Source organism: Vigna unguiculata, chromosome 7 (genome assembly GCF_004118075.2).
Source record: "Vigna unguiculata cultivar IT97K-499-35 chromosome 7, ASM411807v1, whole genome shotgun sequence".
NCBI lineage: Eukaryota > Viridiplantae > Streptophyta > Magnoliopsida > Fabales > Fabaceae > Vigna > Vigna unguiculata.
Window position 1 is genome coordinate 28,343,030 of NC_040285.1, and position 72,089 is coordinate 28,415,118.

At 30.5% G+C, this 72,089-nt stretch overlaps 5 protein-coding genes across 6 annotated transcripts; 4 read left to right on the forward strand and 1 right to left on the reverse strand.

Moving 5' to 3' along the window:
* Positions 1-1,124: 1,124 nt before the first annotated feature.
* On the reverse strand, positions 1,125-3,037 carry LOC114190353 (calmodulin-like protein 11). Its single transcript, XM_028079201.1, has 4 exons — positions 2,742-3,037; positions 2,442-2,599; positions 2,192-2,272; positions 1,125-1,523 (listed from the first exon to the last, which is right to left on the reverse strand). The coding sequence occupies exons 1-4, from the start codon at positions 2,821-2,823 to the stop codon at positions 1,386-1,388; spliced, it is 459 nt and encodes a 152-aa protein (XP_027935002.1). The 5' UTR covers positions 2,824-3,037; the 3' UTR covers positions 1,125-1,385.
* Positions 3,038-13,815: 10,778 nt separating this feature from the next.
* LOC114189961 (ADP-ribosylation factor-like protein 5) lies at positions 13,816-16,789 on the forward strand. 2 transcript variants are annotated; one of them, XM_028078692.1, is made up of 3 exons: positions 13,816-13,975; positions 14,093-14,347; positions 16,276-16,789. In XM_028078692.1, the coding sequence occupies exons 2-3, from the start codon at positions 14,156-14,158 to the stop codon at positions 16,633-16,635; spliced, it is 552 nt and encodes a 183-aa protein (XP_027934493.1). In that variant the 5' UTR covers positions 13,816-13,975; positions 14,093-14,155; the 3' UTR covers positions 16,636-16,789. The 2 variants fall into 2 exon arrangements, with proteins under 2 accessions (XP_027934493.1, XP_027934492.1); XM_028078691.1 differs by having other exon boundaries at positions 14,131-14,347.
* A 13,619-nt stretch (positions 16,790-30,408) lies between these two features.
* On the forward strand, positions 30,409-34,943 carry LOC114191790 (guanine nucleotide-binding protein subunit gamma 2). The gene is made up of 4 exons (XM_028081183.1): positions 30,409-31,019; positions 34,331-34,383; positions 34,470-34,514; positions 34,613-34,943. The coding sequence occupies exons 1-4, from the start codon at positions 30,885-30,887 to the stop codon at positions 34,698-34,700; spliced, it is 321 nt and encodes a 106-aa protein (XP_027936984.1). The 5' UTR covers positions 30,409-30,884; the 3' UTR covers positions 34,701-34,943.
* Positions 34,944-37,653: 2,710 nt separating this feature from the next.
* LOC114191699 (pyruvate kinase isozyme A, chloroplastic) lies at positions 37,654-45,014 on the forward strand. The gene is made up of 6 exons (XM_028081049.1): positions 37,654-38,382; positions 38,479-38,569; positions 38,657-38,850; positions 43,018-43,139; positions 43,321-43,799; positions 44,273-45,014. The coding sequence occupies exons 1-6, from the start codon at positions 37,873-37,875 to the stop codon at positions 44,572-44,574; spliced, it is 1,698 nt and encodes a 565-aa protein (XP_027936850.1). The 5' UTR covers positions 37,654-37,872; the 3' UTR covers positions 44,575-45,014.
* An 18,990-nt stretch (positions 45,015-64,004) lies between these two features.
* Positions 64,005-66,377, forward strand: LOC114189717. The gene is made up of 3 exons (XM_028078376.1): positions 64,005-65,197; positions 65,306-65,498; positions 65,600-66,377. The coding sequence occupies exons 1-3, from the start codon at positions 64,691-64,693 to the stop codon at positions 66,145-66,147; spliced, it is 1,248 nt and encodes a 415-aa protein (XP_027934177.1). The 5' UTR covers positions 64,005-64,690; the 3' UTR covers positions 66,148-66,377.
* The last annotated feature ends 5,712 nt before the right edge of the window (positions 66,378-72,089 follow it).

A 72,089-nucleotide genomic window follows, 5' to 3' on the forward strand; every position in this document is an offset into this window, starting at 1 on the left:
AAAAAAAAAAAAAAAACACACGTCTTTTCCTTTCACACTCTTATATATTCTTATATACATAAATATTCTCCTCTACTATTTCTAGTGTTTTAAACTTTAGAGAAGGGATGCAATGCAAGTTTGCATATATAGTTATAGAATTAAATTACGGTTAAATATGTTAATAGTCCCTACACGCAAAATTAATACTTTTTTCTGTCTAAAAGTTTGATACATTTAAGTCTTTAAACTTTTAAAATGAGTGGATATAATTCTTTTAATTAAATTATTTTAGATTTTTTTGACATGTTAAACATGTTTCATTTCATGCTAATATTCGAATTATTTATATAATTTGACGCATTTTCGTTTTAATAGGTATCAGAAAATATATTTAATATATAAAAAAATTTAATTTAATTGAACTAAAAAGACTATATTCATTCATTTTTAAAATTTAAAAGCCAAAATATATTAAAATTTCAGACAAAAACAAATTTTAATTTCACATCAATATTCAAGAATTAAAAAAAATACTTAGCCCATTAAAATAAAAAAGCTTTCAAAAGAGAAATGTTAGAACACTGCAGTTCTAGTTTGTTAGGTACAAATCATGAATCAGATGTCTGGTTATTTGTTAACAGTCACAAATAGAACAGTCCAAACAAGACCAAAAGTCTTCCTGCCACCTACACAAAATCACAGATAGGAGAAAATCAAACATGTCAGTGCCTCATGAAGTTAGATCCGCCAGCTTTTGATTAATGCATTTGAAGGCTTTCTACTTTGGACCTGAAGATATATGTACTTACTGTAGTTTGTCTCTATTTTCAGTCTATGTTCAACTATTCAACTGCCTATGACTATGCCTTTCCCTGTTTCTTACCAATTCTTATCCACTGTGAAATCAAAGTACCATTATGGTTTAAAGCTTTGTGCTAGATCCAAAACCAAGAACATTGTATTGAACTTCGTTTACCAAAAAAATTGTGATTACGTGAGACTTGATCTGCACCAAGAATGAACTCTATTCCTATTTCTACATTCTTCTTGTTTACTAGTCGGTGTTTGATTTCATTAAGAGAAAATTAATAATCCACAACCCAAAATAGGTTTAATAGAATCTTAAACTTGTCAATGTAGTATGACAAAACTTGTTCATCCTTCTTACTCTGGGAATACAGAAAATGTTGAACCAAAATTACAAGAATGGTAATTTAATTTTGAGTTGGAATGGATCAAATCCAAGGGGGTTGGTTGACTAGCCACTCTACTACTTGGTCATTGCTAAGTACAATACAATACAACAAACAAACAATAATAACAACACATTATTTTCTGAGAAGAAGATTGGAAGCGAATGAAATTTGAATAATAAATTTATCCAATTCAATTAGGTGAGTGCTTCATCTAACTGTCATCATCATCTTGACAAATTCATCATAGTTAACTTGGCCATCACCGTCCAAATCTGCTTCTTTAATCATCTGCTCCACTTCCTCATCTGTCAGTTTTTCTCCTAGGTTGATCATGACATGTCTCAACTGCACAACCCAGAAACAAATATAAATCTTTTCACCACTGTCATATAGTAGCTACATGTGTGTATAACTTTTATATATATATATACTTGAGTGAGAGAAAAAAAAAAAGAAATATAAGATTCTCTACAACACTCAAATGTCAAACCCGATGCATATATATTTTAATCAAGCAACTGATATTCAGTGCATGCGGAAGTACGGTCTACTGTCCTAGTTGTGTAGTTTTTACATATATAAATTACAAAATTTTGCATGTTTCTTGAGTCTAGATAATACTAAAAATATATATATTATTTTAAAAGTGGAAGATCAAAAAGCTGTCATTGAACATTTGGTGAAAGAATGCCATGAGCTTTTAAGTTCTGAATATAATAGTCAGTTTTTTGGTTATTAAAATTTAAACTTGTAATTTAAAAGATGAGAAAGAAGTTGAAAACTTTCTTTCTCTATAATTATTTAGGTAGAAAGAAAATATGTAAAGAGCTTTAACTCTTTCAAATGAAAAGAGCTGTAAACTAAATTTGCAACTTATCTTGGTCCACCTACATTGTTCTTATCAAAATTTTCAGAAATCTATGATGTGATGACAATGAAGATTTCCAATGATCTTGTCATGAAAGAAAGAAAACCAATACAACAGAGAAATAAATAAATAAATAAAAGCATACCTCACTAGCTGATATATAACCATTTTGATCTTTGTCAAAAACCTTGAAAGCCTCTTTGAGCTCTTCTTCTGCATCAGTGTCCTAAGGGAGAAAGAACACAGCACCAACTTAGTCTTTGATTATTATACAATGAAAAGGGAGATAAAGTTTTGGCCACACAAAATCAAATATCAACTGAATAGGACTTGTTGAAATGTCATGTATACATATGCATAACAAAAATGAATGGAACAAAAGGAACTTAATTTACTTTCACTTTCTTGGCCATCAAGCTCAAGAACTCGTCAAATTCAATGGTTCCATTGCCATCTGCATCGACTTCACTTATCATATCTTGGAGCTCTTCTTCTGTGGGATTCTGATCCAACGACCGAATGACAGTGGCCAGTTCTTCCACAGTAATGCAGCCTAAGAAGCACACAGTTGATCACAACATAAGACACTGACAAGAATTCTATCAATCTAAAAAGATGAATTGAAGGGAACAAAATAATAGATACCATTTTATGAAAATTATAGACACAACCAAAAAAGGAGAAATTTTGCTCACCATCTCCATCTTTGTCAAACAACCCAAAAGCCTCCTTAAAATCAACAATCTGTTCTTCACTCAAGACATCTGTCATAGTCATGGTGTATTTGTTTTTCAAACTTGAACCAGAAAAAAGAGAGAAAGAGAGATATAGAGAGAAGGGAGAGAGAGTTGTATTGTTTGTTGAGTATAGCTCAATATTAGCTGGGGTATATGTAGAAGATGAGTGATGCTAATTTGTTTTAAAATTTGAATTTACCAAGTCAAATTAAGTTTTAATGGCTGCATTTTGTTGTTATACTTGTGGCTTTATGGTGGAAAGAAGAATCACACAGTAATTGTTAGAACATAAATGGGGTGGAGGTGGTGGTGGGGCACGGTGATTTAAATGCAGTGAATGATTTTATAATAAGTAATGATATTTATTTGATTAATATAATGCAGTGAAAATATTGACAGCTGGAAGGGTTTGGTGTTTAGGGGACAAAACAAAAGAGCTTAATTCAAAGTTCAAAGGGTAGAGACTATGGAGTATGGGGAGGAGTGTAGAGTCTGCGTCCTCATCAATTTCCAATTTCCAATTTCACACCACCCACCCAAAGACCACGCTGTTTGGTTTGCTTGCACCAGAAGAGAAAAACGAAATGCAAATTAATGCACATTTTATTTTTCTGTCTTCCTTGTGATATGGGTAATGCAGATGACACTGTCAACACGGTTTAGGAATGAGAAGAAACACACATACGCGTTGTTATGTACTCTTTTCAAAAGAAAAAAAACATAATAATAATAATTGTACGTGTGAAGAATGTGTTGGACTAGGTTCTCTCTTCAACCTGCTTTTTGTTCAATTTGTGTTCAAATTGTGCCATTTTTGAACTTTGAAGATGGGTGAAAATTGTTTCCTGCCGTTTTGGAAGGACAATGATTCGTTCGTTGGTGCAAAGTATGGTTTTGATTTTGTTAAGATTGCTTTTGCTAGCTGGTCTGTAAGTGCTTTTTGACATTTTACCATGAAAATAATGTTTTTGTTGTTTATTTGTCTTAGCAGAGGAGGTGGGTTCCACCTTAATTATGTGTCAACTTAACGCGGTAATGTGTGATAGACTGAGTTTTATATAAAGGAATATATTCATTCGGGTCAATGAAATAAAGTTGAGAAAAGATATGACGGTCAGACTCTTTTAAATGTTATTTTATTCATGTTCAAAATTAGACATTTTAGTATGTTTTACATTTTGCTTAATGACTTATTTTCTAATTAATATTTTTTTATAAACTTTAACAAAATATATATATATATTTTGACCAAAGTTTTATATAGCTTTCTCACTTCTTCTTTTCTCCTTTTAAATAGGCTGAGTTTTCGAGGGACAAATTAATTTTTTAACGAATATATAAACCTTTTACAAAAGAATAAAATATTTAATTTTGAACCGATTGATACTTTCAAGAAAACCAATTTTAGGTTAAAAAATATATTTTCAATATTATTTAGTGATTTAAACACAATTCATATAAGGAAAATGATAGTTTGATAAAAAAAATTAACAAATTACTTATCTAGATAAAAAATGTACTACTTTATTACTTCATTCTAGTTAAAAAATACAAAAATAATGTATTTAATTACCCTAGTGATCACCATGATGAAATAAGAATTGCTCACAGAGCAAGGAATCACAAAATAAATGGTTCATCAAAATATGCTCAGACAGCAAGATCCAACATGTCTAACTAGACAACAACGTCTCCATAATCATGGTGATCACCAGGGATCTTCACGTCTGCTCACACTAAAATTGGTGATCATTGCAAATAAACACAAAGAGAAAAAGGTAAATTATAAAATTTTTTTTTATGAATAAGCATGTAGATTATAAATAGATTATAAACCGGCAAATCAGTAAGCACACAAAACATATGATAGCAAACAATAAAAGCTCCTATAACTCAATTATCCGGACACATGTAGTAAAATCGGATCCACCGGTTGCTTGCATTGTGGTGGCCTCTACTGCTTTGCAGAGTTATTGCTTATGGGACCACACATAAGGTTAATCCATGATCATCTAGGGTCATTATCCTGCAAAAGACTAGGGCCTCATGGTACTCTGACGACATGGACCATCTACTCTATGTGAGTCTGACTGATTCATTAGAGTGTCAGGATGCAACCTTACTTGAATCCTTATTTTATTACATACACTACAAAAACACCACCATAAAGTCTTCCCAAGAGACTAATGGAATTACTTTAAGCTCGTACCATATATATATATATATATATATATATATATATATATATATATATATATATATATATATATATATATATATATATATTCTCACACATCCATCATCATTTCATACCAAGCACATCAATTTCAGTCTCATGATAGCACATAAAACATTCATGTAAATCATTCGATTATGGAAGTAATCACGTAATTAAAACAATTATGTTGTCAATCTTGCTTAAGCTAAAGAGCTCTCACTCAAGCGACAGGAGTCTGTCTCTCGCTCAAGCTAAAAATCCTCGCTTGGGCGAGATTGCAATCAGAGAGCACTAGAACATCTAAGAGTTCTCGCTTAAGCTAACCCATTCCGCTTAGGTGAGATTCCTCTCGCTCAGGCGAGATTACTCTCGCTCAGACAAACGAAAAGTCCTCTCTCAGGTGACAACTCGAGACAAAGAGCATGGACGAGTTTCTGCTATTCTCGCTTAGGCGAAAACAATAGATCCCCACCTGCGCTCACACATGCAAAGCCAAAAACCAATGCAGAAATAATACACAATCCAATGCAAACATCAGTTCAACAACAAAACACACATACTAGAGTTAAAACAAGCAAATCACTTCGAAAATTTATAAACCCCAGCTTCTCTTACCTTTGATTGAGAGCTAAACTTGAGGGGGAGAAAGCCCTAACGGAAAGAACACCATAACTCCAGAAGCAATCTAAAGGGCTCAAAATATGATCACAGGAACAAAAATGAGGTTCTAAGGAAGAATCCATGACAGAACCAACACATTCGAACTTGGGAAAGAAGAAAAAATAAGGGTTTGACGTTCAAATTACTTGGAGGAAGAACGTTTGGTTAGCTCGGAGGAAGATCTCTCAAGAGCCCTGGCTCAACTTCTGTTTCAAAAAGGGGAGAAAAGAGTGTGAACTGCTTGGGTACATGAGACAGATTGAAAAGTAAGAGAACAACTGGACAGGTTCCCAAGAACACTGGTGGCTGACTATGGACCCTTACTTACTAAAGCAGGGCCTATAAACTTGAAATAAAAGTGGGTATTACAACTAAAATTGTATAAATAAATTTTATTTACTATAATATAATAATTTAATGTAATTACTATTAATTTTTTTTATCGCCATCCAATATATATTGAAATTCAAAAGATGGAAGATCTACAATAAAATTTTAATTATTATTAATTTAATCTTTATTTTTGTGTGATTTTGATCAAATGATATATTATAACTTTTATTATTATACAAAAAAAAGGTATTTCATCAACATTTAAAAGATTGAAGTAAACAGATATTTAAAATATTTTTTAATTTGAATATTTGTTTTCCTTTCATAATTTTTAAAAATACTTTTTTAATTTTATCAACTAGGTTTCATTAACATTTACAATGTTAATAAATATTTTTTATTTTTATGAAATTTTATTTGATATTTAATTTAAAGTATATACAATTATAATTTTTTTCTAATGTTGAAAAAATAAGAATATAATCCTTTTAGTATTGAATATTTCATAGTATTTTGTTTTTTTTACTCTAATTTTTTACTATTTTATAAAAATTAATTAATTGATATTGAAACAATATAAAAACGAATCCCGATACAAGTATGAGTATATATAATACACATTATCCTATGAGAATGAAAATGGTTACAAAATATCGATTAAGTTTGATTATGAAAATGAAAATACATTTTTTCTCTAATGAATAGATATAGAAATAGGAAATCGTCCTCGTTAAAAAGATAAAGGAAAGATAATAATAAAAAGTAAACCCTATCACAGAAAATTCTCTTGAATAAAAAACAATATAACTGAGAAAAAAAAATGGAACTAAGATCTGAACAAATTTTAGCTTAAAGAGAAAATGAATGATGATTTTCTATATAAATTGGTCGATTTATGATCTTGATTATATGATTTTTGTAAAAGAGCTTTAAAAAACTATTTTGAAAAAAATGCAGAGCTCTCACTAAAAAATATTTTGAAAGGTTTCGTAGTAGTAAAGTTTGAATTGATTGTATCTAAAAGAGTAAAAAAAAAACATAAATTTACATGTCTGTATGTAGTTAGTATAATTATTTACATATAAAATTATACTAATAGAACTTGAATTTCATGCAAAGGAACACTCGGCTCGGTCTAATGAATTATTTTCTTAATAAATCTTCAATGTAAACTTTACCAATTTAGTTAATGTCATATAAATTGAGTTAACTAATGAAAAGACCATTCACAAATAATCAATTTGTTAAATTTAAAGTCAAATAATTGTAACATTGAAATTCAATATATAACGAAAACAATATTTGATTACAATTTAGTTACTTCTCAAATTTAACTAATCTAAACTACCAATAGAATATATACATAAAATAACATTATATAATTACAATGTGTAATAAAATTTTGGAAAAGGTTATCGTCCGTACCAATAATGTACAATCCAAGAAGCCTATCTATTCATAATCTTTTTTTTCTTGCATTTTAAACTGTGGAAGTCGTGGGGATTAGTTATTCGTTGATTTAATACATATTATTTTGTTATCTTATTTTATTATATTTATATTTACAATGATTTTGTATATTTTTTTTAATAAAGGATATATTATTACTTACTTCATACGTATAATTTATAATTTGAATATGTTAAAAACATAATATATATTACAAATTTACTGTACAGTGTTGAAGTCATGGAAACATATATATAACTTTGCATCGATGAATAATTTATATCTTTCTTTTATTTTACCGCTATGTATATAAAATAACTATAAGATTTAAAATATAATTAAAAATTATATATATATATATATATATATATATATATATATATATATAGATAGATAGATATAGAAAATGGTATCTTAAGATGGATGAAGGAATTAAAAATGATGATAGTCGATTATTTTAATAAAATATTAAAAAGTTGGAGTATAAATAAAATTTTTATAAACGAGTCTTATTATTTATAAACACAAAATACAAAAAATGTTTTTTATAGTTCTTTCACTTTTCTCTAGGATTTCTCATCATGTATTCATCTTTTTGAAGATCGGAGATTGTTGAGGTGATCTTTGTGGCGAGCTCTCCACTTCTGCCGGGTCGATTTCTCCAATTGAGTAAGTTGATTTTTTGTTCATTTGTCTGAGTCAATTGTTCTTATACATGCACGTGAGCAATTCTAACTCGCATGTGGCTTCTAATGATATACCTTGATCATGTATTGTTCCTAAATTGATTGTGCGTTCTGATAGCTTGAAGTGGAATTTCATACTTCTTGAATTGTTTCATAGGTAAGGAAAACTAATTACACTATTGTTTAAGTTATAGAATCACTGCAATAGTAGTTGGTATGATACTAATGTGAATTGTTTGTGTATTTGATCTGGAGAAGGATACATGATTGTGTGAATTTTGTATTTTAAGAAGGTAATGTGAATTACCTTCTTGAAAATTCTGAATTTCAATATCTTTTTAATTTTCTCATTCAAACAAATTATTTTACTTAAAAAAAATTCAAATTTTCCAAATAAATAGATTACTGTCTTAAATTACTTCATCCAAACACAAAAAAAAGAACAATAATAATAATAAATTATACATTAATCTATATTCTCTTTTTTCTTTCTCTTCGTACTGATACAAATTTTCTATTGAAAAAATAATAACTAATGTCTTAAAAACCTTACGACATATAAAATGAATATTTTTCTCAATATTGTTTATAACTATCTTTCACCTTCAAACTTCCCAAAAATTAAATTTTGAGAAAATTTCAGTGACAGCTTTTGACATTGGTTTGCGGATAAGTGAATGTGAGCTATAAAAAAAATATTTGTACAAATGGGTGTGCCTAAAATATATAACTTTTAAAAAATGAGGGAATTGTCTTATAGTGAGAAGATATGGGACATTAGTAGTGTAATTTTTTTTATCATATGTCTGGAATTTCCAAACTTCAAGATATGTCACTGAGATTTAGTTTTTGATTAGTGATGGTATCCTACAAAAAATGAACAACTTGCATACATGAAACTAGCTAATAGAACACCAACTCAGATATATTCAATGTATATAGGAATTTAATTATGTTTCCCCAGACACGATTAGTGAAATTTATGCCAATGAAGATACGATAATAACGTCTGAAGGACAATCAAAAAGGAAAGAACTACCATCAGAGATTCAGATTCAAAAATACTATAATGGACATTTTATATAACACACACATATATAGCTGGAGAATGGTTGTAATGCATAAAATAGTCATTCCAGATGGTGATCAAATCTGAGGGCTCTTATATATATTGGGATAAATATCTTCTTTCATTAATAAAATATTATTTGAAGTGCTAACATAATATTATTGTGTTATTTTATTACTTAGTACTGTATTTCCTATCTTTATTATTTTCCACATTTTATAAAAAATTAAATTAAAATTAAACTTTTACAATGTTATATATATGTTTAAAGAGAAATTGACATTTGACGGCAATTTATATTAATATTCCATCATCTAATTTTATCTTATGGGCATCAAACATAAATTATGCGTAGCTGATTAGAATAATAAAGAAAGTGTAATATTTTACAGTTATACAAATTTAACAAAATATGACACAATTCATATAATACTATTTTACCGGAAAAATAAAAGGAAGGAGAATCTCAACCTTCTTTCATCAAATGGGTATATATAATATTACATTTTCAATTAAATTAAATATTTTAAAAATACTTTATTTCTTGTTATCTTTACGACTTAGTGTAAATATCTTGTCCTAGTGATTTCTCAAAAATAAAATATGGTAATTGTTTTAGTGATATCCAAATGTTGTTATAGAATTTGTAAACCTTTCAAACTGCGAGAATTATTTTAACTCGCAAATATTTCTTCAATTTTTATACCTTTTGATAATTTCTACCAAAATACTCGTGTATTTCTTCGATGTTAGGTTGGATGAATTCAAAGTTCCAAAGTGAGTTCCTTCGTCATCTTCCAACCTGTGAAGATATAAATTTCCATCACTTCCATATTACTACAATTTATAACCTAATAATCTAGTGTTTGGATTTCATGTTTTATAAGTTCAAATTCAAAGGCAAGATATATTATGTTTTCAAGTAAAACCACATCCATTGTTACAAATATATAATGAATAAGGAAAATGATATTTTAAGTCACTTTTTTTTATCCACTTTTAATTTATTGTTTTAATCACCATTAGATTATTTTTTTTATTCTTTTTAGTGATGTAATGTGATAATCTAATGGTGATTGAAGTGATGAATTAAAAATGGATCAAAAAAGTGGGTTAAAGTATCATTGTCTAATAAATAATGAGTAGAAAAATATAATTTTCTTTTTACGTGCAACATCTTTAACAAAAACATATGAATGACACGAGAATAAATTAAAAATTTTTGAAGTGACTTTTAAATCTCTTTGGATAAATTGAGTTAATATCTTAATATTTTTCATAATTACTTTATTGGATAATATTTTGAAAGATCCTATATAATTACAAAGACTTTTTGGTTCAATGCAAACACTTGCATATTTTAATTTTACATGATTTCATCTCTTCAGTATATGATGTTTGGCATCACACCATTTTTTATATCCATTTTCTAATTTGTGAGTGGTTTCATCTTTCCAAAAGTATAAGAGAATTTATTTCTTCTCATAATATACAATAATAAAATGGACTTTTACGTTAATGATCCAAACCTCATTCACTTCATCTTGGGAGTTTTTAAAGGATTAAAAATAAAAAACCGTTTAAGCTAATACTAAATTAGAAATATGTACTGAAATTATATTATTAAAATAAAACAGGTGGAATGTAGTTATAAGATATATTATAATACCAAAAAATTGTGATATTTTGCATCTATTCAAATTATAATCAAATATGAATCCATAAAAGAAAAAGAAAGAGAATATATAAATAATTATAAAAAATTAAATAAGCATTAATAACAATTAAATATTCACGTGTCATATACAACTCATATATATATATATATATATATATATATATATATATATATATATATATATAAAAGCCTTAAAAATAATTTCATATGCAAATCCTATTTTACATTTAAATAGAATTTACCGACTAGAAAAAATAAAAGTTAAACAAAGTTAAATACTATATAAGATAAAAAATCCATGAACTTATTATCTTAAGATTTTAGATTAAAAATTGTGTTAAATGTTTTATATGTGTAAAACTAATGGTGTATATATATATATATATATATATATATATATATATATATATATATATATATATATAACCACAATATCTCAATGACTCCACTTAGAATGAAAAATATAACCAAGAGTGATATTAAAGTCATTGTTCTATGATGAAAAATAAACTCAATGACTACCCCTCAATGTCACAAGTCATTACTCCACACTTATATGGTGAAAGCTATAATCTATGGGTAGCAAGAACGCAAACATGTCTAGATGGGCTAGATTTACGAGAAGTAGTGGAGGAAGATAAATTTCCCTTTCCTGAAAATTCCACTGTGGCTTAGATAAAAAAGCACAAGGAAACAAAAACAAGAAAGAATGCAAAGTCATGCTTGTTTGTAGGTGGTTTACAAATGATCCTTATAAGGATCATGACCCTAAAATCTCCCAAAGAAATTTAGGATTATATGAAAGGAGAATATGAAGGGAACGAGAAAATTTGAGGCATGAAAGTTTTACATAAAGGAGTTTGAGATGCAAAAGATGAAGAAGGCTGAGAATTAAAAAATACTCAAACAAATTGTTGGGTATTGCTAACAAGATAGTATCAATTCCAGACTTGTTGAGAAAATTCAAGTGACTGGTACTAGAAAAATATGAAGCATCTATTGCATTCTTAGAAAACACAAAAAGATTTGTCTATAATTACTTTGACAAAGGTGATACATGCCTTACAAACACAAGAACAAAGAAGCTTAATGAGAAAAAATTATGCAATTAAAGGTGTTTTAAATCACACTAAAGAGAATGTTCGCATAGTAAAAACAACATAAGGAGCAAATACAACAACACACATGTTTTTCCATCTTGTCCCTATTGTAAGAAAAAAGGTCATCAACCCAATTGATATTGGTGGAGGCCAAATGTAAAATACCACAAATGCAGTCAATTGGGACATATGGAAAAGGTATACAAATCCCAAAATTCTCAAGAAGATCTTAAGATTGTTTAGGATAAATCAAAGGAGGAACTACTTCCTACAATGTGCCACAACCAACACATCTATAAACAAATCTATAAACGATTTATAGATAATGATTGTACAACCACATGACTTTGTTATAAGGCCTTTCTACAAACAAACTTTGAAACTTTGTGTGATCAAAGAGGCTAACAACCTAGAAGTATTCAAAGTCCATATCTGAAAGACAAAAATTTTGCTTTGGATTTGATGAAGGAGGAATTGGTTACAAATGAAGAGAGTATAAAAGAATGATCAAAATCAAAAGAAGATGAATATTTCTTGAGAAAGTTTGATGTCCAAGTGAAAAAAGTAGATGAAAATCCACATACTAATCTTCATCAAAGGGCTAATGTTACTATCATGAAATCTACACATGATAACGAAAATGATGCTATAGTAGAAGAATAAATATACAGAAGAATGTCAAATTAAATGAAGATGTCACCCAATGGAAGTAAAAGAAAGAAAAAATTACAAGCAAAAGAAAGAGGAGAAAATCAAGCACTAAAAGATGGATAATCAAATGTGAAGATTTAAAATTTCACATTTACTATTCTTCAAATTTAAATTTTTACTCTCTCAGGACTATGATAATAAGAAAGACCGTAAAATCCGTACAAATGTATAAATAAAGAATGTATCTAAAATATATGAATCTAACAAAATGAAAAATTAAGATTGAAACACTAATACAAAAAAGAGGTTATATTTAGTTAATAATAATATGTAAAATAAGAAAACCTAAAAAGTGGTTCAAGTCATATTTAGTTAATAATAAAATAAGAAAACCTAGTCTTTCATTTGAATTAGTTTAATAATATAAATCAAAATTTACTTGTTAGGTTTTCTCACGCTTTTTAGTTAATTCTGTTTAAAGGTAAAATAGGATTTGCATGTGAAATTATTTGTAATATATATATATATATATATGTATATATATATATACATATATATATATATATATATATATATATATATATATATATATATATATATATATATATATATATATATATATATATATTGTAATATGTTTTCAAACAGCAAAATTAGTTGAATTGTCTTCATATTGGAATTAATAAACATATAGGAGTTGATATACGAATCTTTAATATTTAATTGTGTTGGAAATTTTACTTTTATCGAAACTATAAGATATAAGATATATAAAATATATAAAAGATATATTGTGTATAAAAACTTATTTGTTTTATTTTATTTATATATTTGTATATAGAGTAAAATATAATAAAATATTACATATAAAATATTATAATATATCAGTCATCTAAAAATAATAACTAATTTATAAAATTGAAATATTTATTAAAAACTAATTTCAATAAAAAGCTCGGGAAGGTGTATTGCCTCTGGTGCCTAATGATGAGATGTATTTATAAGCTTATGTTACTTAAATATAACTTATAAAAACTTGATAACTGATATTTTTGTTAACAGAAGATAAGTGATAAGATAACTCTCGGACTTTTGTTTGTAACAAAAAAATAATAATAATAACAACTCTTGAAAACAATTACATTTTTTTATTATTAAATAGTGGCTTATAGTTGACGTGTGCGGCCACTGACATTCATTACGGAAGCCTCTTTTTTAATTGTTTGTTTTCTTTTACTTCCATTCTGAAAAGTAAAAAAATACAAAACAAAATTGAAAATTCCAAGTTGGGGCTCTCACGATTTCAATTTCCCTTTCTCCCACAGACTCCGATTCTCAGCAGTACCAGGTTCGATCTTTTCGTTCTTTGATGGTTAATGTATTTTGCACTTTATATCGATCTGTTAACTGTATAATTGACCCAACGCAAGTTTTTCGCTTTTTTGATCGAAAATCTGATTTTCAGATACTTCGTGTTCCCGGGTTTGTCTGTTGATTGTATAGGGATTCTTTAAGAAGTAGATAGAGGATGGGGGCATTGATGTCCAGGTTCTGGTTCATGTTATTCCCTGCAAAAGAGTATAAGATTGTTGTTGTTGGATTAGATAACGCTGGAAAAACCACGACCCTTTACAAATTGCATCTGGGTGAGGTTGTAACTACCAACCCTACTGTTGGTAGCAACGTCGAAGAGCTCGTTTACAAGAATATACGATTTGAGGTCCGTTCACCTAACACCTGTTTATTTTGTTCATGCATTTTGTTTCATTGTGTTGATCTTGCTAGGAGGGTTTCATGTTATCTTTGTTGTTGCCGAATATATGTATGTGTGTATGATGGCTTGTCTCTACTTACTTTGTTATTAATCTTATTAGTAAATCATAGGCTATAAGTAGATAAATTTGCCAGCACTTCAATTTAATTATCTAGAGGATTCAACTATAGTAGAAAAATTCAAAAATTAGCCATTTGAGTTCACTACAGTGACTGTTAGTGTTCCATATGATTCGGTGTCCTTGGACCAGACATACAACTTTGTCCTGCTTCTATTTTCTAATGTGTTTGGTGATTTCTTGCAAACTTGATTTTGTAAAATTGATTTTGATAAAAAGGAATGTTTGAATACGTTGATAAAAATCACTTTTAGATGTGTAATTATACAACATCAATAACAACTAAGCCTTCTCCCATTGTATTCAGTTGGCTGTGTGAATCATACTGCACCATAAAGTTCTGTCATTATTAAGTGGAAAGACAGGTCATTTATCTCTAAATGTATCCCAATGGTTTGATTGGTAAATTTCTTTTCACCCCTTTAAGCATTTGGTTATCTTGCATGAGCGGTCAACTGCCTCCTCATGTGCCCAAACCATCAAAGACAAAGTTTTACCAATTTTTCTGCTCTGGGAGGTCTCTACTTTCTCTCTATTGATTGTGCTCATTCTCAATCTTGTCTTGAGTGACCACTCATTCGTTCTAGCATTCTCATTTTCCACCATTAAACTTGCCCACCCTTCTTGATGTTGACATATAAAGGCTATTACACTATCCTTACATGCAAGGAATACTATTAGCAAGGATGGATATGAACGGTTTTGAGAGGATGAGTTGAGTTTGTTTAAGCTGATTTTCAGGGATTTGAAAAGAAAGAGTTGTAGGCCCCGTTGCTTTAGTTCTCTGCGGATGGGAGAAGAGATTTGTAGGGATAGCCACATTAAAGGTAGCCATGAGAGAAAGAGAAGAAGTGAGAACCTTCACTTTAGGCGAAAATGCAACATACTAGACTATCTTTAATCGATTATGTATTATGTTGCATACATAATCAATTATGTTACTAAAACAAAATGTGTATTTTGTATGCATAATTGATTATGAGACATCCTTAATTGATAATGGGTTTTTTTATTTTTCACTTTTTTATAGTAAGTAATTAAAAAGTAATATTAAATAAAATTATTAATGGAAAATAAAATCATCTTACTTCTTCACTCATTTCGTTTCCACTTTCTTTCAACTCATCCAAATAACCTTATTTTCCTCTAATTCTCTTTCTTTTTTCACTCCTTCACTTTCTTTCATACCATTTAAACGAAGGCTTAAAGTAATATACTGATATTGAATTATGGAGTGAAGGATTTTGCTTTTCAATGCGAAAATGACATGTCAAAACTGTGTTTGAAGGACAAAATTGATTGCTTACAGTTTTGCCGTAAGTATTGGTACAGTAAACAACGTGTGTTGGCGTACACTGAAATAGCTTCTATGGATGTCAACATTTTTCCAAATGCTAGCTGATGCTTGGCTACCTTGATTCTTTACAAACTCCAACCACAGTTTGGCATTTGATGATTTTTGACCCTAGTTGTTTCTTTATGAACACTGGATAATCACATAAATTATTTGGTTTGTAACAAGTGTTTAGAGGGGACTGCAATGGCATTTATTTCCACTTCTTTTGGTTTTGGCGTGAGTCATCATTTTAAACCTTTTGAGTCTTTTGTTTGCAATCTTCTTTCCTTCCTGGTGAAAGGATGGATCTGTTTTTGATAGCAATCCACATTAATGTTTTTAAACTACATTTGGTAGTATTCCAATTTTTACTACTGCGTGGTTGAAGCATTACTTACTCCACTCTGTGATTCATTTCAGGTCTGGGATCTTGGTGGACAAGAAAGACTGAGGACATCATGGGCAACATATTACCGAGGAACTCATGCTGTTATTGCTGTGATAGACAGCAGTGATAGAGGCAGGATCTCCGTCATGAAAGATGAACTTTTTAGGTTGCTAGGGCACGAAGATTTGCAACATTCTGTCGTTCTTGTCTTTGCTAATAAACAAGATATCAAGGATGCTATGACTCCTGCTGAGATCACTGATGCATTATCTCTTCACAGTATCAAGGATCATGATTGGCATATACAGGCTTGTTGTGCCCTCACTGGAGAAGGGCTCTATGATGGTCTTGGATGGATTGCTCAGCGAGTAACTGGCAAAGCCCCAACATGATGTTGGGCTTCGACAAATCTGAGATATTCATTTTTCATGTATTGAATTTATATGACGAGGGACAAAACTCTTTTGTATCATTTATACTTCAAAGAGTCAAGCAAAGATAATGTGTTTGATTTGCTATGATATGAAGAGAAAGGTTATTCAATAATCTGATTAAGACACGTTGTTAATCCTCAATCAAGTTTATTATTCAGGTGAGAGGAATACGTGAAAGGAGTGAATTTTAATCACGTTACTCGAATTGCTGGTTTAAAGATCAGAAGAGCTCTTTAAAACAATTTTGATCATTCATATGGTAATTTGAGAGCATGTGTTTGATGGAAGAAGTATTTGATATCACAAAATTATTCATGCTATTGTTTGGTTTGAAAATTTTATAAACATCAAAGTTTTCTTTTCTCAATTGGTATAACTAGAAGCTTCTGCACTGCACAACTGCACCTTCTGTGTAGTCGCCGGTTTCTGCTACTGTGTAACTCCGGCTTATTATACGCCTCACGTATTTTCTCACTATATTGGATTTTTTTTATATGCAATGAAAGATTGCATTAAACTTACCATAAGGAAATTGCTATGGTACAAAACTAAAATCATGTGAATGAGTTTAAGCTAACCGAATATAACCAAGACCAAATATTACTCTAACACTAACACTTTAAATTTATCTTTAAATAAAGATAATAATGATTCATTAATTTTCATAAAATTTAATCTCAAATCATTTCCCTTTTTATTATCTTTCTCTTTAAACAACATCACGTTTACTCCTTTTTTCCTCAAATTCACTTCTTCGTATTCATTTTTACATCCAAACACAACTTAAGGAAGAATTGTAAAACTATTTTTTCTTTTGTTCAAGAACGAATTTTGCATTTAAATGATAAATTTAAGGGAAAATATAATTTTAGTATCTAAACTTAAATGCAAAATTAAAATTCAACCATGTTCTAAATTTTGATATAATTTAGTTCTCAAACTTTACAAATGAATAAATATAGTCTTTTAACTCAACTGCGTGAAGACAATATAGATTGACATTTGAGTTGGTTACATCATTTGACACGATTTACTTTAAATGTCAATCTAATATCTAAAACACGTTCAATATTGTAAAAGAAAAAAAAGTTGATATTAATGAGTTAAAAAACAAAAAACTGTATCCATTATTTATTAGTTTGTGGAGCAAAATGTATTATAGTTTTAAGTCTGAGGAATAAAAACATATTTAATTTTATGCATAAATATATCCTTTGTTTTTATAGAGAATTTGTGCCAGACATGGAAGAGTCCCCTAAATAAAGATTTGGGTCACTCGAGTGAGACTAATTAAAATATTTAAAGAAAACACTTTCACATGAAAAATAAAAGATGTACGCAGATACAAGTGTAGATGTCTATCACCTGAACGGTTCTCCTAACAAATTAAATTAATGGTTTACACTAATAACGATGAAAGGGATTCAAGTTTTTTAACAATCGAATCCGGCAAAAGCTAATGTGCTTCTGAAGTGAACATTATTTTTAATACCTCGTAAATAAAAACTAAAACCCAACTCATAAAAAAAAATGTTCTCATGTTGTAGATCACCAATACTCCATTATGTTAAACTAAAACCATTGGATATAACTTGGTTAAAATAATCGTTTTTAATGCAGTCAATACTCTGTCATCAGTCTTATCCGTAGGCAAAAAGAGGAAAATGAGCACAATATTTTGTTGATTCCTCCATACATAGCTCACAAATTCTGAGGCAGTCTTGCACATGGTCTATATATGTCTACTAAAGACATGCATTATGCACAACCACACTTCAAAATTGCACTGAACAAGGTATATTATTACGCTTATTGATGAACATTGACCTTCATTGTACACTGATATAAGATTCTTGATAAAGTTTATAAGGGGTAACTAGAGTTTATTAAATAAACTTTTGATTAGTGTTTATCCAAACGCATCTAAGTCACTGGCATACAATCTTCGTGGAACCAAGTTGATTCCCATATTAATTAATACTTTGAAGTCTGAACTGCTAAAACATAAGGTTGTTTTCTCAGTTAATTGTGCTTCTTACTTAATCCATATTAAGAGGTTTCCTTCTCTTTTCATTGTTGCTTCTACTAGGGAATATTTCACTTTTTCTTTTGGGTCTAATGACCATAAGATTTACTTGTAGACTGAGTTGTACTCCCGATTAGCATCAGCTATCAACTATCCTACTGTAAATATGACGAAAGTAGTAACAGTTTGAATGCAAAATTTACATTGATCATTCAAAAGCATGTGAGATTTTTAGCGTCCACATGCTTCACTGTACCATGAGTGGTGAATGCGGTTGCTCTCTCAACATCCACCCCTCGTGGGAAGATCACTCAGAGATATAACACCAATACGACATGAGTTCAATTCATACATAAAAAATTGACACTATCTTCAACTCAAAATTTTAAGATAATGAATTTATGGTGTTCATTTTTATATGATACTCAAATTCTTCAATTTTACTCATTTGAATTTCTCAACAAGTAACAAGGGTTTATGACATGATCATACATAATAATAGCCAAAAACTTAAAGAACCAAAATGCCTGCTTACTGTGTTGAATGAATCCAGGCTGAGAAGCATGATGAGATGCTGCATCTGGGTGTCATGTCATAAGAGAAAAAACTATTCTTGTAGAAGGCCCTCTTGTTAAAGTTAACCCACCGAGCCTAACCCAAATCCAGATATGTTCAAGCACGAGTATTTTAATAGTAACCATTCCTTTGTACCATCAAAATATCGGCTTTGATATCACTATGCTAGAAAGATTCAACACCAATAAATTATGAACATACTTATATAAGAATATTTATATACTACTCATCTTAATCATTTTTATTCAATGTGTAACTTTCTAAATCACTTTAAATATGTCACTTGTGAGCTTTGTACCTTCAGCTCCACTGAGCAATAAGTAGGCAGTGACAACAATTAGAGAAGTTGGAGAAATACTAGTGATGTTATTATATCATGGAAACTAGACAAGGAAGATTTGGACACTTGAAAGTGACTAGGAAAGGATAATGCTTATTAAGGATTATGCAGAAAAAGATCAAGACAAGATACGGAACTTGGTGCTGCATGCAGCAATAAATAAGTGGTTAAGCACAACTCCACAGAAGGTAGCGCTGATCAGTTTTTCCTGGCGGTATTTGTGAATCTCTTGTTCTATTCACCACTGAACTTTTGCCATCATATGATAGCTTTATTTCTTAGATTTTTCTTTTCATTTCAGTTTTTTGTGCAGTTAATACGCAAAGGCACAGCCATTGTTTTCAATTTCGGTTGCTTCGTGCTTCATACTGCAAGAAAAATTACAGATAAATGTGACTGATTGCTGTAGCCATAACGCGATTGCAGATTGTAGACCACAATGTAAAGCCTCAGCTAGCAGAGATTGATGAGGGAATAAAGGAACACATGAGGTTAGCATATCATATCTTAAGCAAGACTATATGATAAGTGTCTAAAATGCATTCAAATATACATTAAATAAGACACTTATCAAGTGCTTAAAAAGTTTATCTACAGGAAAAAAAGGCCTCTTTAACTTAATCATGAAACATCCTTATGAGTAAATCAAATTTGTAGATATCACTGAAATTACTGAAATTATGCTGTTTTGCAGAGAAAACCAGAGAAAATAGCAGACAAGAGGCTGAGCCATTGAGCCACTGCTACAATGCTACAATGCTAAGCCAAGAAAGAAGAAAACACAGAACAAGCCTACATGAATTCTTTGACTAAGCCTAATAACTGATGCTGAGCTACGTAAGAGAACCCTCATCATTAAGGAAGCTGAGGTATTCAAACTAAGGAGATGCATTGGACTAAAAGAAGAAATTGATGTGCCAAGCACCAAAGTAAGAAGACCGAGCAGAAAAAGCAGATTGATCTTAGGAAGAAACCCGTGTGGCTGAGTGCAGAAAATTTGGTTGAGCACCGTCCAAATTGTTCTATAAAAACAGGGCTCTCCCCATAGTTTGGGAGATCTTCTTGCCACTTTTTAGCCCCTTTCTCTTGTAAACACTCAGAAAAAATATTAAGGAAGAGAAGAAAGAGGCATGAGCAGAAATTAATGTTAGAATTGATGCTCCAATTCACAACCAAGAGGAGGTTGAATTGGTATTAACAAATTTTGTCCAGTTTTAACACTTTTGAAATTGTTTTGATAAAAACCTTTGCTTTTGAATCAATTGAAATAGTATGGTTTGATGCTTAATGTATGGAGCATTTATACTATGACAAGATATAGAGAGAAAGAGATAAAGCACACCGAATTTTTATACTGGTTCGATTCTTAAGAATCTACATCCAGTTCATCTAGCAAACCACAGCTAGAGATATTCACTATATCATAAGAATTTCAAGATTTACAAATACACTTGATAAATCTAAATTCTAAGATAAAGGAACACACACGCAAGGCATCCACACACTTGCACAACCACACAACAGCAAGGCTATCACACACACTTGCTTTAACCAGAAAATAGTAAATCAGAGAGTTTCAAACTATATTTAGAACACAAGAACACAGCCTAAAGATTAGATTGAGTACACCTTTTCCAAGTCTGAATTTTCTTCTTCTTGCCAAGCCAAATTTGATGTGTCTTGATGAAATTCTCAAGAAGATCTTCCAAGATAGCTCCAAGAACCTGTTCCACACTTTTCTTTCTTTCTTTTGTTTGCACAACTTGTTTTTAACAGCAGGTGCAGAGTCCGTTTTATAAAACCAGTTGCTGTCAGCACGAGCCTAGTCGACTACATTAGTTGGCTAGTCGACTATCGGGGCAATAGATTAACAGATTCAGGATTTTACACACATAGTCGACTACATTAGTTGGCTAGTCGACTATCGGGACAGCAGATTAACAGATTCAGAATTTTATACACATGTCATGTTAACCATTGTCATGTTATGTCATGTTAACCATTGTCATGCTATTATGGACATCATCAAAAACATTTCAAATACATTTAATCAACAACAATTAACACTTAGATTTTAGCTTATCTATCAACATGAGTGGCTGATTTCTCAAAATGTGTGAGGTTGAATGTAGTTGAACTTAATTTCTCTTTATTTGATTCCTCATCTAAATGCTTTTATATATATATATATATATATATATATATATATATATATATATATATATATATATATATATATATATATATATATATATATATATATATATAAAAGAGTACTTACAAATAAATAAAACATGATAAGTATTAATTAAGTAAAAATGAAATACAGTAAAATAAAGAGAGATGAAATCCAATCTCACCACGTATTCTTTCTAGTATTTTTTTCACACGATATTCTAATTGCATGTTCAGTAAAACTCATTATTGTTTTATCAAAAGCTAGATAGTGAAAAATCTTGATAAATACCTGTTGATATAACACTTAATTTATACTTAAACATACCAATGCACTTGCTAGAAATGATTATTAAGAAGAGTCATCACTATACTAAGACTCCATATAATTATGTATAAGAGATCTTAAACGGTCATCCCTAAATCCTAGCATAGAACAAATTTTAATAAATTTTTACAGAGATATGACAACATATAATTATGGCCAACCTTAAACTTTAGTATAGCACAAATATAAATAAAAAAAAAGTGAACAAGACAACATATAATTATGCATATGAGATCCTAAGTAGTCAACCTTAAACTATAATATAAAACAGATTTTAATAAACTTTTAAACGTATTTTATCCTAAACAATTTATTTATCGTTTTTCAAATGTCACCAATAAACAGAGGCATTGTTTTAGAAAGCTGCAAGCAGGCAACAGCTAGAAAACAAAACCTGTAGCCTTAATGAAAGCAACATCGGGAAGAGTGAGAATCTACTCCAGCTAGTCCAGTACGAATTTCTCCATGACAGTTATCTGTTCATGATCATGAAAAGCAGACACAATAATTGCCTTCAAGAAAAGTTCATCCCAAGCACCACATAAATTCTTTACACAGATAACACCAAGACACACGTTTTCCTCTTCGGTGCACAGGTTGTGTGCATGTGGCTCAGCAATATGCACACACCAATAAATTGAAGGCAGTTGCAGGGAGATCGTTACGAGGAATACAATTATCCTGTAATGGAGTTGCACCTTGACCGAAAGTATTAGGATCGAGGCGTTTATCATAGTCAAAATTTTTTAAAGTTTTTAATTAAGATATAACTTTTTTTTATGTAAGAGTGTAACAGTTTAAGTGTCACGATTTGATTATGATTCGATTCATTTAGTTTCTATCACAGAACAATTAATATCACATGCAACAATAACTTTTAATCTACTAATAAGCGTTCAGTCTTAGACTTGTAAATTGAAATTTAAACCTATTTATATACTATAAATTTGTCATATTTTTAATAGATACGAAACTTCTAAGGATGATACTAACCCTAATTTATATTGAATGAGCTTCATATTTCGATCTTCTATTCTATCTGCATATACAAAGAAGCAAAATTAAAGCAAACATGACAGTATAACGAGGATCCGCGAAAAGTGTGAGTAGTAGCAGTATTAGTCAAAGGCCGTAATCATAAAGAACCAAGAAAAAACATTGGAAAAGCATAGAGCATGATGATCATAGTGACAAATTAGAATAAGGACAAACATTTAATAGCTTATTAGGCGGTTCGAATAATAAGCAGACCAATAAGGTGCTGCTAGCTGTACATTTCCACAGAATGCTGAATGATGGAGATGAGATTGTTGCTCAAAATCTAACATAATGAATTCATAAGGCATCTTAAGAGGGCCAAGCCAACTCCACTCTACAACAGCCATATACTAGAATTTGAATTCTTTTTTAGATTTTGCTGTACTGTTTATCAGTTGTGTCTTCAAAATACTTCCATGGATACTAATTGTGATATTTTAAAGTATTGACATAACATTTTTTTTTCCAAAAAGTATATATGTATATGACTTTACATAAAGCAAAAGGAACGTAGAAAGTGTGCTTCCCTGTGCAGCAACATGCCAAGGTTACCCAAAAGAAAATGTCTTAAAATAATGTGAAGAGTTAACAGAAGGTGTCTCACATGAAATGATACATATATGTGATGAGGGTAATGGTAGCGCAGACCAAGGTAATCACAACAATCCCAGATGAAGGGCTTTTTCATTAAAGGCTCCAACTGTTTGTCTCAAAATTTCAAAAGTTGTTTTGTTCCTATACTTTACCATCTCTGCGTCTCACTTTTACACGTGGGAAAGGAAAACGCTCAAACTCTTAAATTCAAAAGTTAAACAATTTTTTTAGCCTAAGTTGGGTCCAGTGAGATAAACACTCACAAATTATTCCAATTTTGTTGAATTGTTATTGGTTCGTCTTTCACCTAATGCATTTGTTGTCAAGATGGAGATGGATTAGTTGCTTTAGTACCTAAAGTGTCACGCCTGGTTTTTCTTCGTTGACCATGAGAGGGCCATTAACAACACAATTTTTTTTTTTTTTACATTTTCTTGTTCTTTAATGAAATTAAATTTGTAACGTAGCACCAAATATATTACTATCATACTAGTATACTAGTAGCATAACTTTACTTAAACTATGATTTATTTTATAAACAAAAATAAATATATTAAATAAGGACAATTGAATTATTCCAACTCATAAATAGAGTAATATATACAAAAAAGAAAAAATAAAAGACAATAATATAACTTCTCTCTGTATGAAGCTGTAAAAACCACCATTGTCATGGCATTAAATTCTAAAATTTTCATCGTAGTTCATATTCCATATCAATTCCATATATTTGTGTATTCGAATCAAACATAATCTTAATTCTTTTCATCATAAACTTTATGATCTGCGATGGAATATAACAAAATTATAAAATAGATATAACAATTTTAGGATTCACAAATCTTGAAAAGTAATATACATAATAAAAAATCAAATATAACAAATTTATCTAATCATTTAGCGGTTGCTCTCATTCCATCACCACCTCTTGGTACCAACTACAATTATAGCATAGCATACAATACAATAAACATAAAGGTAAACTAATGAATAGGCAAACATCACATATTACCATGTACATATTGAGATTATGTATATGAATTCAAATGAAATCACATTCAAGTATGCATCATGTCATGACTATGACTAAACATGAAGTATATGAATATAAATGAACTCACATTCAAATATTCATCATGATTATGACTAAACATGAAATATATGAATGCAAATGAACTCACATTCCGTAAAATATTAGGTCATGACTAAATATATGACTTAAAAGGCTTTTAAAATTTTGATAAACAATTTCACCAGAAATTAACATTTGTCCTAGACCCACTATATCTTAGTTGACATATGCTTTTAATGTCAAGAGAACTCAAAATATGTTAGAGATCCGTATTGACTAATATTATATTATTATGATTGAAAGACTATCTCAATTTCACCTACTATTAGGTTCCAAATTTATAAACATGTCTAATTCATTCTATAATTGATGTTAAAATAGTATTAAGTCCCATAAAATTTATTTTAAAACTATAAAGTTATACGGGATAAAAGTGAGAAAAAATATAAAAGATATATATAGAAAGAAAAATAGAGATATAAGACAATAAAAAATACAAAGAATTAAAAAAAAAATAGAACTTCATATTTTATAATTTTAGGCAGTTAAAATATTTTTATTGTTTCTAAGTTTTTTTTTTAATTTCATTCGAATAATATATTTCCCTAAAAAAATGTGAGTTACTATCCCATAATCTTCTTCATATGTAAAAAAAAAAAATCATATTAATAATTACTTGTTATTAATTAATCATATAAATATCTACACTGACAGTACATATATAGTCATTAAATTCATACAAATTAAGATATTGCTTAGTAATTTTAAATAATTTTATGATCCAACAGAAATATCAAATATGTAAAAAGCCAAAATATTGGATAAACTTATTATGTATAGAATAAAAGGTCGAAATAGACGTGAAAAAGAATACATTAAAGTCATGCGTGACATTATTAAAGTGTGGCATGGCAATAACAGGTTATTGGTAAAATAAGGATTAATTATATTTTTTATTGATTTCTCAATTTTTACTTAAAATTGGAATTAGTTCTAACTTTTAATCCAATTTAGTTCTCAACTTTAAAATTGTATGAATATAATTTTTTTAATCAAATTTTTTTAAATTTATTTGATGTTTCAATTACGTTTTATGATAATTTTTTAGTTAATATCGAAAAAAAATGTATTAAATAGTGTAATCAACTCAAATGTTATCGTGAAATGTACTTAAAATATTAAATAAACTTAACAAAATTTAGTTGAAAGAAAAAAATTCACACAATTTTAAAGTTGAAATATTAAATTTAGTTGAAATATTAAATTTGGTCAATATTTTAATAAAAAATTAATTTTAATTTTTAATAAAAGTTGAGAAATAAAAAATATATTTAATCCGTAAAATAATGTCTTACAGTAATGTACTACGTGAAAGTTTGGAGAATCAAATGGGTATAGCAAATACACCACTGACAGGAATAGGATATTTAATTTTCTCGCGTATGTGTATATATATAATTCTTTTATAGCATTTCATAACAAGTACATATAAAACAAAGAAGAATGAAAAAGTATTTTATGCACATTAAAAACAGTGATAAATACTTGACATATATTTAAAGAGAACGAAGAGTGATAACTTTATGGAATATATGATGTAATAAGAAAAAAGAAATAAAAGAAAAAGTATTTAATTAGTGTATATGAAATAAAAATGTATATATCCTTACTCTAAAATAGAACAATACCATACATGTATAGTATTTATGTTTTAGAACAGTAATATCTATATTTTTAGTCCAAGTAAGTTTTTTTATTTCTTAACATTTCTTTTATTTTGTTTTTATCTTTTTAAAACTTGAAATTGAGAAAGTACTTAAATTATTCTAGATAGGAAATGATGAGTCCTTTTTGGCAGGTTTTAAGTCCCTTGGACTGTTTTCAATTTGATTTTTTTTTTATCTATTCAGTATTAAAAAAATAATATTTTAATTGAATATTTATCACCTATTTTTTCATTTAATTGGATAACATGACTATTTTCTCATCTCGTTATCTTAGTTTATTATCTCTCGTGTTGATAAATTTGAATGAAATTTTAAATTTTTTAATACCGAATACAAGAAAGTAAAGAGTAAGATAATATACGCGTCATTTAATTAATGCACAAATCAAACGTTAGAAACTCAATTAAAAAATTGATTTTTTTTAATATATAATAAACAATAAAAGTTAATTAAATTAAATTTTATGTAAATTTATCATTGAGTGATTTTTTTCACATCTAAGTTTTTCTTTTAGTAAGAAGTTCATACCAAGGATAACATTTTTCACCCTTATCTGGATAGATACAGTTGTGATACTTAGATGCATTTATTAAAGAATTCAAAAATCTTTCATAGAAGAATTACGATCATCCCTAACATTAGTAATTACCAGTATCCAATTCATTATACTCTCTCCAAATTTTCCTTGTGATTTTTGCAATTCAGACCTCTAGGTCCTCATCATTGCCACATTTTTCTTTGTTTAACATGAAATGAGAGAAAATGGATAGTGAAACTATGTTGGAAGTTGTTGCATTAAAGTTACAAAGTTGCCTTTGTATGATTAGTTAAAACTATGAACCCCATCAAATAGAGTAAGTAAAAGTTAGGTCAAAATTAACGGATTTCAATCAAGTTTATTTAAAGAAGTTTTTATTAGAAAAATCATTAAAGAAAGTATAAATTATATATTCTAAGTCATTTTTTTAGTACAAATGAGTTTATCTCAAATGATTTTGTGGAGAAGATCTCTAATAAATCGAGGTATTCAATAGGTTAAGAAATCAGACAAAAATTCAAGTTAGAAAACACGTCTCTACAAAGTCGAGGTCATTGTAAGAATCTAGAAATGTGTCTTCACAAAGTCGAGGTCATTGCAAGAATCTAGAAGGATGTCTCTCTAGGATCGACGCCACTGAGAGTAGCTGGTTGATGACTCATTGTAGAAAACTAAGATTGAGATGAGAATATTTGAAAATATAAAAGAAAATCTTGAAAAAAAATATCATCTATATTTGATGAATATAGACCAGATTAAGAGATATTAAGGTTATTATTTACTAATTATCTTTTGATTAAATTATTTGATAATATTTGATTATGTATAAAAGTGTTATTCCCACCATGAGAATTATTTTGACCTAAAGAATTTATTAAAGATTAAAATATTTTATTTATTTATTTTCGGTCAAAGATCATTTTACGTCTCTATTCTGACCGCAACAGATTTATATTACACACTAATGAACAATTTATATTACACAAGAGGTTGAATAATAATTCAAAAGGACAAATAGTAATGATGTAATATAATATTAAGTGTACATAGTAAACCAAATAATCCTCAAACAGTAAACTGGATCCATCTTAGTCATCTACAAACGATTAGTTAAGATTAATAGTCTAAGCATAATTACATGGATAATTTGATTAATTTAGAAATGATATACTATTAAGTATAACGGATTGTCTCAATCCGGGTCTATTGAGAAGAAAGGCCCAGTAAAACTCTATAAATAGATTTAAAAGTTTGTTATGTAAAGACAAATTACTACCCGTTATTAAAATACTAACTTCAACATTTGGAGAATACAACTACCTCCACTTAAATAAAATAAAAAACGTTAACATATCTTATTTAAGAAAATATTCAAATTTGTAAAATAAGTATTATTAGTATATCTTAAAATAAATATTATAAATTATAAATAACGGTTGAAAATTTTGGACGATTAAAATTAAGAAATGTATTTTACAGCGATTAAAATCAAAACTCACATAAAGACTATTTCAATTTTGATAAGATAAAAAAATTAAAAATAAAAATCAATTAAAGCCCATTAATTTTACATAAACTAAAAACACAATTAAATGAATAATGTCTAACTAAATCATCTAAAAAAAAACAACTTCACTGACTTAACTAATGAAGTTACTATTTTATCCGTTTGGTTCACGTGGTTTGAGATATGGAAATTGAAAAATCAAATCACTCTATACAATGGTGTATTAATCTATTGAATTCAACTTGGTTATAACATTTTTTTTTTACTTTCTTAATGAAAATAGATACTAATACTTTCCCCTTTTTTTTCTTTGCCATCTTCGTTTATCTATTTTTTTCTAATAATATAATTTTAATTTCTGATCACAAGATAATCATTAAATAATAAATAAATTTAAGAACTAAAAATAATTTATTATTATATTAATTAAATTAAAAATTATTTTATAAACTAATAATTATTAATATCTATAAGTAGCAAAAATTATAATTGATTTATAAATTTGAATCAATTTCTAACTTTAACTACTTAGTCATTATTATTGAATATAAATTAGTTTCTAACTAATTATAGAAACTAATTTAAAATAATAATATTACATAATCAAAAGTTTAATAACTAAAAGTTATCTACTAAATTTAAATTCAAATTATAAATCAGTTATATACTTTTACCAATAATAAAAATTATTCTACGTACCAATAATTTTTTATTTAAATTAATATTTAATTTATTAGCAATTACTTTTATATCTAAATTTAATTATTATTTGATAATTCATTTCATTCACTTTTTCTATTTTTATCGACTCTGTTCCTTTTCATTTTTACCCGGCATACCCGTAACGAGAACTCAAATCATGGTCGGTTTTATTTCATTGTTACAAATAAATTACAGTATCCATATACTCTGACTGAATTTAAAAACTCTTGATATTTTTCAACATATGTGTAATGACATGGTATTTTTTTTTATAATGAACATAAACAAAATATTTTAGTTAATTTTTGCAATAATCATACTGAAAACATCTTTAATTAATTTACATTGCAATAATATACACTAATAATGCATTTATTAAGAGACTTACATCTATAATACAAAAAATAGATATTGGTGTGAGTATTAAAGTCATATTTTCTGATAATACTCATCTTCTATTTTACGGAAGAGTATTAAAAGGAAATATAGCAAAAGAATGTTAGAAAGATGTTTCAGAATCTCTATTTTCTTTTTCCAGCTTAGGTGGGGTTTACCTGTTTTATGTTATGAAAATTGAGCTTCAATTCAAAGAGTCTTCCTTAAAGGATAAGATTAGTATTCCACAAATAGAAACAAAATAGTATTTTGCATACAGAATAATCTATTTTCAGAGGATAATTAATCAGTAGTTATAGAAAATCAATATTTATTTATTTTTTTCTATTTCTCTGAAACACCTCATTTTTTTTATCTATTTTTTTTCTTGTGTGTTCATCAAACACAGCTAATATGTCCTCTAAGACTGTAAAATCTCATACGGTGAAAATTCCTGATAAAGAACAAAATGGAAAATGAAAAGCAACAGTAACTTTTGTTTGTTTGTGTAAAAAAAGAAAACACATTATACTAGGTAGTACTAGAAATAGCATTTTACTATTCTGTTTTCACACACACACACAAAAAAATAATCGCGAGTGAGAAAGCGAAGTGGTCACAGTAAACAGAGTGAAAACACCGTCACCGCGTGACACTGCAAGAAAATTAAAAAGAAAGTCTGAAAGTCAGAAAGAGAGAAAGAGGGTTTTGAAGACAAAAAAGACACAAAAAATGAGAAACTTAAAAGAAAACCAGCTTTGTTGTTGTGTTCCAATTCCAACAACACAGCCCAAAAACGACAACTTGAAGTTCAACACAAAACTTGAAGCCAAGTTTTCTTTTTTCACCCAATTTTCCGCTCCACTCTCAATCCTTTCAAACTTCACTCCAAACACCCCTTTCTCTCTCTCTCTCTCTTTCTCTTGTGTTCTTCCCCAAACAAACACAACAACACCCTTCTGACCTGTCTCTTTCTCTGCGTTTTCAGTACGCTTAGATCCTGCTCTATTGTTTTCTGAACCCCTCCACCCTGCTTCTATGGCCATCCCTTGATCATGGGGTCCATCAAGATTTATTCCAGAATGCACTCAAATTCACTCACTTCTCTTTCATAATCATAGTAAACTCTTTGCAACCTAGGGATTTTAGATTTTAGATTTTAGTTTTTAGATTTTAGATTTTCCATTGCCACCACCTCACTCTCACAGAATGCAATCGGGTGGGCCTGAATCCGCTAGCCCCGTGACCCACAGGGTTCAGTCTCTATCTTCGGCAGATACCAGAGGGAAACATAGGATACATGCTGAACTCAAGCGCTTGGAGCAGGAAGCAAGATTTTTAGAGGTACGTACTTTTTCTTTAAAATCATCATAATCTATTGGGGTGTTTTGGTCGTTGCTGAAGCTTGATTTTTTTCTGCTACTTTGTTTTCTCTCTGTGTTGTTTTTTTTCTGTTGGCCTTTTGCTTTTTGATGGGGTGTACTTTTTGTTCTTCTGTGTGTCGAAGAGAGATGGTAAAATGAGTTGGGAAAGGTTTAGCTTTTCTTTATTCTTGTGTCGGTATTATCAGAGACAAATGTCATATGTGAGACTGATGAAGTTGCCTACAAATCAACAAAAATAAAAATTTGTTTGGTTGATTGCTGGGGTATTTTTCTGTCACCTGGATTTATGAGTTTTGCTTGTGGAAACACTGTTTAAGAAATTAATGTTCAGATAGGAGGAGAGGTACTTGTTACTGTGGTGCGTGAACCTCATGTCTTGGGGTACCTTCCTCCTGATAGTTAAATAGGGTAGTTGTTTTTATTAAATGCATAGTTCTCCAAAGATACACTGACACTTACATCAATTTGGTCCTACAAGATTTTTGACATCCAATCAGCCCTCCCAATGTTCAATGGTGTGTTTGGATTGACAGTAGGAATCAACTTTTAATAAAAAAAAAAAAAAAGATGGTGAAATCAGCACAAAAGCAACTATTTTGTTGAAACTATGCAGTACCAAACACGCACTAAATTGACATCAAAGTGGTTGAACTTGATGCCGTATATAGCTGGAGAGAAGGGTTGTTTCGGTGTATATTTTAATCTAAGGACTATTTTTTATGTTTATAATCTTTGTAGGATGAGATTGATGTCAGGTGTATCTTTGGAGGACCAAACTGGTAGTTTGGTCCATTGTTTTCCCCAATGAATATTTTCTAGTAAACTCATTTAATCTTTTACATTAATTATTACGCAGTTACAGTTAACAACATTTCTGTTTAGATGATCAAATATTCTTAAAGAAAAAATGCATTTTTAGCCAGCAAATTTGTCTTCTGAAAGACATTTCAACATTTCAGTTGAAGATCAATCATCGGTAGTTCCTGAGTCTGCATTTGTAAAGCTTCATTTGTTGATGCTATGTGGATTTTTCTGTCATTACAGCAGCGATAGAAGCTTGATTATTGAAATAGTATAAATAAACCAATGTTCTTCTTTTCACTCTAATTTTTTGTCGTTTCTTGCTTATTTATTACTGTCGAGAGTTGTGGGTGTGGACAAGTTTGAATTTTCTTTTGTAGGCAACTTCCACAAAGTCCATTTAGTTGCATGAAGGAGCATAGTTTTTGATATTTTGTAATTTTCCTTTTATTCCCTAAAGCTAGACTACGACACTTGTAGGTCTGTCATTCATCAGGATAGCTAATTAATGCAGGTTTGCACTCTGTATTGAATAATCAATGATGAAATATCAGTCTTATTTTGTTGCTCTAGCTCTCCTAGTGTTTGATTCTAGTATATAGTAGTTATTCATGTGTTTGCTTCTTAAAATTGATGCTTTCATTCCTCCTAGTACTGTGGCAGAATTAGATGCTCTACCAATCTCAGCTTAATTGTTCTTTGAGATGTCCCTGAGCCAATCTATTTTATCTCTCTTTTTAAACCATATGTAATTGTAGTTATGATAAAATAATGGATATGCACCTTGACTTTTGAATTTTATGGGTTGCTGAAACTCAGCAGCTGCACTATGTTATGCATTTATGGATTTTACCTATAGCGAGGGAGAGAGACTGAAATCAAGGTTACCAAATAACTGTCTATCTACAAAGAGTCATTTTTAAAAAATGAAACTTTGGCTGACTTTGCGCAAATCAACTTTAGTATTTTTTGTTTATGCAATAAAGTTGGCGTGTCGAGGGAGTGTGCAAGTCTTTTTGGCTTTGAGTATTTCTGTAGTCAGCACAAAGTAAAAAGTTGGAGAAGTTTAGCTAATGTACCTCTCTGTATTTATAATTGCAATTGACACGGTTGGCTTAATAATGGAATATACCTTCTTTGTTAGGTTACCTTCTAATGAGTGTTTACTAGGATTGACAGATACTAATGTCATGAAATAGGGGGCCTTCATCCATTCCAATATAAATCTTGTTGTTTGTATTTGCTTCTCTTTTATCAATAATTTATTACTTTTTGTTTTTATACAGTTTGTTTAATTATAAGAATCAATAATTTGACTGTTTCAATTCAACTCCGTTTGGGAATAACTGAGATTCCATTTCTCAACCAGCAATCGTTAAATTATGAACAGGCTATAGATATAATATGATTTATCACTAGAATCCCTTCAAATTTATGATAACTCTTATTTTATGTGAGCTGGCAAGGTTTTAATTTGGATCATGAATTCTAAGTTCTATGACAAATTAGAAAACTGAAAAATAATAATTTAGATCACTTACAGGAGGTACTGGATATTGAATTAGAGAGTGCTCTAAGAATGTAAGTTACATATTTAACTAAATCAAACTATAATTACACCCTGCTGCCTGCAGTTATCCTTATTCCTTACCAACCTATAAAAACTTCAAATTTAGGTGTGATGGAAACATAGAAACATCAGATTGTGGGTTTGTCAAACTAAAAAGATTGTTGCCAAACCTTTCTTAGCTCTGCTCTGCTTGGTTAAGTATATGCAATTAAACAATTATGTATCGTCATTGAATGTTCAAAGAACTAGCAAAATCCCATGCTATTATTAGCTTCATGAGCATCAATGGATAATAGTTTTGTCAACTCACTTCCTAGTGGGTAGCACCTTTGAACAGGAACGATCAAAAACGTTTTTGGACATGCCTGGGAAGCTGCTTCCTTCCATTCATTATATACCCCCTTGTAGTTAGGACTTAGGAGTCTAGCATTTCCCTTTGTATCATAATCTTAAAGGAGATGGATGGGATATTAAAATTCTCTGGACATGAAATCTCTTTTGTGCATATTATTTGAAAGGTATAACTTTCAGAATACCATGTCGAATATTCTATTCTGGTCAGCATGACTTGATATAGGTTCCTAAAGTGAAAGGAGAAGGTAATTTTGTAGCACTGGACAAAAGGGTAGCCCAATCGTCTCCTGAGTAGTGTTGTTTAAATTTCCCTTTTCCATTTTCCACCTTTTTTTCCCCTTTCTAGCACTTGCAGTAAGGGATTTGGGCATCTGATCTATGTCTTTTTGTGGGATTAGATTCCTTGGTCTTTGATGAACCCATCTGATTCACTTTTCATGGGGAGGTTGTTTGTGATTCTCAGCCTCTTTTATCAATGACTTTATTTATATCCAGTTTTCAAAGTTGGGTTACAAGTGTCAATAGTCACTATAAAATGAATGCAGGAAGAGCTGGAAAAACTTGAAAGGATGGAGAAAGCGTCTACAGCGTGCAAAGGGTAAGTTTAAAAGTAGAATGTGATACCGTAGTGTATAATCGATGTTGGTTTAACTTTAATTTTCCCTCTGGTGTCTGTTTTTCCAGACTGCTCAGCAACGTGGAAACAAAGCCTGATCCATTACTACCATCGTAAGATCTCTCATGTGAACTTGTTCTATTTATGTTTCAACCACATGTTATGTTATGTTTATGTGTGACAAAAAATGTATATGTTTTTGCTTTGACAGAACAATTGGACCCATAAGTCCTACATGGGATCGATGGTTTGAAGGCCCCCAAGATTCTAAAAGCTGCTGTAGATGCTGGATTCTGTGATGAACAATGCTAATTGCCAACCCTCTCTTCTTCCCTTTTTTAATCCAAGATTGGTTTAGAAATTGTGAGTTTTGAAACAATATTGTTATTGGCAATTTTTCATGATTGTTCCTATGTGCGGATGACAATTATAGCAAATACATAGCTTTTATGTTTCAGTTGACAGCTTAATTGCTGAGACGATAACTACCAAGCCATGATGACAGTATATATGTATATAAATTTTTTTTTTTTCATTGCAAATCATTTGGTAGACGATGTTCGTTTAGACAAAGTAGACTGCAAAAGAATCTACATACTTTGCTTGGCTCGTTGAAGTATAAATGATACAAAAAAAATTAATCTCGTTCTAAGTTTTCAGCAACCAACCTCTTGGGAGGTCACAGCAAGATCATGCTGAAAAAGGATAGTGCACAAGTGTCAGTGATCATGACCCTCGGAAACATGTTACCTATGATGTTCTCGACCAAAGATCCTGACATGAGACAAGGACGAATGAGTAATATTTGAATCCTGCAGAATCGAAAAGCTTCGAAATATTCATGCCAAATGTTGTTTACATACACGTTCAAACACATTCAAGTATTGATTTAAAGTTCTTCCTTTTTGTATTTTTTTATTGTTTTATTTTCTGTTTCTCATTACATTGTATAACTTTTTAAAAAATATCATTTTTTTATAATTTTAACTAAAAAAATTAGATAAACGAGAAAATTTAAAATAAATAAACTTAATCCACCAAAATTGGATTGCAAGAAGTTATGCATAATTTTTTGTATATTTCTATTAACTATTCTTTAATGTTTGTTTAGATTGTCTATAAATGATCTGTTAAGACGGTGTATAACACACCTTGACCAGTTAAGTGATCCTTGAAACTATATCAAGATATAATATATGATTCAAAGTTAAGAAGAGTTGGACATTCTTTTTGTGATGACTTACACTTCGATGTAATGAAAATAAAAGGTAGAAACTCAAAGCATTATGAAGTTTAAGGAAATAACGACCACATATATGAATATTCAGATAGTTCAAAGTGATATCTTTCAAATATTCATAGGTTAAATTTAAATGTTAAATATGATTTTGATTTTCTAATTTAGATTGAAATTAGTCTTTTCTTGAAATTTTTGTTCAATTTAGTTTCCAAACTTAAAACATACGTAAATTAATTCATTTTAACCAAATTTTGTTGAGTTTAATTGACGTTTCAAATATTTTTGATCATAGCATTTAGGTTGTTTACATACCGATTGACATGTTTTCACTTTAATATCAATTAAGAAACACGTTTGAGACTTCAAATAAACTTAGTAAAATTTGGTTAAAATAACTAAATTCGTACATTTTTAAATATGTGAACTAAATTAATTCAAAGTTTTGAAAAATGACTAATTTCAATTTTTAACAGAAGATCAGACACAAAAAAAAAACATATTTAACCCTTAATTTAAAACTATTTGAATTTATCATTATTGTCGATATTTGATTTTATATATATATATATATATATATATATATATATATTTATTGTGAATTAAATATAGTCAACATTCTTAAGAAAGATAAATATGATTGAATATGAATTCATTCATTTGATAAAATTGAGTGTTATACTTTTAAGTTGAATTCTAAATTTCCATTGTTTACTATTATATTATTAAATAGTCTTCTAGTATTAGATATAAATTTCAAACACAAATTCATAACATTAATCTATATGTTTCTAGTGTATAGTTCAAATAATCATAATTTTGTAAAAATCATATGCTCACTTATATATTGCACAACATTATGATATATTAAAGTTCTTTACATGATATTTTTTGAAAATTTAATAATATAAAAGTTCACTATTAATTTTTAATCAAATAAATAAATGTTTTTTCATATTAAGAGTTTCATAGTTAGCATAATTAAGAAATTATTAATTTCCAAATTCTCCTTAGAAGAAAGATAAATAACACTTTTCTCTGCAAATTGTTAAACCAAATGAGTAGAATTTTAAAAACTTGTGTCTTCTTTATTCCACCCCTATCAAATAAAAGGAATTATAGATGAAAACAATTCTATCTTTAGATTGCTCCAAATACACGAATCAATCATTCATCAAAAAACACAGTTTTAATTGATTGATGTTATGTTGCTCCTCCAAGGACTAAAGTTTACTCTTTTTTTAACTCAAAGTGTTATTGAGGAACTAGTTTTTCATGATTCATGTAAGGTTTAAGTTTTAGAGAATAATTTCGTGGACTAAATTCTCAGGATCTCACAATCTATATAAGTGGTGAAGTCTCATAATGGATGTTATTTATACATAAAACCCTAAAGATAAACCTCTTTACCACATACTTAAAACAAAAACTTCACCACTGATAAAGAACAAAATTGACTCAACATTATAAAAATTTGGTCTAAAATGGAAATCCTTTTAATAATTTTTTTTTTGGTAAGAAATTAATTATGTGAAAGCTTGCAATCATTTTTTCAGTATTGGCATCAAGTGCAAAATCACATCAGTGATCCAACAGTTTAGAACAGTGAAGCTTTTTGTTTTTTGAGAGAATAGAAAAATGAGTCTTCAACTAATTTTCACACAAAAAAACAAGCTCAATGAAAACAATACTTTTTCCTGTTCAATTTTAAGGGGCATGCAGTACATTACATGATTATCTAATATCCACACAAAAACGCCTACGACTCAATTTCATAACCAAATTAACGGTTGAAAATGTGTAATAATCTTCTATACTTAGTAATTTGTCAAAAAGAAAAATGATATTATTTAACATTAAAATTATTAAACAACTTTTAATGATCAGAAGAATACATAAACATCTATTTACATTTTTATTAAATACAATCATGTAATTATACTATTATTGTAAAATTGATATTGGAAGCATGAAAACTTTGAAAGCTTGTATAGATAAATAGAGGGACAGTGGCATTTACCCTAACGAAAAAACACAGGTCTTAGACAGCACAGAACAGAACAGAGCTCGCCTCGTAGAATCCGCAGTTCCGTTTGGAGGGAGACAAGTGCAACTCCGTTAGTAACGCCCAGCACTCCAAAAAGTGAGACACACTTTCTCTTCACTTCGCATTCGCTTCTCCTTTCATTTCGTTCAACTCTGTTTCTCTCTCTCTCTCTCTGCCACGCGCCGCCATGTCGGTCTCGCATTCCCTCAATCTCCGCCTCTTCGCCCCTCCCCCCACCGCCATTCCCACCCACGCCCCTCTCCCCCCTACCAACCTTCTCTTCCCTCGCCACCGCCGTCTCCCCTACCTCCGTGCCTCCTCCTCCCCGGAAATCCTCGTCTCTGACAACAACGGCGTCCCGGCCCCGCTCTCCGATCCGAGCTCCATCGAGGTGGACGCCGTGACGGAGGCGGAGCTTAAGGAGAACGGGTTCCGCAGCACGCGGAGGACGAAGCTGGTATGCACGGTGGGCCCCGCCACGTGCGGGTTCGAGCAGCTGGAGGCCCTGGCTGTTGGAGGCATGAACGTGGCGCGAATCAACATGTGCCACGGCACGAGGGAGTGGCACAAGGAGGTTATTGACCGCGTCCGGCGGCTGAACCACGAGAAGGGCTTCGCCGTCGCCATCATGATGGACACTGAAGGCAGTGAGATTCACATGGGTGATCTCGGTGGCGCTTCCTCTGTCAAGGCCGATGTACTTATTTATTACCCTGTTCACTATCACTCCCTTCCGTCCTTTTTTTCCTCTTCAACACTCACTCATTCTATTTTATCACTCTCTTGCTTTCAGGACGGTGAGATCTGGACCTTCAGTGTGAGAGCCTTCGATTCAACTCTCCCCCAACACACCATCAATGTCAGTTATGAAGGCTTTGCCGAAGGTTAACCAACTTCTTCGAACATTATTTTTTTGTTAGTAGTTCTTAACTGCTGTGAGGTTGTTGATAGAATGTGATGTGATGTGGCAGATGTGCAAGTGGGGGATGAACTTTTGGTGGATGGAGGAATGGTTAGGTTTGAGGTGATTCAAAAAATTGGCCCAGATGTCGAATGCCGTTGCACTGATCCTGGCTTATTGCTGCCGCGAGCCAATCTCACTTTCTGGAGGAATGGTAGTTTAGTCCGAGAAAGGAATGCCATGCTCCCTACTATTTCTTCCAAGGTTGCTTGTCCCCCCTTTGCCTTTTGCTTACTTGCATCTCTTTATTGCTAATTTTGTTTACCTGCATATCTTTAATTTTGTCATTTACTCTATCTTTATCAAACAAACAAAGCTTGTCAATGCTGTAGTATTACTATCATAGTGTTATCCAATCCGAGGTCACAGTTGGGAGTAATTGGTGCCCATGGGCCCATAACTCTGGCAACCATGAGTGTATCGAGTTATAATACTAAGGTTTATTGTTGTAGAACTCTGACATCCCCCTCGCTGTAGTTTGTTGGATACAATATACCTTAACCATGCAACTTACAGAGCAATATGCTTCCTAGTTTCCACTTCAACTGTTAATTGGTATCTTGTATTCCATGTTATTCCTACTTAGTGGGAAACATTCCACAAGATCCATGTATTGACGCTTGGACTCTTGGATATGCCCACTGCCTGATTAGTATGCTTAATGCCTAAGTAAAAAGGACTCGATCCATGTTTACCATTTCTTCTAACCTTACACTGATTGTGTTGTTGGAAAATGTTTTATTACATCTTTATGAGTTCCCAAACTGGTTATCGTAACATTTACATTTTTTATGGCAATAAAGACATGCTATACAAATTCCTACATTCTAAGAGTGAATTTTAGAACAAAAGAGTGTCCCATATTCTTGAATTATGTAAATAAAAGTATTACATTGATATTTTGTAGTTTTGAACTCCAAAGTGTATTATGTTGTTTAATTAAATAGTTGTAGCAATAACAAGTTTGTTTATATCGGCTTTTTATCCTTTTTTATACCTAAAGATAATGTTACCCCTGAAAAGCTGTCTCTCACCTAGATAAATTATTAGTATCTTAAACTATCTCATACGTTCCAGTTATCACTTAAAACACTTACATGAGTGAAATACTCTAAACACACTCTGCTTTAATTTAAACTTTCTGAACATTTTTTATGTACCATCATTATTCTATAGTTTTGTGTTGGTTGGTTCTAGGCATGTCATATGTAAGTAGCAGTTCTCTTGATTAAGGGCATTTTTGGGAGAGTTTATTCATAGTTTATTTGGACTTATTCTGTAACACAAACAGTTTTGTAAAGTGTCTAAGTAAACTAAAGTAGCATGTTATGTCTATAACCTATTTCCAGCTTATTTCCTATAAAACATAGCTTATAGAAAAACATTTTAACCCTATTTCCTTTTTCACTAAAGAATCAACTTATAAGTAAGTTCTTACATGATGTATAAACAATTTATATTAGTGTTTAATTAAGCTGTTTTCTCAAATGCATCCTAAATATCCAGAATTAGTGATCTTTGTCTTGAATCAATGCATGAAGTTTAAGATAAGTGCAGTGAGTTCTTATCCCCGACAAATTATCTATATAAATGACATTCTGAGGACATATGTCTGGACTGCTTTCTCTTATTGCTAATATTAGTTAAACAAATAAATTAGGAATTTATAATAGATATTATCATGTAGAGCCAATCGACTAATAATGGAGTTACATGTTAATTGTAACTTTTGAGGATTCTAAACTGTATTGGTTGGACGCTATCTTAGATATAAGGGAAAGAGGGGGGAGGACTAGAGAGGTCGGAAATCATTAGATAGTTTGGAATGGTTGTTGCCTTTGGGAATAGAAGTTTTCCTTCTTTGATAGGTTTTATTTCATATAGTTTTGTTCTGGTCTCATATCTTAGGGAAACAAAATCAGGAACAAATTTCCTTCTTTGCTCATCAAGTCGATATGTGATTTCTTTACTTCCTCTCTCCTCACCTAAGGAAAAATGTAAGGAGAACTTTTTTAACCTAGGTAAACTTAAGAACACTAAGGCCAAAATAGTTCTCCCCTTGGCAAGATGAGTGAGTGTTTTATTTATAGAAAAAGAAAAGTCATACATGATCTCCACTCCCTCCCAAAGTCAGGAATCTTCCCGTTATGAAAAATATCTAGTAACCCTATCCTAACTTTCTGCCGAAAAACTTGGCCTAGATCCTGCTCGATCCAAATTCTGCTTGGCCCAAATCCTGCTCGAATTCCTAGTTTAGCCCAAATCCTGCTCACATTCCTTGCTCGTCAGCTCGGCCCATGACAAATATTTAATGAAACTCATCGTTTTATAATAAATATTTACCGGGTCGGAATCGAAATGAGCATGTTGAGGTCCTCCATTTCCTGGACAGTACAAGTTTCCATACCTGCAATTTCCTTTGCGATCATAGCCTTGCTCTCTGAGTATTTTTCTCTTACATATTGGTAAACACCCAAACAATTGAAGAACTCACCCTTAGAAGAAATCTGATAAAGGGGGAGTATCAAGTACTTAAATATTCTGCTAAACATCCCATACTTCTCAATTTGATAACCAATTTTTAGAGCTGTGAAAACGGGTAACCCGGCTCGACCAGACTCGACCCACCACAGGTTGATCACTTAGTGAGTCAACCCAACCCAACTCACTTAGCGAGTCAAAAACATTTCAACCCGACCCGGCCGACTGTGAGTTGGTGGGTTAAACGGGTTGGCTCACGGGCTCACTTAATTAAAAAAATATAATTTTTTATTTTATTTCTGAGTCAAAACTAGATTATAATTCTAATTAAAATCTAAATAAACTTTAATACAATCCAAATACAAACTAAAATCACAAAAATACAAATTATCTATGTGTTGGCTAAAAAAAAACCTAATATGATCCAAATATAAAGTCCAACTTAACAAAAAATACTTGTGTGACCCTTTATTTGCGGGTTGGTGAATCAACCCGGCTCATCACGGGTTCAACCCGGGTTCTAGGTAAGCCGGGTCAAAAATCAACCCGTATTTAAATTTGTAAAAAAATTTCAACCCAACCCGGTCTGAACCCGTGGTGAGCCGGGTTGATTCGCGGGTTCCAACCCATTTTGACAGCTCTACCAATTTTCTATCATATTGCATGCCTCACACTCTAGGATGACATCTTACTCTCGGTGACACTTCACTCAAATTCTCCCTTGGTCATAACCATCCATTGGTCAGAATTCTTTGTTGATAACTCTTTTTGAGGCACAATCTACAACCATCTCTAACACCAATTCATGAGCACCCAAACACTTGGGAACCCACCCTTGAAAGGTAGTGGGTAAGGGGGAGAATCAAGTACTTCAATATTCAACTGAACAATTTATGGGACTTGACCTGCTCCGCAATACCCAAGTCCCCATAACATAGGCAGTTTCATTTTCTATCAACTGTTTTCAGATCTCAGGTCTAGTAGTCGTGGCATGGGGTGCTGGATTCAACAATGAAAAAAGTGGGAAAGTAGTGAGAGGTTGACATTATTGAAAGATGTTTGAGTGTTGGAGGAAGGAAGAACAAGAGACAAGGGCATTAGAGAAAATTGAAAAATCCAGAACTTGAAGGAAATATTGCATATTGACAGTTGATCAAGGTGGATTTGCTGCAATAGGAAATTTTGCTGTAAAGGCTCTTAGGGTTGTGCTTCTTTGCATTGGTAGCTTTGGTGGAAACTGTGCAACTCAAACAACTTAATTTAAGTTTGTGAAGGTGGTGCAGAAGTAGTTCCTGCTTGAGTATAACCCAGATATACCAGTCTATGCACTGGATGAAGAGCCAAAATGGGTGTGATGTGATAATTTTGGGAAAGGCCATGATAACAGAGTGTTGTTTGATTCCTTGAGATATTATTTAGGTTATATTCCTCCAATTTATCTAACTGATCCCCTAACTATTCTAACTGTTTTGCACTAACTATCCTTGATCACTTTTCCCTTCCTTTCCCTTCGATTCTTAAGTATCACCAAGGGGAAATTAACAACCTATTTTGCATCATTACCTGCCCTTTCTCAGCTTTGGGGAAACATGTGGACTTTGATGATGTTGATCTTGGTTCAAGTTAATGACAGAACCATGTCCAAGACCTAAATTTTTGAACTTTGCATTGCATATGGTGATGGCAAGTGATTTATCATGGTGCATTGGGGATCTATATGGGTTTCTATGGATTTCTAAATTCTAATAATTATCAATGCAAATTTTGTGGGCTTTATTCTTTTAGCGGTTCATATTAATTTCAGGTGATTCATGTATTGAAGCCAAATTTCCTTTAAGCGGAGATCTGTCCTAGATAATTTAATTCATTTATCTAATTTTCCATATGCAGGATTGGTTAGACATTGATTTTGGTATTGCTGAGGGCGTTGATTTTATTGCCATTTCATTTGTGAAGTCTGCTGAAGTTATTACTCATCTTAAAAGCTACATTGCTGCACGGTCTCGTGATAGGTATGCACTGAACCTTAATTAAATAATGCTATTTGAAACTATTATCAGCATCTTATTATAATTATTAAGTACCACTGACCAGAGTACTTTTATTATTTACCATTTTTGTTATATTAAGAAATCACAGTTAACTAGTAGCACAGTTGACACAGTTTTATGAATTATGAATCTGGTGATGCAGTGATATTTCTGTCATCGCAAAGATAGAAAGTATTGACTCATTGAAGAATTTAGAAGAGATCATCCAAGCGGCAGATGGAGCTATGGTGGCACGAGGAGATTTGGGTGCTCAAATACCTTTAGAGCAGGTTCCATCTGCTCAACAAAGGATTGTTCAACTGTGCAGGCAATTGAATAAGCCTGTTATTGTTGCTTCTCAATTACTTGAATCCATGATTGAGTACCCTACACCTACAAGAGCTGAAGTTGCAGATGTTTCTGAAGCTGTCAGGCAACGTGCTGATGCTTTGATGCTTTCTGGTGAGTCAGCCATGGGCCAGTACCCTGACAAGGCCTTAACTGTTTTAAGGAGTGTCAGTTTGAGAATTGAGAAGTGGTGGAGGGATGAGAAACGCTATGAAGCTATGTTGCTCCCATCAGTTGGGTCTTATTTTTCAGAAAAAATATCAGAAGAAATCTGCAATTCTGCTGCTAAGATGGGTAAGCAACCTTTAAACCTCAAACTTGCGTTCTTTTCATTATTTTAATCTTACCATCTACACTTTATGACTTAAACTGTTGTCTATTTGTTTTTGATTTGTTGCATTGGTGTATATACTGTTCGAATTTAAATTACTTTTTATAGGTTGCAATACTACTTTCCAATAGTTAAGCTTTATAATCAAAGTACTGAGCCTAAAACCATAATACACGAGGCTTGTTTATCTTTTTCTTTACCATATATAAGAGGTTTATTCTATTCTTGACCATTAGTTTTCTTTGACGAGGAGTTCCACAGTTTATAGCTTTCACATATCTGAAACACTATATAATGATTATTGACTACATAGTTAAAACACTAGTTTCACTCATAATTTTCAGTCTCATCTAATCCAAAATCTCTTTTCTATTGTTAGTTTTGTTTGTTTTTTAGTTGTCTGATGATGGTGCTAACTTGTTTTAAACTTTGGCAGCCAATAATTTAGAGGTGGATGCACTTTTTGTGTACACGAAGACAGGGTACATGGCATCTTTATTGTCGCGATGCCGTCCTGACTGCCCAATCTTTGCTTTTACTACCACTCCATCTGTGCGGAGGCGTCTCAATCTCCAGTGGGGTTTGATACCTTTCCGTCTGAGCTTCTCAGATGATATGGAAAGCAATCTCAACAGAACCTTTGCGTTGCTCAAGGCCAGAAATCTCATCAAATCAGGTGACCTTGTCATTGCAGTCTCAGATATGTTGCAGTCAATACAAGTGATGAATGTTCCTTGAGAACATGTTTCATTCCTTCTGAAAGCCAACATAGCCGTTTGTTCAAAACCTCGGATGCTGCTAGATTGCTAAATTGGGACCGAGACTTCATGAATGAATTTTGTCATCCTGCTTTTTAATTTATAGGACGCAACTAAGTTTGGGAGAGTTTATGTTATTACGATGAAGTTCTCTATTTTAATGCATACACCTTGAAGCTTTAGATTTCTTTTAGGCGAGCGAGGCGATATAGTGGATAGCTACCCTTTTTTAAGTTGTATGACATATCAGCATTGTTGTTTTATATCTCTGTAGTTTGTATTAGCTTACCACTTCAATGTTGGCTAAAATGTGAAGTTTTCAAAAAGATTAGTCGCATATCATTATGCACAATGTATTTGTTCTGGGCAAACTCAATGCTAGTAGAATAAGTAAATCGGCATCCAAGTATTTTTAGAAGAGACTGTACTTTGTTGGAATTGTAGAGGTTGTTTAACAGTTAAGTGCACAAAATTCAGGGGCATGTGTAATTACTCTATGTGATTCATACTCGGTTTTAAATTGGGTATTTTCTTTTCCTTCACATCCATTTCTAGAAGAAAGAAGATAGGTCAAGATTTTTATACAATTGGGACCTGTTATGTTACTGTTAGTGGGGATGTCCACTCCAGAGCCAGAGTGCTGTGGTCAATACATGTCAGAATGGCGCATCTTGTTGGATTGTAGTTGGGTTTCATTGGGCTAGGTAATCTGATGATTTTGGGCTTTTTCTTCCTGTACCACATTATTACTAACTGCACCCAATACTAAAAGAAAAAGGCTAAAATATCTTTTCTCACTATTGCAAAGGAAGAAGAGATGGAGAGCTAGCTCCAGAAGTTTGCTAAAATACACACCTAATGTATTTTGGAAAGCTTGTTTTGAAATGCTTTTTTCAAGCTTGTTTCAGAAATTTTGTTCTTGAAAGCTTGTTCTAAAATGAATTTCATGCGTTTCAGAAAACTTGAATCGGAAATCATATTCTAAAAATCTTTTTCCAAAATTTCTATTATGAAAATCCTGTGTCCGAAATCATGTTCCAGAAATTCCTGAAAGTTTGTTCTGGGTGATTTCCAGAACAGGTAATCAAAACCCACATTTTGGAAAGTATGGGGAGTGCAGGAAGAAAAAGCCGGATTTTGTTGGGCTGGCATTAGGCCCACATTGGGTCCAGAAAAGTATTGATTTTAGAATACTTCAGTTGCTTCACTTGACAATATTAGATTGATACTTTTAGGATACAAGTAGATCGAGGAAAGGAAACGAGTGAGTTTCCCAAAGCAACGTTTCCTTCATCTTTTTATGTTGTCCATGATTGGCTTTGAGTAGAACCTCATTTACTTCACTGTTTCTTTCGTCTTTTTTCTTTTTAGTTGGTTCCTTGCGGGCAAAAGCATGTAGAATGCACGCTACAAACTCAAAGATTAAATCTTAAACGGATACGCGTTGGCTCATTCACAAAGCATCTGTTAAAGGTTTGAGTTTGACAAATTTATTTTTCCAAGAAACTGGTAATACACTGTCCATGCTTTTACACAATGTAATGCTTTCTTTAGAACATTCTTTAGACATCAAATTCAAGTCCAGTTTCCGTACAATTATGCTTAAGACTGATAAAGAATGGAATTATTCGATATTTTTCTTTCTTATGTACCCTACCACAATATATACGGTTATGCCATAAGTGAGAACATAGAAAATGGATGAGGACATAATGCCATTACCACCAAATCTTGTACTCTAATTATTATTACTTTTAGTAACATTCATAAGTTGCAAATCTGAAATCTGAAGCAAGGTGTTGCTCAGCCTTCTTCACACTTAATTTTTAAAAGCGACAAAGTATCTACTCAACAAAAATAATGGGAATCCCCGATCAAATTTGATGGGAAGCTGCATTGTTCTACTTATAAAGATTTCATTAAGGTGCATCAGTTTGTAAAGTACACTATTGAAGAAAATTGATGTATCTCATTTATAGCATTTGTTGTTTCTTGTTAAATACAGATATCAGCCATTAAAGTTAAGATATAAAATCAGTTTAATAGCTATACATTGTCAATGTAATACTTTTTACAAGACAATAAATCAGAAATGATTGTTAATACAATTTTTAAGATAATCACCATGAAAGTCTATAAACTGTTTGATTGAATGACAGAATAAGATTACTTATATGGTCAATGCACAACCCTGTTTCCTCAGTCTAATTTGATTATTTTTACCTGTCAGTGAGAGAAAAAAAACTGTCAGCAAAATTTGTTTACTTTTTTTATGTAAAAACAAGACTAGCATTTAAAAATATTACATTAAATGTAATGTACTGGTTGTATTTTTTAAATCCATTGTGTATACAGTACTGAGTCCTACAGTATAAATGAAGTTATTGAATGTCATCTGCCTCGTAAATGAACTCAATTGCAGTGAGTAATTAAAATTTTTGACTGAGTGATGGTATTTACAATTTTTATATGGTCCCCTGAACAGGTACCTTCCTTGGCTTGTTTGTCCTCCATTTCAGGCCAACCCCACCCAGAAAGGGGAAAGGGCCAAAAAGGAAGGGTGAGAAAAAGACGTGGGATGGGTAAGTGACCTTAACTACATTGATAAAAGTCATATATATATGCAGTGTTCCAAGTCTTTTTAAGCTGCTTCCAAGTAATGCAAAAACTCCATAGGTGACCCTTTAACTTTCACAATTAAAATTTGAATAGTGGTACAACTGCTCTTTTTGTTCCTTCTTTATTGTTCTTTTCTCTTTAACTTGAACCTCCAAAGAACCTAAAGATACACATAGAACAAACGAAAGAAGAAATTAAATACACAAAAGAGAGCCCACCCTCTAAAAGACCAAAAAACAAAAGGAGAGAAGATGCTTATCTGCATACAAATTTCACATGTATACATGCATTCATGTACCAATATCTTTCACTCAAGTTAAACACAAACAACCTATAAGGTGCCTTGTTCTCATCATCTTAGCCACATTGCTTACAGTTACAGGCATGTTTTTTAGAATAAAATTGTTATAAAAAAAAAAGTAACTATTGCATGAAAAAAGATCACGCAAAACACTGAATGCAGTACATTTATAACACCTTGAATTTGTTTAACCAGAGTATTCTGAACTTATCTGTGATATGCATTAAGTAGTGGCAATATTATTTCCTTTTTCTGATAGCAGAATAACTAGAATGGTGTGTTAGGAGTCAGAAGTATTGTACTGCAATCAATTGAAACCACATAGTAAAGTGGCCTTCAACTTACCACACAAGGCCAACAGATTCGGCTCAAACTATCAAACTCCAACTCCATAATTCAGTGGACCCGCATTTGCAATTTCAAGTTGGGGAAAAAGATGTGAAGGTAACTTGAAAACTTGAAGCAAGCAGCATATAACACCTGCTACACTACCCATTATTATGGTCACTGACAAATGACATAAGGTCCTCATAGTCCTCAACTTAATCCCCAGTTGGGGTTTGGTTAGTAAATATCTGCACTCACAAAGATCATACAAACTGAACCTTTGATCGCCACACGTGAGAAGATATTCTTTGCTGAGGTTAAAATCACTTGATTCAAACGGGTGGTTAAATCATCTAAGAAAAAAAGTGTAACTCTGATGGATTTGTAATTTTGTGAAATTTTTAGCATCATCACAGTGGACCCCACCTGGAAAACCATTAAGTGGCTCACAGATTCATCATCAGCCATGACTCTTTCAGCCCATGATGTGTATAACATCATCATAGAACAGTTAAAATGTGCCATTATTTGAGCACTCCTATAGCTCAAATCAAATCAATGGTACAAACTTAGTATCAAGCACTGTGTTTGGCTTTTGGCATGGGAAAACTCAACAACAAACAAGAGTAAGCATAAGTACTCACTGTAAAACACTCTTCCTGTTCAACATGATCTGAGTTTATGGTAAATTTATTAATTTCTAGAATTATTATTTTAAGACTCACATCAATGGTAATATCTTACGGGTTTTAATTAAACTCCAAGCAAACAAAAATGCCATAGATGGTTTTTTGGTGGGGAGGAACATGGTCTGAGGAATGGGGTCCGGGGCATCATGTCCTGTTTGGCCTTGCTTATCAAACACTTTGTGTCCTTATCAGTCATCATCTGCAGTTTTATTTTATTTATCTGCCTAGAAAAATTAATGTAGTTGAGACACCAACTTTTGTTGCAATTGATACAAACAAACACATATTTATTTATTGTTTGAATAACCCACGATGAAGCGGCCATTAATCATGATGATAGGCCACAGATATGAATGTGAAGTGTTTATCATATTCACAGCAAGGAAAATAATCGAGCCGTAAGACGAGTTCAAACGTCTCGTAAGCAAGAAGATTGAGCAAGTACACTCACAATTATTGCCTCAGAGCCATTATATAATTCACAAATCTATATCAGCAAGGCACCGTAATAGCATAATAGTTAGATATATTGAAAGATTGATAGATATAGACCGATAAGAAAGAGGATTTGAATTAATAAATGGTGTGTTTGGACAATAGCTGCTATATCCATATCAATTAGTGGAACTAACAAGGTCAAACAAAGCCTTCTTTATCATTTTATACACCACACTCTAACTCTGTCAGCAAAATCAAATATTACTTACTTGCAATCAACAAAAGTGGGTCCATTCTCATGTGGCACATTGCTTCAAATTATACAAACATGAGATTTCAAAAGGGTGACTTAGGTGAGCAAGATATACCAGTTGACTAGGTATACGGGTAAATACTAAATGATGGCATGGTAGGCCAACGATTGAGGTACTTTTGGCAAGTGTGGACAGTGACCACCATGTTTCACAATACCCTCTCTCTATTTAGCTAAGTGGTTAAATATGGTGGATACCTATTCTCTAGTTTTCGGTTGCTTTGCTTCTGTTGGGTGGTCACCCACATTTTTGACTCACCGCATCATTATGCTTTTCTATCTCCAATTATTTGTCATGTATTTTGAGCATCTTCATCACTTTTTATTCTCGTGGCTTTGCTCTATAAAAGAAGAGGGTAGCAATTATGTATGTGTGGATGCATATGGTAGTGTTACATGTTAAGAAGTGAAACTTAAGTCTAAATTAATCTCAGATTGGTTTATAAGGTGATACAAAAATGTCTTCCTTATCCTTAGTCGATGTAGAATATTCAACACATCCCTCCCACGTCCAGATATATACATCTTAAATGTAAGACTAGACATAATAAGTGATTAGCGGGCAGCACGATAAATCTAACAAACAATAAATCTCATTAGGATAGACTCTAACTCATAAACTCTAATATAATATTAAGAAATCTAACTCAACTTAATAAAATCGGTTTTTAAAATAAGGTTTGCATTCATTTATATAATATAAAATTGTGTTATCCTAAAGTGAGATCTCCAACATTTGTGGGTTTGTTTCACATGAATGAATTGTTCTTAAATATGTGACTTTTGGTTTCTGGGAAAGATGTTAAATTTAAGGAAGTTCCAAATAAGTTTACTCTGCACACTACATTGACAATCGATCTAAAACGGCCTAGCTAGATTACATCGATTGATCTCGACATTCCATGGAAAATGTGACGTAAAATCTTCCTACACCGAAAGTTAAAAGTGTGGCAATAAAGTGAAAATTGAACGAAACGAAAGTAGCAAATGAAAACTAATCTAAACCTACTCATATTTTGGTAAATTGAAAAAAATGAGAATGGAAGTTCGCGAAAAGAAGTTGATGAATGAAAATGTCCCTTTTGTTTTTTTTATATCCTACAAACATTTCACGTTTCTCTTTCTCTAATTAAAAAAAATAGCAAATACAATGTGTTTAACCGAGTTATGAGTTATTATTGAGGAAGAATATCCAATGTTTGGAAGGATGGTTATGAATGATAATGAGGACAAGTTCAACTTCAATAAGAAATAAGTAAGAATAGAGATTTGTTTGTAAATGATGTTTTAATATTAAAATAAGCAAGTGAATGAATAAATAAGAACATAATGTAAAATAATTATAAGAGCAAATGAAGATGAAGATGAAGATGAGAAAAAAAATCATATTTATTAATTTGAGAATGGAAATGAATATAATTTTTTACTTGAATAGTGAAAATGAAATACTAAAATCCACACCAGGAATTGCCTTCTCTAATTATAATTGAATATACTACTAAAAAAAGTTAATTGTGAGAGATATTATATTTTTTTTTAGAAAATGTAAAATATGAGACGTAACAAAGTAATGAAATATTAGTTTTCATAGTCTATTGCTTAAGAAACAAATAATTAATTCATTAAAACTAATCGTGCAATTACAAACTTAGTTTTAATTAATAATTTATAGATTTAAATTTTGTTCTAAAATTAGTCGTAGAATTAAATAATGTAGAAGTAGTGATTATATTTAAACACCCCATATTATATTTTGAAGAATATTTTTTTCTTGTCAATGTTTGTGAGTATTGTTAAGATAATCTACTTATGAGTTATGTCCCGTAAATAAATTAAGGATATTAAAAGAAGTTAAGATTTTATATGTATGAAAGTAGACTGGTGTTTTGTTTATAATTGAGATAAAATAATAATTTAATCTTCTTATATAAAGGACAGAAAGAGTATAGTACAAAGTTACTGTACCACTTGTTGAATAAACAAAAGAGTGGACCTGTGCTTTCATCAAAGACAATAAAAGAGAGAGAAAGAGAATAAATGGTGATTATATATATATATATATATATATATATATATATATATATATATATATATATATATTTCTTATAGATATATGGTTTTCCACATTTTAATGGTATTTTTATAAGAATGTTTTATCAATAAAAATATCATTTTAATATGGATATTGTAGATATGAGCTTTTTAAAATTAAATAAACTTACTTATATAATAAATCTTCTTTAACTTTAAAGTAATATTCATAACCCAATACTAAAGTAATATTTTTATTGATAGAAACTTTAGTCAAAAAAGTTTCATCAAGACTATTTCTACTACTCTTGAGAATATAAGTTTTTTTACTGTAAGTCATATTTGTAAATTATATAACACATATAAGGTTATATTGGTATAATATTTAATAAATGTTAAATGATTTAATAACTCTATATTGAATTATAACTACAATACTAGAAAAATACATTTCATTTATTACAAGTTCTATTAGACTTTGAATTAGTAAAGTCTTCCCTCTCAAAATGGTCAAGGTCCAAGATTCTTTCATTAATAAAATAATCAATGCTAGTTAGTAAATGAGATTACTAATATTGTAGCATTTTCTCATATGCAATCAAATACGTAGCATCCACCAAAATAACACACAAAATTGAAAGGGAGATCCAGAAAAACAAAACAAAAAATAAATTGTACCATACAATTATGATTTTGTCCACATTTTTCGTCTTTGTTTTCAAAGGTGTGTTTCTTTACCCGTTTATAGAAAAATCTGATATAGTTTTTTAAAAAATTAAAAGTATTTTAAATTGATACAAAATATTATTACTATTTATTTTCACATGAATAGGAAAAACCAATAGAACGGTTATATAAAAGAAGAAGTTCAAACATCAAACCACATGAGAGCATGTTATTTGTTCAGTAGAATTGACTGTTGACTACCGAAACAAAAAGATTATGGATGAAATGAAAAATTAAACAAAAAAAAAATATCAGTGAACATATTTTAGAAGAGTTAAACACTCATAAAATGTAAGCACTAAAATCATATTCAAACTATATAAATTTGATCTTGCAGTACCATCATCCCTTATGCATTATTTTTAAATATTAAAGTTTGAAAAGTCAAACCCTAAATCTGAGGTTGAATGAGTCAATATTTAATATCACACATTGCTTGGACCAAATGGAATCTTAAATAAAAGCCGATCAAATATAAATGTAAAAAATCAATATTTAATAAAATATTTTATAGTAAATAAATAGTTTTTTAAACAAAATTTATATATATATATATATATAATTTAAAATAAAATAAAAAATGGAATACATTTACACAAACATTTACTCTTACTTTCATTATGGCTATTTGTATGTTAGTTAAAAGAAATATATTAGATGTTAAATGGCAAAAACTTAAATGCTAAATGAAAAGAAATCTCAAAAAGTACTTTATATCATTTAAAGATATACATCAAACACTATTAACACAGTTAAATTTTTTTAACCAACTAAAAAAAATTGAAGTTAACTAAAAGAAGTTGTCAAATATAATCTAAAAAAATATATAAGTATGAAAAGAATTTATATTATTGATGAATAAAAACCCACCACATATAATAAATTATTAACTTTTATAATATTTATCGTAAGAATAATAATATTTCGCATAACTATTACTTTCCTAAAATATATCATTTTTATTTAAACAACACAATGCATAAAAATTGATGTAGTTATTTGATTGGTACGAACGAAAAATTATTGTGGTGCAGCAGCACTAAAAGGCTAGGAATTAAAACTTTGAGGGGTTTGTACGAGAATTTTGACCCTTAACTAGAAAAATGTAGAAAATGAAACATTAATTTATAGACCTGCTTCAATTGTAATGTCTATATGGATAAAGACACATAGCTACACCAATTTCTTTCCACTTCCATTACCTTTTTTTCCTTTAGCTCTATAGGCCAATGCAACCCTATCATTGATCATAACCAATAAAATTATTATAGTTATTCTAAAAACACTAATTTTATAAAAAAAATATATATTATTTATATATCTCTAATTGAGTTTTTAATAAAGAAATTTATTTGAAGCATTGTTGTTAATTTTGGGTAAATTAATGAAAAGTAGGTTATGTATCTAGGGAATAAGAATGAAGTACGAAAGAACAAAAGTCATGTTGATCTTGCAAATAATGAAGGTAGGGCCCCCTCGATGAAATTCTTTAAACTTCTCACCTAACAAAAGGAAGCAACTTTTTGTAAGTCACAAAAAAGCAAAACCCTACTATAATTAAAGCATTTGCATCTATAAAGATAATAACAATCCCGTGTTCCCAAAAGATTTAGAGTGGCAATGATGCACTTTTTTTTTCAAAACATCATCAAAAGAAGTTCACTAAAGCACCATCAATAAATAGTGTACCCAAAATTAAATTTAAATCCCTATTTTCTTTAATCACAAATACATCATTGTGTTTCCCTAATTGCAAACCCTTTCTTTGCCTTTTTACCATCCTAATCGTAAAACAACACAAAACATACTTTATTTTACCAATAAACAATCTCAATCACAATAATACACACACTTAACAACAACTTTCACGTTTTCGGATTAAAAGATTTCGGGTTAAAACTCCGTTAGCTTCTTCGCTCTAATAATTTATTTATTTTCTTACAAATAATGTCTGTGTTGAATGGGAAAAATATATATTTAACTTTTCCTGATTGAGTTATGCGTTAAAGTTTACGAGCAGGGTTCACTGATTTTGTTCTGGTTTACTTACACGCCTATTTTGATTCAAACCAAAAATTAAAAATACAAATCAGAAGAAAATATTTAAAGTATAAAAGATATAAGGTCCACAAATTTTATAATAAGTAATACAATAAGAGGCATCCGTATGTTACAAATTGATTCAGATTTATAGTATATTTGTATTTTAATTTTTCGGAGCTCAAATATTAAACCACAGATGAAAAATTAAATATGCACGATTATCTGGTTTTATAATTGTTTATCTGTGTGTTTGGACGAGGAATTTTAACAATTTTAAAAAATTAAAATATTTATTAATTAAATTACTTACAATTGAATTCTATTTATTTATTAAATAATTAGTTTGGATTAAGTTATTGAAAGATTTTTTTATATAAAACAATAAATTTCAAACAATTTAGTAAATGGTTTAAATTTGTATTTTGATACGGGGGATTTTAACAATTTCAAAAAATTAAAATATATGGTAATTGTTATGAAATTAAGCGAATAACAGAGAGAAGAGAATAATATATAATAGAGAGAAAAAACAATAGAGAATAGATAATGAGAGAATAATAGGGAGCAATTTCTCTGTGTATTATTATTGATAGGAAGAGTCCTATTTATAGATACAATATGTAATTCATAGAGGAAACAAATCAACTTAGTTCATACAAATATTTACATTAAGAGTAATGTAATGAATCATATGAGTATCAATCATATGAGTAAATGTATCAAATCAATGGACAATCATTAATTCATAACACTCCCCCTTGATTGTCCATTGATAAAAGAATGTGCCTCGTTAAAATCTTACTAGTAAAAACCCTTTGGGATAAAAAAAACCTAGTGAAGGAAAAAGAGTACAACATTCTGTATTCTTTAATACAATATTGTTCATCACATATTCTATTTCTCCCCCTCATGTAAACTTACATTATTAAGGTGACAAAGTCCGAACTTGTGAATCATTTGCTTAAAAGTTCTTCTTGGCAAAACTTCATAAATAGGCTTGCCATATTTTCACATTAATGAACTTTTGGATATCTATATCATCCTTTTAATTGAACAATACACTATTGTCTTCATATATGGTTGTTGATTCCACCTTTGTCGGGGATAGTCACAAGTTTCTTGCACATGTTGAATTATAGACCTTAGCCAAACATATTCACAACTTTCCTCGTAATTATGTATGATTAGACGATGTTGCTATTATGGTTTGTTTCATATACCTTCATGAAACCATTCTACTACCACATGTGATCAAACATCTTGTTTGTGATCAACCATTGTGACATTGTGAGAATATGTAAGATAACATGCATATACATAACCCATTCATCTGAATCTAAATCATTTGGATGGAATAAGCTCATATTCGTAGTACCCTTAAAGTAACGAAGTATATGTTTTAGTCCAAACTATTTTCTTCTTGTAGTTGAAGAACTATATCTTGCTTAACAAATTTACTGCAAATGCAATATTAGATCGAGTATAATTAGCAAGATACATTAGTGTTTCTATGACACTAAGATATAGTGCTTATGGACCAAGAAGATCTTCATCATTTTATTGAGGTCTAAGAAGAACATTTATCAACATCTAACGACCTCACAACTATTGGAGTGCATAATGGATGTGTCTTGTCCATTTAGAACATTTTAAGCACCTTAATCATATAAGCCTCTTGATGTATAAAAACACTTTTATTTAAATACTCAATTTCTAATTTCAAACAAGACTTTGCCCTTCAAAGATCATTCATCTCAAATTATTTCTTTGAGTAATCAATTGTCTTTGTGAGCTCCTTAGGAGTTCCAACGATGTTTATGTCATCTACATAAACCATAATTATGGCAAATTCATTTTTGGATCTTTTCATATAAATACAAGAACAAATAGGATCATTTCTTATCCTTTTTTTAATAAGTACTCAATAAGACGGTTATGCCACACACGTCCTGATTGCTTTAATCAATAAAAGAGCATGTTCAATTTCATTGAATAACCCTCTTTAGAATTTGTCTTGTTGGGTAAATAAATTCCTTTAGGGATTTTCATATAAATATGATTCTCAAAAGAACCGTACAAATAGGTTATAATATCATCCATTAGATGTAAATGCAAACCTTGTTGTGCAACTAGGATAATCGAATATTGCAATGTTGTTGCATCTAATACTAGTGAATATGTTTTTTCACAAATCAATACAAGGTTTTGTAAACAACCTTGAGCAACCAATTGTGCTTTGTATCTAACAATTTCATCATTCTTAATTTGATTTTTGCACAAAAATTCATATGTACTCAATGAGTTTCATAACTTCAGGTGTGCGAACTATATGTCCAAAAACCTTTCGTTTAGCAAGCAAATATAATTATGCTTATTTGCATATTTTCATTTCGGCCAATCTTTTCTTTGCCGACAATCTTCAATGATCATTGCTTATTGATCTTTATTGTCATTCATAGCATTCATCGCTATGTTATAAGTAAAAGTTTCGTCAATGTTAACTTCATTTTGGTTTCATATTATATGATTCATGACAATTTATTGAGATCTCATCATTTTCAACAATTTCAGGTACCTGAGGTTCTTATGGAACCGAACCATTAATTATGTCAAATGAATCTTTTGGGATTTCAACATTTTCGATTAGGTCATTTTGCATTTTAGCTCCTTTTCTCATTCAAGAGTTTTTATTTTTGGAATCAATAGGCCTACCACACTTCAAATGTGTTATGAAATAATATCCTTGAAACTTTCTATTCAACTTCTTAGTAGAAGTATAATAGCTCTTCTAGAGCCTTCAAATATATTTGTAGTACTATAAATAATACTAACATTTATGTCTCGCATTATCAAACAAGAGAAAAATTTATTACTCTTGAGAATTGTATAAGTTGTTGCACTATCAATAAAACACATAATCTTTGGCACTAGTGCCAACATTCGTTCCTCATATAAACGTAAATATCAATATGATTTTGTTTTAACACTCTCATAACCAATGAGGTGATCAATGCTTCCATTTGATTTATCAAGATTATATTTGTAGTACTATAAATAATACTAACATTTATGTCTCGCATTATCAAACAAGAGAAAAATTTATTACTCTTGAGAATTGTATAAGTTGTTGCACTATCAATAAGACACATAATCTTTGGCACTAGTGCCAACATTCGTTCCTCATATAAACGTAAATATCAATATGATTTTGTTTTAACACTCTCATAACCAATGAGGTGATCAATGCTTCCATTTGATTTATCAAAGAAAATAATAATATCAAGATGAGTAGCATCCATATGGCCAAAATCACAATCACCATCTTAATAAGCAAAATGTGTTTCTATGTTCTTCTCATTATTTGTAAGATGTTTTGGTGTATAATAAGTACAACTCAAATGGTCTTTACCACCGTAATGATAATATATACTTTCATCTTTTTGTCAATATTTTCACATTTTCTTTTTCCCTTTTCACATTATTGTGCCACTTCTGGTGACAAATGTGACTTTGAAATTTTCTTTATAACCATGTTTATGATCTATATCACGATCACGATCATGAAAATATAAATCAAATGTTGCTGCATTCACTTCTGGGAATGGAGCAGAACCAACCAATTTGGACAGATTTCATCATTTTCTATCAAAAGCGCTCATTGCTTTGTTCAGCCATACAAAGACATGAAATAAATTTATAATATTTATTGTTGCATTCACTTATGGGAATGGAGCAGATTAGGCGGATCTCATAATTTTTCATCAAAAGCTTTATTGCTTTATCCAGCCAACCATACATAGACATGAAATAAATTCATAATATTTGTAAAATCTCTTCACAATATAATATTTTTTTTGTCTCATGAGCAAATTAATTTTTTAGATGTTTTATTTCTTTATTTAATGGTATCCCAATATCCATTGCATCTAAATGTATTTCAACATTTAAAATCCAATATAAGAAATTCTTCCTTGTAATATCAAGTGTCACAAATCCAAATCTTGCAGCGTTTCGCGTGTTTAGAACTAGCACATAAAATAATAATATTAATAATAATAATAATCATCATCAAAATAATATAATAATCACCGTCATAATAAAAATAAAAATTATGAGATGGAGATGAAAATTGATAAAGTCAAACAATTTTTATCACAAGAGGAAGAATATAATGTAAAATTATAAATTGAGAAAGGATTAGAAAAAGCCTGGATTGAGACACGCAGAGCACTGTCGTTAGAGAGAAACAACTTTCATTAGTCCTCAATTGGTTGGAGCATCGTGCTGATAACGTGTTATGAAATTAAGCGAATAACAGAGAGAAGAGAACAATAGATAATAGAGAAAAAACAATAGAGAATAGATAATGGGAGAATAGAGAGCAATTTCTCTGTGTATTATTATTGATAGGAAGAGAGTCTTATTTATACATACAATATGTAATTCATAAAGGAAACAAATTAACTTATTAATACAAATATTTACATTCATTAAGAGTAATGAATCATATGAGTATCAATCATATGAGTAAATGTATCAAATCAATGGACAATCATTAATTCATAACAGTAATTGAATTATAAGTAATTGAATTTCTTTTTATTTTTTAAATAATTTGTTTGGATGAAGTAACTGAAATATTTTTAATTTTAATTTTTTTGTTTGGATAAAATAATTTAATTTTTATTTTACGTCAAACTTAACTCTATTTTTGAGTCTAATTAGTTTAGCTCGACTTTCAATTCAATACGACTCCTCTTAAATTTAGGTTCAAGCCGACCTTTGTCCCGACCCAGCTTGACCGACTTAAGCAACGACCTAACTCAGCCTTCAACCAGGCATGATCCTATTCGACCTTCGGCTCGAACAAGTCCGATTAAACCTACGTCCCGACCCAACTTGACCTTCAGTCCGACCCGGCTTGACCTTTGGCCTTGCTTGACCCGGCTCGACCTTCAGCCCAACCCAAACTGGTCTGACTCAACCTTTGGTTTGACCCGACCCAACTTGACCTTCAATCTGAATTGACTCGACTCGACTCGACCTTCTACATGATCCAACTCAACTTTGTGGACCTGTAAACTTTTGTCCTACCTAATGAACAATTCCACAACAAAATTTCAATTTTCTTCTTTTTATGAACGAATCTCAAATCATATTATTTTAATTATTTAAAATACATTCTTAAACCTTTTTAATTTCAATTCTCTTTTAATTTTTGTTATCCAAACTTATTATTTTTCTTAACAAAATTAAATTCTCAAATAAATAAATTATCTTTTTGAATTGAGTCATTCAACCACACCATAATCCTAAGACAAAAGGAGGAATTTGAATATATTAATTCTTTTAACTATGATCAAACTTGAAGATTAAAAGTACACAAAAAGTAGATTATCATTATTCCTAATGACGAAATTGTGGAATCACGTATTTTATTGATGAAAAGTGAACACAAAACATTTTATTATTTATCAATAGCAAATATTTATTTTATCTAACAAAAAATAAAAAATATATTTCAAATTAAAATTTTATTAAAATTGAATGCTGCTGTATGCGTTGTCGATTGAAGTTTTCTTTCGTTGAGATTTTGTGTTCATCTGATTATGTAACTTGGTTTGAAGTCTTAATGTAAGACTTTGAGTGTTTGACTATAATGTATAGATGCCTAAACAAATTCTATGAAGGTTGTAGGAAAATAATATTTAATTTTTTGGTCGATGGCATGTATATGTATATACTTTATAATTTAATTTGATTAAGATCCTGTCACATACAAGAATGGTAAAATCATTATAGAATTTGCCATTGATAGAATGCAATATAACAAATATTTATTCCTTTTGAATAAGAACAAATTATTTTAAGAAAAAAATTATTTTTTACAGTTCATTTGCTTAAGTTTCTTTATCAAGTTTTTTTTTCTAATATATATATATATATACATATATATATATATATATATATATATATATATAGTTTTATGTGTTTGTAATAATTTTTAAAATAATAAAAAGATAAAAAAATTATAATAAAATAATTGAGACTTATTATGATAATTTAAATTTAAATAGTTTTTTTTCCTCAAGAGTTTTTTTTTTATTTCAGTTTTTCAATTAAAAATTTCCATTTTTTACTTTTTAGATTTGTATGAAGGGTCTATGTTAATATTTTGTTACAAATAACGTTAGTGAACTTCTTATATAGCCAATGGAGTTTAAATTTCCATACTTATTTAGTTTAATTTTAGTGACAAGTTATTATTTAATATATGAATATGTAAAAATTTATTTTTATTATAACTTATTTATTTACGTATAGAGAATACACCATGGTAATTTTGAATATGTTGGAAATATACGAAGATAAAACGTTTAGTTTTTTGTCGGGTAAATATCAAGCTAATAGAGTGAAGAGGTCGAGTGGAATAGTGATTATAAGGCTGTATAAGCTAATAGAGTGAAGAAGTTGAGTGGAATAATGATTACAAGGTTGCATTAAGAGTGTAAGGACATAAAAAATTGATAAAAGTATAGATGATTTTTTTTATAAATAGACTTTAAATATCTTATTATTAAAATACAAATTTTTTAAACAAAGAAATTATATAGTTGAATTTTGTTTTATAAACACCACATGCTCTTTAAAATTATTGACATTTTGTTCCATCTGTTTTCTTTTTAAGTTTCTTGTTAATGTGATATTTTTTTTTATATTATAGACCCTAATAGAGATCTTAACATAAAGTAGAAAAATACTAGTATATGAGAATCTTATTTAAGTTAGTTCATCTTTATACCTTTTATTGAGTCAATTTATAAATTTATGCGGGCATGTGTTACAATGTTGTTGCATGTGGTCTAAAATAAATCAAGATAAATTTTAATTTGTTTGTAATAGATATAAAATGGTCTAGTCATTAATGAGTTTATTATGTACACATATAGTATTTTATGAGAGTGAAAGTTTGTAGAGTGTGTTAGAGTCAAAAGGCTTCATTCAGGTAAGGAAAGGTAGTTTAATTTTCAAATTGTATTATAAGTTAGATTATTTGGTGTGTGAAAGTGACTTGGTCACCAATTTTTTTAAGTTGTATGATATTTTTATGTGAATATAATAAGTAATATTGATGAAATTTGAGCGAAATGGTGTTAAGAATGAATTGATATTGATTTGGAGATTTTATAGGTATTTGAGTAGTACATATTATATGATGATTTTGTTTTTAAAGAGAAATGGATAAAGATTTAGAATATTGGATGAAAAATGATTGATCAAAAACTCTTTTGTTGAATGAATTGTTGAATAATTTGTATATATCAAATTGTTTTTTGAAGACATTTTTTAACTCAATGCGATATTTTTGACACGATAAAGTAGTAAAATTGTCCTTGAATTATCTAATATATTTGTTAAGTATTTTTGAATTATGTAAACTCATTAGACGAGTCATTCATTCGAAGAACGAAATTTTAGATTTTAAGATCTAGTGAATTTAGTATGCTATATTTGTTGAGCAAGCCAAAATTTGTCAAACAAGCCTTTGAAATTGGACTTCTAGAGAGCTTGGGGTGGCATGGTAGTTAGGCGAGTTTAGTCCTATTAGACAAATTTATTATGTTTTTCTCATAGTACTTGGTTGATAGGCAAGTCAATTTCCTTGCCGAGAAAAATTAATTTGATAAAAATTCAAAAAGCATAAAGGAACTTGGTCGTTGTTCACAAGATTAAACAAGATTATTAATAAATGAATTTTAAGTCTAACTCAATTTCACAAAGCTAACTTATAAGGTGAGGTATGAAATTATCTTATCTCTAGTAAACGTGGGATCTACAACACCCTTCTTATGCCGAAACATATATATCTCAAGTGTGAAACTATATATTAATGGGTGGTTAGAAAACAGCTCGATAGTTTCATAAAACTATGGCAGAAACAACTTTGTCACTTAAGTGATAAAAACCTTGCTAAAATTGTAAAACAAGAGTTGCTTTTATTAGAGGGTGTCTCTTGAAACTTGTTCTTATTGTCTTATTGGTAAGCAAGTTTTTCTTTTTCTTACTTATCCTCCACTTATCTTGAATTTAATTCACATTGACATTGGTATTATGGATACTAAATTAATTATTTGTTGGTCTTATGTTGTCACTTTTATTGGTGGGTGAGTATAAATATGAATATTAGTAATACTTAATTTTTTAAATTGGTTGTGAGGACTGAATGAATATATACGTATTCATCATATCTCTCTTGTCATACTTATTACTGATTTAAAACACTTATATTAAGTTTGGTTTTTAATGTAAGTTAATTTGTTGTCTTCCAAGATTTCTAATTCATTTCGAAAAATTATAAAAATCTTTAAAATTTATGATTCTCATACATTAACATAACATATACAAGATATTAATTCTTTTTATTAATCAAAATCTATCAAGTTAAATTTTTATTTTATTTTATCTTTATTATGACTTTCTTATAATGATTAATATATATATTTTATTTATTAAATTACACATAAATTCATTATAGTATTTCACATAAGTCACATAATTGAATTAATTTTGTCAATTAATTTTGAGACTTAATTTTATAACTTATTTATAAGATATATGTGATTATTTTTATTTATTTATTTTATTTCATATTTATATAATTATAATTATTTCATTATATTTGATATTAGAAAATAGAAATGTGCATATTTTTTATAATGAATATTTGATAATAAAATATTTTGTTTGTTGCATTTTTTTTATAAAAATAATATTTATTTAATATTTAAAACAGTAAAAAGATCTGTACAAGTATGCACACGAGATTGAATATACATGTTTTCTTAAATAAATGAGGATGAAATAAAAAATTTATATACTAATAAAATACGTGGTTAATGAAAATGATTTTTTATTAAATAAATTTAAAATTATCAACCCCAGGCATGTTCCCCCAAATGTAATCCCTATCACACCTTTTTAGCTCCTTAAATAGCATTTAAAATTAAAATTAACAACTTGAATGAACCATGTGTAACTTTGTTTAAATGTATTTCAGTAAGTAATACAAGTTATTGATTAAATTTTTTAATAAAAAATATTAAAATTGGTTATATGACTTGTAAATAAAGTTATGACAGGTTTTATCATAAAATTTGACATCTATGAATCATTAGTTCATTACAAAATTTGGTCATATAACTTAAAAGACAAACAATTTTATTTTAAAAATTATTTCAATTATTCTTTTCGAGTTAATAAAAAAAATTAATAACAGCTCATTATTATTAATAGTTCAATTTTCCTGAAATACTCTATTAGGGATTTAGCTTTTACAGTACAGGTGTCTCAAACATCACAAAATAATAACATCAATATCTCTTTTTTTTTTTTATCTTCAGTGTATTATTAAATTAATAAAAATACTATAATTAATTTAAAGTTTTTCATAGTGTGTTCTTTTTTTTATGTTTAAAACCGGAGTATTTCATACAAAATTTCTATTAAAACATGACAATATAAGCTGGGAGAGTTTTAAATAGGATGAAGATCATAAAAATAAAAATCAATAAAAGTGTGACTTATATTGGAACAAAATACAAAGACAAAAATTTATATAATATTATGAAACCTCAAAATAATATGACCTTGAAAAAAATTCTCAAAACAAAAAATGACTATAATATTAAAAATATACAAATAAAACACAACTCCTTTTACATTTAAAAATTTTAATATCAAGAAATTACAGTGAAGGGAAAATAAATAATAAAAATAATGTACATTATATTAAATTAAATCCAGCAAAATCTTTTCCTCCCTTAAAACTTGTTTCCCAAGACTTATTCTATTGATCCACCACTATACCATGTCTTCGTACACACCTCACGAAAAAACCTCCTCTCTCATCTCACATCAAAGGGTTCAAATTTTTTCCTCTCTCTTCACCCTTCAAATTTAAAATCTCAAAATCAACAATTACAAATAATTTTCTAAATAAAATGCAGGTAATGTATTAATGCATAATCACCACGATCACAATACAGTGGGGTGGTTTTCCATAACCTCAGAACACGAGGGGCATCTACCCGATATTCGACGTAGTGGAAAGGGTACCACCGTCAATTCATCCTTAAAAAAACCCCAATGCTTATAGTGCAAGATAATCTTCCCCAACACGCGTCACCAACCTAAGTGCTCCGTGATTTTCTTGGCTATGCAGATAGTCCATTCCACATAGATCCTACGTGGCATATAAAGCCATGTCAGCAATTTTGCCTCTTTGCTATAAATACCATTGCCTCCCTCACTTACACCTAATCCAGAAACCTAAACAAACAATACACAGGTGATTTTGTTTCTTCACTCTTTAACCTTCTTCACTGTTTTTCTTCCAAAACTCGTGATCCACCTCCGGCGACAGGGATCTCGCCGGTGAAATGAACATTCCGGCAAAACTATCTTCTGTCTCTACCAATAATGCACGTCTCTCTTATAATCGCAGTCATGTTTTTCAGGAAAACCTTGATTTCCAAATGTTTGCCAACTTCTCCTCTACTCTCTTAGTCTAGAAGTTATTAGATACTTCTTCCCTTAAAATGGAACATTCATGATAGAGTGGTTGTTAGATATAGGTACAAGTTTTCCTAAGATTTCTATTTTCTTGAGGTTTTCCTCCTCTGTTTTGTCATTCATGCCTCCAATGAAGATCCAACCCATCCCTGTGGATTCACAGAAGCTAGCGGTGGTTCGGAACGACCCCGTTAAGCCGGTGCTGAAGTCGCGCTTGAAAAGACTGTTCGTGTTTGACCGTCAGTTTCCAAATGTGCTGAAGACTTCCTCCTCCTCGGATAAACCTGCCGCCGGGGAGCCTCCTCAGTCCAACGGTAGAGACACGGCTGCGGAGTTCGAGCCCAGCTCCATCTGCCTGGACAAAATGGTGCAGAGTTTCATAGAAGAGAGCAACGAGAAACCGGCTCCGACCACCGCAAAATGTGGTCGCAACCGCTGCAACTGCTTTAACGGCAACAGCAACGACAGTTCCGACGAGGAACTCGACATCTTCGGTGAATCTATTTCCTCTGGCTCGTTCGGCGAAGCCAGTGACACACTCAAGGTAACTAACAAGCGAACTTCTCAAATTGCCAAAACCTAAGTTGCTAGTTCAGGATTTTCTATGCATCCAAACACTTTAGTTTGAATTACGTACTTGTCTTCTTCGCAGAGCTTGATTCCTTGTGCGAGTGTGGTGGAGAGAAACCTCTTAGCTGACACATCCAAGATTGTTGACAACAACAGCAAGGTCTACAAGCGAAAAGACGATTTAAGGAAGATCGTGACCGAAAGCCTATCGTCTCTCGGTTACGATTCTTCCATATGCATTTCAAAGTGGGACAAAACCCCAACCTTCCCTGCTGGTAATCTATTTTACTTGTTTTCCCCAATTTTTTCCGAAAAAGAAAATACCTAGTGTTGTTTAAATAATTATGGAGAAGTGATTGTTGTGATGTTGGTTCAGGTGAATATGAATACATCGATGTGATTGTGGAAGGTGAGAGGTTGATAATTGATATAGATTTCCGATCGGAGTTCGACATAGCTCGATCCACAGGGACATACAAGGCGATCCTTCAGTCCCTGCCATTCATTTTCGTCGGGAAATCGGATCGTCTTTTCCAGATCGTCGCAGCTGTGTCAGAGGCGGCAAAGCAGAGCTTGAAGAAGAAAGGGATGCATGTTCCGCCGTGGCGGAAGACTGACTACATGTTAGCCAAGTGGCTCTCCAACTCATGCACCAGGACGAATCCGCCGTCTTCCTCTAACGTCAATGGCTCGACGGAGAACTTGAGCGTCGGCGACAGTGCTGCCAAGAGTGATTGTGGTGAATTAGAACTGATCTTCGGCGAAAAAATATCGCCGGAGTTGGAGACTTGTTGCAGTGGCGAGAGGAACTTGCCACCGGTTGCGACTCCGACGTGGCAGCCACCTGCATTGAAAGTGAGGAGTGTTGAGAGAGGAACAAAGGTGGTCACCGGATTAGCCTCTCTTCTCAAGGACAAGCCATAACAAAATTTTGCACTTAGTTTTTTGAAAAAAAAAAGTTAATTAAAAATTGAAAGTATAACCAAAATATTTGGATAAGAGCAAGCCCTTTTTCTTTTGCCCTTTCAGTTTTACTCCTTTTTTTTTTCTTTTTTTTTTTTCTTACTGTTGCAAGGGGACTCTGTAAGAAGCATCATTGAGTACTCCATGTAATAAACCTGAGTAAATATTTGCAGAATCTAACTTTAGAAGAACATACATTGTTTATTTGAAGTTCCAAAAAATGCATCGAGTTATTTGTCTATATTACTGTGGAAGAACAGTAGTTGAATTATATCTGTGTTTGGGTTAATATGTGTGTAGGTTTGTAATGATTTCTTCAAACAAAAATAGTTCCATTAGCAAATTCTTGTTTGGTAATCCTGATGTATTTAGGAAGTGGGTTTTTAGTAAAAGAATTTCTGAACAGCTGAGTCTTGAACTTTCATATATGGATATTCCATTACCACTGTCTTTGAGGTTGGGTGGTTGATTTCTGAGATGGAAAGCAGGGATAGAGCAGTCACAAGGTCTCTGTCCCTATAAAGGAGACAGGGGTGAAACTTTTCTTTCATAAAATTTATTCATCTTTTCATTAAATTTTATCAATAGTATTTAAACTAGTATTCATGTTTTTATGACTTTAATTAGTAAGATCACAGTTTATGTTTTCATCAGACTAGTAGAAAAGCAGGTAAGGTGAGAAATGTAGTGATGTTAGTGACAGCAGCAGAGGAAGCATAAGAATGAAGGTTTGCGTTTTGTGGTTTGTTATTTTTATTATTCTTTTTTCCTTTTTATCTTTGTTTCCAATATTGCCCTCATCTCATTGTTTCATACCTTTTCTCCTTCCTTCTGCCGACACTGGTTTCCATTGCCGTGCTCGACGGCATGACCGCCGTGAACATAGTATGTCGCCACCGTCGGAGTTGTTTTCCGGCAGCTGCGATTCATTTGTTCTTTTCCTCTTTCCTTCTCTTGTTTCCCGCTTTCTTTTTTTTTCAAACCAGATATGGAAATTCTTACCCATACAACAATCCAAGAGAAATTGGAAAACGAAATTATTATTTACTACTATTAATATTAGTATTAATTATTAAACTCACTAACACGACCTTGCGAGACGTGAAAGGGAAAATCGGTGGCGGTGCTCTCTTCCCACGACGGGCCACCGCCAACAAAAGGGTTGCAGGTAGTGACGTTGTGGTGGATGAGTTGGTGCCGTGATGGTTATTGACGTTCCATCTGGGTCGACAAGGGAGAGAGAGAAAGAGAGAAAGAGAAAAGAGAGACTGGGGACAAAAAGGGAAATGATGGAGGAAAGAAAAGGTAAATTTAATCTCATCCATTAATCAAAAAATTAACAGATCTAACGGAGAAAATTGTGTCTCTTACCGTGCGACATACGGAGGGGTTTCCCACCCTAGTATCTTATCCGTCTTCGAAATGAACTAAAACAGGAAATCCGTGAAGAACAACAGAGACTACATTAATCTATCACTTATTTATATTATTCTGTATATTTACAAGAAAACGGAGTTTTTATATTTATGACATTATAAAAATATGAAATTTTATTAGAAATTTTATTCTTTGTTAAAAAATATATTGAAAATTGATTGTCCCGTTTCCTCTAGATGGAAAGACTAACGGGTGATTGTATTTATGGTGTATGATTTTTCAACCAAAGTGGTAAAAGGAAAACGCTGTGAACGGATGGAGGGCCCACAGTAAAAAAAGAAAGGTGAGAATGCGTGAGGAGGTAAATTAAGCTAATTTGACTGTGACTGGTAATAATGGCATATTATTCCACTTTCTCAGTCTGTGGGAACACAGGGAAACTGCTTTCAAATGCAGGACACGTGTCTACCATCACATTTGGTTTGCCTTTTGAAAATAGTGAATTTAAATGTTTTCATATTTTTTTTACATTATTAAAAACCAATCATTTTTAAATTTTTGTTTTTAACTAGTAATGTAAATAAATATTCTTTATGGCCTTGTCAACAAAAACAAAATTTAATATATAAGACAGGGATTTATGTAGTTGAAAATTAAACTAGTTAGTGAAACCTCGATACTCTCACAAGTCACACCACTTCCTGAATTATTAGTTTTTACCACGGACCACGTTTTTACTCTTTTGCCCTCATAGACTACATTAGTTCAAACACCTTGGTGAAATGCTCAATTTATTTTTAAATATTGGGAATTTTTAGAAGCGGATTTTTTCTTTCTTGCATAAAGAACCAACTTGTGTATACAGTTAATAACAGTTTTATCTATTTCAAACATATTTAACTATATTTTATTTCAGTTAAACTAAGAGCTATAAACCTTTCCTTAATTACCTTTGTCGTATTTATAATTAAGACATCATTGATTGAAGGAGAAAAATCAACCTATTTTTACTCCACTATTACTTGTCTTTTGGTCTAAATCCTAACCATGATCGAGTATGACTTTCATGGTTCATCATAATTAGTGTTTATTCTTTGGAATAAACTCCTTTAATGGCCTTTACTAATAGAGAGTGGAGGGAAACTTAGCTTTTAACCAATCCAAAATTTATACCTAACCTAATTTGGATGGTTAATTAGTTATATTTGTTAGTATTAAATTTAGATTATCTATCGTCTTTGTGTTCTTGTTTTCACACCTTTTAGACTACAAACATATTTTTAGCTTTATTGTTGTTTAAGTCATAATCGAGTTTCAAATTATTGAATTAGAAATTTAAGGCAAGATTATTAAGTGTGAGTTTATCCTTCAAAAGAAACTAAACAATTAGTATCACTTTTACATCTGGAATATCACTGATTGAAGAGACGTGAAATGTGGGATATCATTTTTCAACTCCAATTCATAATAAGCAAATTTATTAATTAACCATGTACAGTAGTCAACTTGTTGTAGACAAATTAAATCTAATAAGTAATTATGTAAAAGAAAATAATTCATTAATAAAAGGTAAACTTTTGACCATAAGAACATAGAAGATGTCGCATTCTTATTGGATAAAGTAGTTACTAATATATTGAGATGCAATCTCAATGTTAATTTTTTTTACATGTTATGTATTTATTGTATTAAATTTTACTCCTTGTATTTCTTTTTCACACCTTTGTATTATTTTTATTACATGCGAAATTCAAACTTTGAATAAACAATTTTGGAATGGAATTTAAAACAAGACTATATCCATTTTGAGTTAACATTGTACTTTGTTTGTGTATGTATGTAGAAAATACAATACAATACGAATACGAATAAAATTGGTGTCAATGATTGTGGTGGGCCTGTGTAATGAATCCACTGTGCTATGCAAAGACATAACATACGTACCCTACAAGGTAATATTCTAGAATTTGAAAAAGTTTATAATAGGTTATTTATTTTTTCTTTAAAATGGGTAAAGCTAATCACAAAGTTGTCAGAGATATTATAAGAAAAACTGTGGGGTCCTCTCTACTCTCATCTCTTTTGTGACACCTATTCCCATCTTTATTATATATAAAGTAATTAATTAAAGCTCATTTGAAGAACAACTAATATACCTAGGACAAAACTTGCACCCCATTAAAAAAACATTTTTTTTTATTTTAAAAAATAAAGTAAGTAATCTCTTTGATATTGTATCGCCGAAAATTTTAATTTTGGAATTATTTATTAGATCAAGCTTAAAGTTCTATCGAATTTAATATAAACTGAGATGTTAGGTTCATCAAATTATTAAGTTGTTGAGGATGATGATTAAATTTAAGAAATCCAAACATCATTGAAGTGAAAAAAAGAAATTAAAAGTATCTAACCAACTAAATTTAATCATATATACATAATATTGTAGGAATTTAAAAAGAAACATAAAACAAAAGATATATTTATATAGATAAAAAAAAATTGATATGTTTACAAAACCCAAAAGTATGTTCAACCCTAATAACAATAGAGGGTGGATTAAATCAAGCTGTGTAAGTTTTGTCCTTTAGATAAAATTTATTATATTTTCTTAAATTTACCAATCACGCTCAATAAACAGAGAGTGTAATATATTCATTAGCGATATTGTTAAAGAAAAAAGTCATTTTCCAAATGTTTTATACAATTAATTAATAATTGAGTTAGATCCCACAAAATTTTTTAAAAATTATAGAAGTTCTGCAATCATAATAAAATTTAGTTAATAATTAAAAATTGTGTTATGAAAATGTTTGAAAAGAACATTTATTAATAAAAGTTTTTTTTTTCTTTTTCAAATGTAATAATGCTGCATTGATGTCAGAAGTTGACATTTAAGCACCTGATTGAACAAATTATTTAATTTAAGAATTTTTTTTTTCTCTTAAAAATGTTTACAGAAAAAATTGTCCAAAAATGTTTAGACGATTAAGATCTTAATTAAGTTAAGTATTTTTTTTTGAAAAATCAATCATCAATATTTATTTTTTTAATTTGACGATTAAGATATATTATTAACATTAAATAATTAACAATCAATGATTAAAAAAATAGAAATACATAGTTTTATAAAAGTATTACTTTTTATACCTATTTCCATCATTAACTTTAACAAAATTAATGAATATATTAAGTATTTGTGCTATGGAGGTCAATAAACATTTATTAGTCCACTTTGGTGCTACTTGGGCCAGAGCCCATTCGGTGCGCAAGACTTTGACTAATTAATGTTGTTGGAGAATGGGAATCAATCACTGACTCATCTAATAAAATACCCTATTACGTGACAAAAAATTGATGACAAATTGGAGAAAGAACAAGGACAACCAAAATTAATATTACCCTCTCAATTTCTAGCATCTCTTTGATTTCCTTTATAGCAATTGCATTTACAAGTTCTTCAAACATTTGTAAACCTAAATCACCATTGCAATTTGGCAAAAGACAAAGCTGTTTAATCCCTCATTCAGAAACCCTAACCAATTAGTTGCATTTGGCGAAACATTGCTTTCTAAATGCATACAATGAGTGAAACAGAGAGAGATGGTAAAAACTTTTCTACATGTAATTTTTTGTCAGTAGAAAATGGTTCTTTCACTTCTGAGTTTTCAGATATGATGCTTATCGTGACTCTGTGAGGAAATTAAATGCTTACTTGTTTAGTATATATTTGTGCCACTGAATCATATTTAAAATATAATTTTATTTCTTCTTAATTTCTCTCCTTGGATCTGTCTTGACACTGCTGAAACTGAAACAGCCATTGTTGTGTGTGATGAAGCAATAATTGTGAAGATGCAGAAGGAAATGGCAAAAGATTCATTAAATTGTTGAGTAGAAGACAGCTTGCATCAGAGCTTTAGGAAATGATGCATCACAGAAATCAGAGAAAACCAGAAAGAAGTAATGATATTAGCCTTGGCTCACTTGGATCATGAGCTTCACCACATAATGCTTACTTTTAAGTTTTGCCTTCTTTAAGCTAAAGGAATCCTAGAAACCAGTGGTGTGATCTCAATACAATAAATGACAGTTGCAGATGGCAAGTAAGAAATTCAGAGGGTCTTGCCAGAATTAAAGGTAATAAACATAATCAATACTTTATATGCCTTTCTTCATAATGATAAAGTTAAATAAAAAAAAGTTCATCTGAAATAATAGATAAAAGAATAATGTTTTGGAGAAAACTTGTGGCTGTGGCATTATTGCACAGAACTAGTGCTTCTATCGTGGTTGTTTGATTGCATTGTGCCCGATACATGTTTGTCAAAATGAAATAACCATTTTGTGATCATTAGTTTCCTAATTAAGGCTTATCAATGGCTACTTTATTTTCCATTTCCTCGGGTTCATAAGGATTTATTTTCAGTTGGTGGGAACATGCCAAAGAAGCAGTCATGTCACGTTGACACAGACCAGAATTGTTTTGTAGCAGCAACAACTGTGTTATACAATACTATGTGATTGCC

Coding starts and splice junctions, on each gene's coding strand:
- LOC114190353 (XM_028079201.1), bottom strand. CDS start 2,823: ATGACTATGACAGATGTCTTGAGTGAAGAACAGATTGTTGATTTTAAG. Junction 2,600..2,741: donor GTTTGACAAAGATGGAGATG/GTGAGCAAAATT, acceptor TGTGCTTCTTAG/GCTGCATTACTGTGGAAGAA. Junction 2,273..2,441: donor TGATGGCCAAGAAAGTGAAA/GTAAATTAAGTT, acceptor TTTCTCCCTTAG/GACACTGATGCAGAAGAAGA.
- LOC114189961 (XM_028078692.1), top strand. CDS start 14,156: ATGGGGGCATTGATGTCCAGGTTCTGGTTCATGTTATTCCCTGCAAAA. Junction 14,348..16,275: donor ACAAGAATATACGATTTGAG/GTCCGTTCACCT, acceptor GATTCATTTCAG/GTCTGGGATCTTGGTGGACA.
- LOC114191790 (XM_028081183.1), top strand. CDS start 30,885: ATGCAATCGGGTGGGCCTGAATCCGCTAGCCCCGTGACCCACAGGGTT. Junction 31,020..34,330: donor AGGAAGCAAGATTTTTAGAG/GTACGTACTTTT, acceptor AAATGAATGCAG/GAAGAGCTGGAAAAACTTGA. Junction 34,384..34,469: donor GCGTCTACAGCGTGCAAAGG/GTAAGTTTAAAA, acceptor CTGTTTTTCCAG/ACTGCTCAGCAACGTGGAAA.
- LOC114191699 (XM_028081049.1), top strand. CDS start 37,873: ATGTCGGTCTCGCATTCCCTCAATCTCCGCCTCTTCGCCCCTCCCCCC. Junction 38,570..38,656: donor TTATGAAGGCTTTGCCGAAG/GTTAACCAACTT, acceptor GTGATGTGGCAG/ATGTGCAAGTGGGGGATGAA. Junction 38,851..43,017: donor TCCCTACTATTTCTTCCAAG/GTTGCTTGTCCC, acceptor TTCCATATGCAG/GATTGGTTAGACATTGATTT.
- LOC114189717 (XM_028078376.1), top strand. CDS start 64,691: ATGATAGAGTGGTTGTTAGATATAGGTACAAGTTTTCCTAAGATTTCT. Junction 65,198..65,305: donor AAGCCAGTGACACACTCAAG/GTAACTAACAAG, acceptor TCTTCTTCGCAG/AGCTTGATTCCTTGTGCGAG. Junction 65,499..65,599: donor AACCCCAACCTTCCCTGCTG/GTAATCTATTTT, acceptor ATGTTGGTTCAG/GTGAATATGAATACATCGAT.